We start from the raw sequence: 72,089 nt of genomic DNA, 5'->3' as shown, positions 1-72,089 counted from the left end.
GCTTTTATCACAGGGAAAAGTAGCGTATAGGGAATAAAACACTATTTTTAAAATTTTGGACCAAATATGGAAGGAAGGGTTACCCTAGGCCATAATTATAGCATCAGATCTACTAAGAGTGGTAAATGGTGCTATAACACATGCCCCTTAATATATGAGGTCAGAAGGGGTACATGATGGCCGAAATGTATTAAGTGCATAGAAGGATGTCGAGACCGAGGAGGATTTCACCAGAATTCAGCCTGCCAAGCCAGTGAAAGAGATCAGAAAGAAACTATTGTCTGAGGCGGGCATACCCATGATCAGAAATAGTAAAGCATGTCCACATGTCAAGTACAAAAGTGGATCCAATATGCGTACAAGTATAATGGAACTGAAAAATACATAATGAATCATCTGATCATAACCAAGAAAGTACATGTCTTAATATCACATATAAAGAGTTGATTAGTGGTGCTAAAGCATGAAGCTGATCATTGAAGTCAAGAAACTGATCCAAATAGTACCAAGTGAACATGATTGAGTAAATGCTACTACATCGAAATTATGGTGCTAACATATAGGATGTCGATGTAAGGAACTGCAACATATAAGGTGGATGGTGTCAACTAGCAGAAACAGGAGCAAATGACAAGTGAACAAAGACATGATGATGCAAGCCCGAGGTCTTCACCAACCGCCATGGTACATTTCTACACAATGGGAATAAATGATATGAAGTCGACCATGTGACAAATCGTTTGATTACCAGCCATTGATGTATATCATTAACAAACGCGAGGCTACTCACCGATAATGATGATGAGAGTCAAGGTATCCAATAAAATCTAACAAGTGTGAATAAATGAGTTGTAGTCGAACACTTGGAAGAATCTATCAATCAGGATACAATGATGTTTTCCCACTATCGATAGCGAAGGAATCTTGCACTGATGAATGCAAACCCTAAGGTACTGCCAAATGGACTCTAGATCTCTTTCCTAGAGCAATGAGTTGAAGTCGATGGGAAAATATCCACTAGAAGGAAGGAATTAAGGCATCCTTCATCAATCTAGCACGAGTCTAACTCGTAGGCCAATAATGTGGAAGGAATAGAATGAACAAAGATGTAGTAACCTAATCGAAGCATGTTTCTTGCGTACACAAGATGTGGCTAGCACGCGATAGAAACCCTTTGAACCAACCAATAATGAAAGCTGACATAGAGGTGAGGAATCCACCAATAGGGTCAAATGGAAACCAAGGAACTGTATGAATCCCAACGTATGATAATGAAATTTGATGCCAAACACAATGGAAACCACTCAGTCAAAGGCCCATGACACTGATCGATGTTGAGCACAAGGTGACTTATCAATAATGAAAATAGGGCTAGGGTGTGGCTCTAGATCTTCCCTCAGAGAAATTTGTCATAGTCGATAAGAGCAAGATCCGCTAATAAGAAGTCAATGCAGACCTTCTCAAACCGGCACGATTAAAGGACCAATATAGCTGATGTGATAATGAACATGACGCTGACAACTAGGGATGGCCCACTAGAAAATACGTCAAGGGACACCACAGAGAGGCCGATTCAGGTTTACTTTCCTTGAACAAAAGCATGACTCAACTGTGACTACATGGCAGTATATGATAACTTTGTATAAGTTCATCATGCAGGAGGCATAAGCAAATGCTCCATATGATAGGAAGAGGTAACCAATCAGAGGATTATGGACTCAATAACAAGGTTAAGGCTCTCCTCAATAAAACTAAAGCCCATCTTAGTGGAGGAAAGACTTACTTTTTAGTGCTTTGTTCAAGGGTGACACAATTGACTCTAGCTACCATCAAATATGGAAATAATGTCCCATTCCCGATCTTTCTGGAATATATAATTTTTTGTCTTTTTCTTTTATATGAATCTTGAAAAATAATAAAATAATGCTATAGTACAGTGGAAAGAAAATGTGTCGAAAAAACAGATGCTCTAGTTCCTAGGAGGAGAACATTCCTATGTGCAAGGTGGAAAAACTGGTCAAAGACACTCAAAGGAATGTTCTTTCCATGGGTAAAAGGGTGTGTCAAGTCGCAGAGGCTAAGTGATTGCAAGGTTGATTTTGTAGAAGACATGGTCAAAAAGTGGCTTAAACACGAGTCCAAGTGAAACCGGCTCAAGGCCAAAAGGTGCAAATAGTTAATATGCAATACAGCAGTACAAATCAACACAAAGGAGCCTCTAGGGTATAAGGCTAGAAAATAGCGCAGAAGAACGAGAATGAGTCTTCAACGCACAAGTCATGGCAGGAATAAAGAGGACTCCGAGCCTACTCAATATAGCAGCATGGGCAACAAACGTCAGCGAGGATCTAACTAAGATGCCCATGTAAAGGTTGGCTCTACCATCACGTCATGATTTTAAAGTCGGCGAGTGAAAATGGTTTGTGAACCAAGACATGATGGGGTCGACCCTATGGCAAACATATCGCAGTATGGAGGCTAGTATGCAAAATGCAGCAGAAAGTGGTATTCCCTAACCTATATGCCAGTAAGAAAACGATACCTGCCATGACGGGCCTGCAGTCATGGGACCAAAATGATTTCTTGAAGAAGTCTCCAAAATTTCCTGTAAAGATAACCCATTCTCGACACTCCAAGCCAAAAGGTCAAAAAGTCCATAAGATAAAATCAACTTTTGAAAAAATAATTTTTATTTTTCAACCTATATAAGGACTTTTGGACTCACATTTTTGTCATTTGTGTTTTGAGCAAGGACCTATGGAGATAAACTCAAACAAACTTTCTCTATCAAATCAAACCATTCAAATCACTCCAAAACTTCTAGGTAACCATTTTATCATGCTTTTAATTATTTGTGATACTTTTTATATGTTTTTTTCATAATTTGACTGTAGGAAAATATGTTAAAAATTTCAACTCTATGTACACATAGGTTGAATACAAGTAACCAGCATATACGAGTGCCCCACATGCAACTGTGTAAAATGGGAACCCGTGTGTGCACGATTAAAAAATTTAAAACATGAATCTAATGATTTGAAACATCTTTTTTGGGCAGGATGACAATCACCTGGCATGAAAGGGAGAATTATTTCATTGATAACCAAGTAATGGAGGATCAAAATGCCTTAGATGCTTTGAGAGGTTGTGGCTTACTAAAATGATTTAAAATGCCAAACATGAAAGCGAACCCTCGATTGCTTGAGTTGTTGATTCATTACTGGAGTGCAGAGGATGATGCATTCATGATTGATCAAATGCCCCTAAGGATTGAGATAGAAGGTATTTACTTCATTATAGGTCTTTCTCAAAGGGGAGAGATAATGCATTGTACTGGCAGGACGAGAGGTAGACTCAGTGTAGAAGACCATGTCCACATATACTGTCATGGTCATCCTAAAAATATTGGAAGTCAAATTCCAATCAAGTAAGTAAAGAGTTTGTCCTTGAAAATCCTACTATTTACCATCACCATGGTAAATAGTTCTGCTGCTTTACATCAGGCCTCACATGTATCCATGAGCCTAGTAGTGGCATGCCTCACTACTATGTTTGACTGGTGTACACCTCTACTAACCAACGTGAAGAACCAACTGACTCCCATTTAGAAGGGTCGGACAAATAATTTAGGATACGACACAATCTTATGCTTGTTCTTCTTTGAGAAAGTACCTAGGCTTTGACCCAAGGTGCTATCGACCATCAGCAGCTTGAGGGATCCGTGAATAGGCAGATGGGCTGACCTGATGAAATGCCTAGGGGGTGGTGATGTCCCTAGGACGACTTTTGATGATGAGTTTTTCGCATGGTGGGATCAATAGGTCATCGCAGTCGATGACTACCCCTATGCCAGAATGGATTTCTCGAGAGATCCAGATTTAGTATTATCACTAGATACAGCATGGGGTGCCATAGGTAACAATTTTTTTTTTTTGAATTTCTTAAGATTTTTTGGATTTTTAATATAAATGAACTTAAAAATATTTTATGAGACAAGACACTTACAAAATATATTGATCATGTTTTAGATGTGGGGCCAATGAGACCTGACGGATTTCCCTGACATAGACGTCGTGGAAGAGATGCCAAAGGGGGTGCAACTGAGATGGAGAGAGTTCTCCATGCAATTCGGAGGAACTTGGTGAGACTGACTCACCAAGTACCCATGATAGCCATAGAGGACTTACTTGAGGAGATGTAGCATCACGTGGTATGAGTACCACTGGACTCGGTGCGGATATTTCGGTGTGTGGCCAATGTCATTGTTTATTTTCTAGCTTCTCATCCTAAGCGAGCTAGATAGATGATCATATCTTCTTATGATTAGAGATGATGATGGGCATAAGCCCAAATTTTGTAGGGGATTTTGTCTGATTTTTGTATTTTATTTTTGACATAAACACTCTATCTATAGACATGCGATTTTATGATCATCATATATATAGATGATACTCGATTATTTTTTATGTTTCTTAATTTGATGAATGATTTATATGCCAATCCAATGCTTGATTAGAAATGGAATCTGCTAAGGAATTTTTTTATCATGGAATGTGAACAAATGTGATATAAGCAAATGATCGTTGCAAAAATCGCACTCTCAGAAATTGGCGATACAAATAGGGATCTCGTACCCGATAAATGTTATTTAGATGAGATACCACCAATTGTGAGTCTAAATAAACCACTAACGAATCAATATCAAGAGATATTGCTTCAGATAAAAAATTAATAACGACAGTATATTCGGCAATGTTATTCGAAGTAGGACCGATACATACTCCTCTTGAAACCATCAACTGGCTAGATGGATAATAAATCACCCAAGCCATGAAAGCAAGGTTCCGGGTATGCCTACTTGCACCATCAACGAATCCTAAATATATTGAATTGTCCATCAATACCTGCCAAAGAAGATAAAAAATATTGACATCACTAAAACCGATAGATAGATATGTACAAACATAAAATATATACAAACAAGTAAGTGCTCGGCCGAAGCCTAAGAAAAGTACTTCTTAACATAGAGCCCATTTCTAGGCTCTGCCAACTTGTTTCCTTCAAAGTCAATTAATTCATAAGCTCCCTTTTTCAAAACTCACTTGACTATAAAAGGATCATTCTGTTAGCACTTAGAATGAACCTCAAGGCTGAGAAGAGGCAATTCTGAGGTAACCATAGACCAAGCTTTTGATCTAACATCTAGCCCTACCATACTAGAGAGGGCTCTCTCTTTGCCAACAAAATGTGTCTGCAATAAGTGAATCTTAGACTAGCTATGAAGTACAGGGATTTGATTGAAAATTTTTGGGTCGAAAACAACAAGAGAAAGTACCATTGGGCTATGGATTCGAGGCTAGTTTCCACCAACAAACTTGGGGCAAAGTAAGTGCAATGTTCACCCAGATAAAAGATGAAAATGTGAGAAGAATAGGGGAGAAAGCCCGCTGCCCTGCAGACATCAATCAAGGGATGGATCTACAGTGGCAGTGTTAGAAGAAAAAGAAACACCGGGTTACTCAACAGAGAATCTAATAGAGGATGGATTCTGTAGAGATAACCACTACATTTACCAACAAAATCATTGCGAAAGGAGCATCACGCGTGGATGGATTCCTAACACTTCTCTTAGATAATGTTGTAACAAGGTAGAAAAACGAAATATGCAAGTGAATTTACAAGAAAAAAAACATATTGGACATTAAATCACCATGATGGATCCTAGATCTAAAGGGAATAAAGTCCTCTATTAAAAATAATATTCAGAAAAACTTTACACAGTCCCAAGCAGCCTCTCTTTACTACAAAAATTGAACCCTTACATCTTTAAACTAATCCTATTTATATAATATTACAAAATCATTTTAATATCTTCAACATGGGAAATAAAAAATAAAAAATTAAAAATGAAATCCTATATTAAAACAATATTATAGACTAAACAATATGACCAATTAATTTGCAACTAAAACTCCAAACTATCTCGAGAACCATGAGAAATAGTTTTGTAAAACCCAAATTAAGTGAAGGTTTTCCAAGTGGATTAATATCACTATATCTGCTCCTCTAAGTGTGGAACCATATTCCACAAAATCTGCCTTTCTACTGCCATTTCACCCTTTGACTGTTGATATTGAGCCCTAAGATCTGAGATTTTCCTCAGCTACTGCTGGATTTGTGCCCGACAACCCTGACACTTCAGTTTTCATCACTAATTCTACTCTTTCAAAAGTTGATCTCCATTTCCTCGAATCTGGGACTTGATTATTCGATGATTTTATTCCTAAAATATCTCAGTTGTTTCCAAATCTTCCACATTATCTAAGTTAAATGACAATGATTTTGTGAAATTTTTTAGAAGAAGCATTATGTCTGCAGACATTCCCCATCTATCCCTTTCTGCACATCTGTATTGACAATCCAAAACTTCACACCTTTCATTTCACTCTTGATCATCCTATTGATAGCATTAGAACCACCCCCACCCACTGCTATGACCTTAATTTTTTCCTCGTTATTATTGATAGGTGGAGGAAAATCCTCTAATGGGGAAAGCACGTGTTTTGCAATCTCAGGAATTTTCAAACCATTAGCCCCTTCCTGAGACAGGATGCGGAATAGTGTAGCCTTCAATGTTCCAGGAACCAAAGCCAGCATCCACTGCAACTTGTCTCAAAATCTCTTGCCACGTAACGGGATTCAAACATTCTTTTCAAACTATAACATCAAAGTTGCAATGTTTTACAAGTTGAGTTAATCTCAAAAAGTTGCCATCATTTAGAGAAGAATCACATTGAATGCATTTTCCAGCACTGACATAGCTCTGAAGTTCACTTTCAACATCTTCTAGAAGAAGTTTCAGAAGATCAATATGAATTTTCCCAAGTAGCTTTGAATCATGGTCATGGAAAGCCAGAAGAAACTCATCCAGTGAGAATTGGTGCAAACCGGTCACATCAGCAAAATTATATGAAAATCGAAAAACCATGAATAGATTTCTGACATTCTCCTTTGAATCCTTCCATGGATGGGCTAGAAAAAGTTGTTTCATTCTTAATGAAGCAGGTGGAAACCTCCATGGTAAACCTTCATGATATTCAGAATTGGGTCTGCCAGTTTCATCAGTTTCGATGCCGACTGCATTGGATGTAATTTGCAGATCTCTCAATCCTAAGAACTCATCCTCATTTAACTTTTTTGAATTTCTGGATTGCTTTTTTGCATTTCCTTTCTGGCAGCAGTAACCTTTGTGTTGTCTCGTTGCTTCTTACTTTTTCACACCTCCCTTTATCTTTAAAGTCTCCTTTATTCTTGAAATATGTTGCGCTTCATCTTTCAATACATAACATTATTTTTTCTATAGGTTTTTCTCTTGATTTCTCTTTTTCATAGTCAGATATTTAGGTTGAACTTCATCTTCCCCTTGAACAGAAAGAAGATTACTCTGCCACTCATGAGGCATACCACCATATGTATTTGTGATTCCTCTATATGTTTCAACATCGAGAAAAGGATCAACATCATCACTTGGACCAGAAATTTACACTTCCCTATCCATATTTCCAATTTCTGCATGCATTAGGGCACATCAAGGGGGCAAAAGAACCTTCCCACCTGATCTTCCTATTGTGAATTTATTATGTTCAGATTGAAGGCCCATTGAGAAAAAGGCAAATGTAGGAGCTTCTTTGGCAGAACCTCTGTTTGGTTGAATTAAATGTAACCTGGGCAAATGGGAGCTTCGAAAGTGTGATGAGTCTTACCATAGCGCCAAAGGGCTACACATAGTGCCACACTTCCATAAGAATAGGCCACAACCAAAAGCACAGCGCCACATCCTTATATTGGCTTAGCTTTGATGTTAGACTTTGTGTTTGTTGTGGATGCAGGGCACATGGAATTTGGAGCCGAGCTTTCAAATCGTGGAGTTTTCTAATAAGATGTACAGCTTCATATGCCACAATCTTCTCGAAATAATGACCACATTCTTCGTTCAATATTTTCCAAACTCATTTCTCCAGGCTCAATGTTTTCGATAGCTTCAATGGCAACAGCCTTGCCATGCTTAGCTTCCTCATCCTTTTCTGTTGTGCCTTGGCAGATTGACCCAATATTTTTGCAGTTTGAGGCATTTGAGAAATAGGCTTTCTTTCCCATCTCCCTCGGAAGGTGAAGAACCAGATCCATTTTGTAATGTACCTGATGTTGCACTAGGTATTTAAAATTTTTTATTGGCCCGAATCATTTCATTGATTTTTTTTCTAAGGTCATCAAGTTTCTCCAAGGATCTCTCAAGAGGTTTCATACCAACTAATTTAGCAATAGCTGCCAATGATGAAATGTTGCATCTCTTACTTCTGGTGTGCCATGATTATAGAATACTTGTAAGTGTAATGTTCTCTACCACCCTAGAAACCTCTTCTCTCAGTATATCTATGCATATCATAACATTTGTTTGAATATCTGGTAATGTGCTAAGCCACTGCTCCTCCTAAAGAACAATGATATTCCCAAATTCTACAATCATAAATTGGACATCCTCAACCAGTTTTTGATGAACTTTAACCAGACAATCTAAGCTGTGTTGAAGCTCCTCTGATGGCTCTTCATCACAAGCACTGATACCAACAAGTGTAGGGTAGACTATAGCTCATGGAGATCATTTTTCCAATGTAATCAACGATCCCTTCAACTGTTTACAACCTTCTTTTAAGGATGAGTGCTCAACCGAGAAAATAGTTGAGGGATTATCTCATGCCATGGTAGAGTGGGCACTGTCATAAGACCATGTTCAATATGTGTTCTATTTTATAGTCAAAGATACTATAAGAAGTTATGATCTGCATGGCCAAATAGTGATACCCTTCTCCTCCTCAAAGTCCACTAGATGCCTATCAATTCATTCATCAATGATGTCATAAGAGAGGGATCTATATTATGTTTTAAATCTCCAAGTAATTCCTCTCTAGAACCATGAGACCAGAAATTGTATACCTTTCACTAGCAATATCATTGTCAGCAATGTACAGTGCCCTCTGCACAGATTCATGGGTATCTCTTTCAATCAAAGAAGAGAAATGAGCTCGCCATATGTTGAGATGAGGATTAGCAGCACGGAAATAGACCTCAAATACTATGTTCTCTCCTTCTCTATCACAATCCAGCCACAAAACCAGCCACTGACATCTCCTAGCTTCCTCTGGATCATTCAATACATGAACTGCTGCACAGGGAGATCTTTGAGTCAATCATTCATTCGGTCATATCTTCTGATCTGGGAGCCAGTTTTGGGAGTGTGATATATCACTGGAAAGATTTTTCCGAACTGCTTCTGCTAAACGTGCTTATGACATGTTTTTCACTAAAGATCATGTGCAAAACATCTCTAAAAACCAGACATAGTAAGAGCCCATTTTGATCCCTGGTGACAGGCTGCCAAGACTGGAACTAACGTTGGCCTTATTGGGGATGGAAGCTCCTTGGAGGTGTCAAGAACACTGTAGACCAAGTATCTTATCCATTGGGCAATACGGTCACAAACAACTACAAACCTGAACAACCTATACCAACCCAAAAACATACACATACTGCAACCTATACATAAACAAATACCGAAAACTGAAATGCTGCCTCAAGCAGCTTATTTATGTCAAAATCTACCCTACTTTGAAGTAAAATTGATAGATCAAGTAATTTTGTAATGCCAGATCAACCAATCAACTAACTGTGACAAGGATACTTCTTGGAAGTGCTTGGACCAAGACACAACTAGAAACACTGATAGCCATACATGCACAAAATGAGTCTGGTTGTGTAAAAGACAATCTGATTTATCATACAAACTGAAAAAAAATTCCATGTACGTTGCAACAGCATTGAAGAAACCAAACCATGCCTGCTGTCCTAACTCCTCAACACATGCTTCCAGCTACAATTTGTCAATGCAAACATCCACTGGTAGCCTTAACTTCCGTTCCTTCTGCTGAAAAAGGTCCCCAAAGAATGGGAGTGGATAGTCTAGAAACTGGGACTGTACTTGGGTCTCCATTTCAGTTAGATCTTCTTCAATTTTGATGGAAAACTCTTGCAAAAAATTGAGCTTAACTTCATGGCTACATTGATAGGATTCCAAATAAGAAGAAAGAGATGAAGCAAAATCGTCATATTCCTCATCATCTATGCACATATCTTCCCATTATCTAAAGCCTTGAATAGAGGGCACTTCTATTTTGAATTCTTCCTCTTTATCCATGCATGTTTCAAGAAAGATACGCCAAAAATCTGCAAATGAATTAATAGATTTGATATAAAACCTTCAATCCATCTTCTACATTTTCCTTGAAATGAATCAAAGAACAATTTGATGAAGACATCTTCTTTTTTCACTCTAAGAATTTTCACAAATATTTTGAAATTTTCTATATGTTCAAGAGTCAAAGTCAGATCTTCCCCATTGAATTTAGGGCCATTACTCATAATATATGCATCCTTCAATAATTGATTAGGAAAACCAGGAAGATTAGAAAAATCGATACAAGAATACCTTGAACAAAGAGAAACAACATCTGAGTCCTTCATTTAGCCAATGCAGCCACCATCAATACTTTGAAACTCGAGATTTCCAACAATGTAGTCGCCAGACAGATGTTTCAGCCTTCATATGTGTTTGACTATTATCCACCATCAATAATCAGATCTGCAACTTGAACGATCTTTCCCAGAGAAGATTTGTCACCTCGTCCCCGGCAATGGCGCCAATATGTTATCACTCAAAATGAAACTCAAGGCTGAGAAGAGGCAATTCTGAGGTAACCATAGACCAAGATTTTGATCTGGCATCTAGCCCTACCAGACCAGAGAGGGCTCTCCCTTTTCCAACAAAATGTGGTTGCAATAAGTGAATCTTAGGCTAGCTATGAAGTATGGGGATTTGATTGAAATTTTTTGGGTCGAAAACCACAAGAGAAAGGACCATTGGGCTATTGATTTGAAGATGGTTTCTGCCGGCAAGCCTGGGGCAAAGTAAGTGCAATTTTCAACCAGATAAAAGATGAAAATATGAGAAGAATAGAGGAGAAAGCCCGCTGCCTTGCAAGCATCAATCAAGGGATGGATCTACAGTGGCAATGTTAGAAGAAAAACAGACACCTGATTACTCAATAGAGCATCTAACAGAGGATGGATTCTGTGGATATAACCACTAAATTTACCAACAAAATCATTGCGAAAGGACCATCACATGTGGATGGATTCCTAACACTTCTCGTAGATAATGCTATAAGAAGTTAGAAAAACAAAATATGCAAGTGAATTTACAAGAAGAAAACATACTGGACATTAAATCACCATGATGGATCCCAGATCTAAAGGGCAGGAACTGCTTTATCAGAAAGAATATTCAGAAAAACTTTACACAGTCCCAAGCAGCCTCTCTCTGCTGCAAAAATAGAACCCTTACATCTTTAAGCTAATCCTCTTTATATAATATTACAAAATCATTTTAATTTCCTCAACATAGGAAATCAAAAATAAAAATTTAATAATGAAATCATATATTAAAACAATATTACAAACTAAACAATATGACCAACTAATTTGCAACTAAAACTCCAAACTATCTCGAGAACCATGAGAAATAGTTTTGGAAAACCCAAATTAAGTGAAGGTTTTCCAAGTGGATTAACATCATTGTATCTGCTCCTTTATGTGTTGAACCATATTCCACAAAATCTGCCTTTCTACTACCATTTCACCCTTTGATTGCTGATATTGAGCCCTAAGATCTGAGATTATCCTCAACTACTGCTGGATTTGTGCCTGGAAACTCTAACACTTTAGTTTTCACCACTAATTTTCCTCTTTCAAAAGATGATCTCCATTTCCTCAAATCTGGGACTTGATTATTCGATGATTTCATTCCCAAAATATCTCAGTTGTTTCCAAATCTTCCACATTATCTAAGTTAAATGACAATGATTTCATGAAATTTTTTAGAAGAAGCATTATGTCTGCAGATAGTCCCCATCTATCCCTTTCCCAACAAGTTTATCAAATTGCACATATGTATTGACAATCCAAAACTTCACATCTTTCATTTCACTCTTGATCATCGTATTGGCAGCATTAGAACCACCCCCACCAACTCCTATGACCTTAATTTTTGCCCCATTATTATTGACAGGTGGAGGAAAATCCTCTAATGGGGAAAGAACGTGTTTTGCAATCTCAAGAATTTTCAAACCATTAGCCCCTTCCTACGATAGGATGCGGAATAGTGTATCGTTCAATGTCCCAGGAACCAAACCATGGTATCCTATTTGACTGCCCTCCTTATCAACAATTTTACTAAGCATTTTAATTTCCTTCTTTTGCTTTGGACAAAAGCTAGCATCCACTTCAACTTGTCTCAAAGTCTTTGGCCACGTAAGGGGTTCAAGAATTTTTTTCAAACTGTAGCATCAAAGCTTCGACATTTTACAGCTTGAGTTAATATTAGAAAGCTGCCATCATTTAGAGAAGGATCACATTGAACCCGTTAGCTAGCACTGGAAAAGCTTTGAAGTTCACTTTCAGCATCTTCTCGAAGAAGTTTTAGAACAACAATATGAATTTGCCCAAGTAGCTTTGAATCATGATCATGGAAAGCCTGAAGAAACTCATCCAGTGTGAATGGGCACAAACCGATCACATCAACTAAAGTATATAAAAATCGAAAAACCATGAATAGATTTCTAACATTCTCCTTTGAATCCTTCCATGGATGGGCCAAACAAAGTTGTTTCATTTTCAATGAAGCAAGTGGAAACCTCCCTGGTAAACCTTCATGATATTCAGAATTTGTTCTGCCAGTTTCATTAGTTTCGATGCCAACTGCATTGGATGTAATTTGCAAATATCTCAATTCTAAGCACTCATCCTCAATCAACTTTTCCGAATTTCTGGTTTGCTTCTTTGCATTTCCTTTTCTGCCAGTAGTAACCTTTGTGTTGTCTCTTTGCTTCTGACTTTTGCACACCTCCCTTTGGCTTTGAAGTCTCCTTTCTTCTTGAAATATGTTGTGCTTCAACTTTCAATACATAACCATGTTTTTTGTGTAGGTTTTTCTCTTGATTTATCTTTTTCATAGTCACATATTTAGGTTGAACTTCATCTTCCCCTTGAACATAAAGAAGATTACTCTACCACTCATCAGGTATACCAACATATGTATCTATGATTCCTCTATATGTTTCAACATTGAGAAAAGGATGAGCATCATCACTTGGACCAGTAATTTGCACTTCCCTATCCATATTTCCAATTTCTACATGCATTGGGGCACATCGAGGGGGCAAAACAACCTTCCCACCTTATCTTCCTACTGTGAATTTATTATGTCCAGATTGAAGGCCCATTGAGAAAAAGGCAAATGTAGGAGCTTCTTTGGCAGAACCTCTGTTTGGTTGAATTAAATGTAACCTGGGCAAATGGGAGCTTCGAAAGTGTGTTGAGTCTTACGCGCAATGCCACACTTCTAGAAGCACAGCACCACAGCCAAAAGTGTAGCGACACATCCCAGAAGCATAGTGCCACCTCCTTAGATTGGCTTGGCTTTGATGTTTGACTTTGTGTTTTTTGTGGATGCAGGGTGCATGGAATTTTGAGCCGAGCTTTCAAATCGTGGAGTTTGCTAATAGGATGTACAGCTTCATATGCCACACTCTTCTCGAAATAACGACCACATTCTTCCCTCAATATTTTCCAAACTCATTTCTCTAGGCTCAATGTTTTTGATAGCTTCAATAGCAGCAACCTTGTCATGCTTAGTTTCCTCAGCCTTTTCCGATGTGTCTTGGCATATTGACCCAGTATTTTTGCAGTTTGAGGTGTTTGAGAAATAGGCTTTCTTTCCCATCTCCCTCAGAAGGAGAAGAACCAGATCCATTTTTTAATGTACCTGATGTTGCACTAGGTATATGAGAATTTCCAGCAGTCACAATCATTTCATTGATTTTTTTTTTCTAAGGTCATCAAGTTTCTCCAAGGATCTCTCAAGAGGTTTCGTACCAACTAATTTAGCAATAGCTGCTAATGATGAAAATGATGCATCTCTTACTTCTAGTGTTCCATCATTGTAGAATACTTGTGAGTAAGTGTAACATTCTCTACCACCCTAGAAACCTCTTCTTTCAGTATAGCTATGCATATCATAACATTTGTTTGAATATCTGGTAATGTGCTAAGCCACTGCTCCTCCCAAAGAACAATGATACTCCCAAATTCTACGATCATAAATTGTACATCCTGAACCGGTTTTGGATGAACTTAAACTAGACAATCTAAGATGCGTTGAAGCTCCTTTGATGGCTCTTCATCATAAGCACTGATACCAATAAGTGTAGGGTAGCATATAGCCCATGGAGATCATTTTTCCAACGTAATCAATGATCCCTTCAACTGTTTACAACCTTCTTTTCAGGATGAGTGCTCAACCGAGAAAATAGTTGAGGGATTATCTCATGCCATGGCAGAGTGGGCACTGTCATAAGACCATGTTCAAGATGTGTTCTATTTCATAGTCAAAGATAGTATAAGAAGCTATGATCTACATGGCCAAATAGTGATACCCTTCTCCTCCTCAAAGTCCACTAGATGCCTATCAATTCATTCATCAATGATGTCATAAGAGAGGGATCTATATGACGTTTTAAATCTCCAAGTAATTCCTCTCTAGAACCATGAGACCAGAAGTTGTATACCTTTCACCAACAATATCACTGTCAACAATGTATAGTGCCCTCTGCACAGATTCATGGGTATCTCTTTTAATCAAAGCAGAGAAATGAGCTCGCCATATGTTGAGATGAGGATTAGCAGCACGGAAATAGACCTCAAATGCTATGTTCTCTCCTTCTCTATCACAATCCAGCCACAAAACCAGCCACTGACATCTCCTAGCTTCATCTGGATCATTCAATACATGAACTGCTGCAAAGGGAGATCATTGAGTCAATCATTCATTCGGTAATATCTTCTAATCTGGGAGCCAATTTTGGGAGTGTGATATATCATTGGAAAGCTTTTTCCGAGCTGCTTCTGATGAACATGCTTATGACATGTTTTGCACTAAATATCATGTGCAAAACATCTCTGAAACCAAACATAGTAGAGCCCATTTTGATCCCTGGTGACAGGCTGCCAAGACTACAACTAACATTGGCCTTATTGGGGATGGAAGCTCCTTGGAGGTGTCAAGAACACTGTAGACCAAGTGTCTCATCAATTGGGCAATACGGTCACAAACAACTGCAAACCTGAACAACCTATACCAATCCAAAAACATACACATACTGCAACATGTACATAAACAAATACCGAAAACTGAAATGCTGCCTCAGGCAGCTTATTTATGTACAGATCTACCCTACTTTGCAGAAAAATTGATAGATCAAGTAATGTTGTAATGCCATATCAACCAATCAACTCATTGTGACAAGGATACTACTTGGAAGTGCTTGAACTAGGACACAACTGGAAATGCTGACAGCCATACATGCACAAAATGAGTTTGGTTGTGTAAAAGACAATCTGATTTATCATTCAAACTAAAAAAAATTCCATGTACACTGCAACAGGATCGAAGAAACCAAACCACATCTACTGCCTAACTCCTCAACACATGTTTCCAGCTGTAATCTATCAATGCAAACATCCACGGGTAGCCTTACCTTCCATTCCTTCTGCTAAAAAAGGTCCCCAAAGAATGGGACTTGACAGTCTAGAAACTGGGATTGTACTTGGGTCTCCATTTCAGATAGATCTTCTTCAATTTGGATGGCAAACTCTTGCAAAAATTTGAGCTTAACATCATGGCTACATCGACAGGATTGCAGATAAGAAGAAAGAGATGAAGAAAAATCCACATCTACCTCATCATCTGTGCACATACCTTCCCATTCTCTAAAGCCTTGAATAGAATGCAACTCTATTTTAAATTCTTCCTCTTTCTCCATCCATGTTTCAAGAAAGATACGCCAAAAATCTACAAATGACTTAATAGATCAGATAGAAAAACCTTCAATCCATCTTCTACATTTGCCTTGACACGAATCAAAGAACAATCTGATGACGACATCTTCTTTTTTTAGTCTAAGAATTTTCAAAAATATTTTAAAATTTTCTATATGTTCAAGAGTCAAAGTCAGATCTTCCCCATTGAATTTAGGGCCATTACTCAAAATATATGCATCCTTAGGTAATTGATTAGGAAAACCAGGAATATTAGAAAAATTGATACATGAATACGTTGAACAAAGAGAAACAACATCTGATTCCTTCATTTAGCCAATGCAGCCACCATCAACACTTTGAAACTTGATATTTTGAACTGTGGAGTCCCCAGGTGGATTTTTCAGCCTTCATATGTGTTTGACTGCTATCCACCATCAACAATCAGATTTTCAACTTGAACGATCTTTCCCAAAGAAGATTTGTCACCTCATCCCCGGTAACAGCGCCAATATGTCAGCACTCAAAATGAACCTCAAGGTTGAGAAGAGGCAATTCTGAGGTAACCACAGACCAAGATTTTGATTTGGCATCTATCCCTACCAGACCAGAGAGGGCTCTCTGTTTGCCAACAAAATGTGGCTGCAATAAGTGAATCTTGGGCTAGCTATGAAGTATGGGGATTTTATTGAATTTTTTGGGTCAAAAACCACAAGAGAAAGGACCACTGGGCTATGGATTGGAGGCTAGTTTCTACCGGCAAACTTGGGGCAAAGTAAGTGCAATGTTCAACCAATAAGAGATGAAAATGTGAGAAGAATAGGGGAGAAAGCCTGCTGCCCTGCAGGCATCAATCAAGGGATGGATCTATAGTGGCAGAGTTAGAAGAAAAAGAGACACCGGGTTACTCAACAGAGCATCTAACAGAGGATGGATTCAATGGATATAACCACTACTTTTACCAACAAAATCATTACGAAAGGAGCATCACGTGTGGATGGATTCCTAACACTTCTCTTAGATAATGCTGTAACAGGTTAGAAAAACAAAATATGCAAGTGAATTTACAAGAAAAAAACATACTAGACATTAAATCACCATGATGGATCCTAGATCTAAAGGGCAGGAACTGCTCTATTAAAAATAATATTCAGAAAAACTTTACACAGTCCCGAGCAGCCTCTCTCTGCTGCAAAAATCGAACCCTTACATCTTTAAACTAATCCTATTTATATAATATTACAAAATCATTTTAATTTCCTCAACATAGGAAATCAAAAATAAAAATTTAATAATGAAATCATATATTAAAACAATATTATAAACTAAACAATATGATGAATTAATTTGCAACTAAAACTCTAAAATATCTTGAGAACCATGAGAAATAGTTTTGGAAAACCCAAATTAAGTGAAGGTTTTCCAAGTGGATTAATATCATTGTATCTGCTCCTTTATGTGTGGAACCATATTCCACAAAATCTGCGTTTTTACTACCATTTCACACTTTGACTGTTGATATTGAGCCCTATGATCTGAGATTTTCCTCAACTACTGCTGGATTTGTGCTTGGAAACTCTGACACTTCAGTTTTCACCACTAATTTTCCTCCTTCAAAAGATGATCTCCATTTCCTCGAATCTGGGACATGATTATTCGATGATTTTATTCCTAAAATATTTCATTTGTTTCCAAATCTTCCACATTATCTAAGTTAAATGACAATGATTTTGTGAAATTTTTTAGAAGAAGCATTATGTCTACAGACATTCCCCATCTATCCCTTTCTCGACAAGTTTATCACACTGCACATCTATATTGACAATACAGAACTTCACACCTTTCATTTCACTCTCGATTATCCTAATGACAGTAGTAGAACCACCCCCACCAACTCCTATGACCTTAATTTTTGCCTCATTATTATTACCAGGTGGAGGAAAATCCTCTAACGGGGAAAGCACGTGTTTTGCAATTACAGGAATTTTGAAACCATTAGTCCCTTCCTGCAATAGGACATAGAAGAGTGTAGACTTCAATGTCCTAGGAACCAAACCATGGTATCCTGTTTGACTGCCCTCCTTATCAACAATTTTACTAAGCATTTGCATTTCCTTCTTTCGCTTTGGACAAAAGCTAGCATCCACTGCAACTTGTCTCAAAGTCTCTAGCCACGTAAGTGGATTCAAGAACTTTTTTCAAACTGTAAAATCAAAGCTTCGATGTTTTACAACTTGAGTTAATCTCAGAAAGCTACCATCATTTAGAGAAGAATGACATTGAATCCATTTGCCAGCACTGGCAGAGCTCTGAAGTTCAATTTCAACATCTTCTAGGAGAAGTTTCAGAAGGGCAATATGAATTTTCCCAAGTAGCTTTGAATCATAATCATGGAAAGCCTGAAGAAACTCATCTAGTGTGAATGGGCACAAACCGATCACATCAGCTAAATTATATAAAAATCGAAAAACCATGAATAGATTTTTGACATTCTCCTTTGAATCCTTCCATGGATGGGCCAAACAAAGTTGTTTCATTTTCAATGAAGCAGTTGGAGACCTCCCTAGTAAACCTTCATGATATTCAGAATTTGTTCTGCGAGTTTCATCAGTTTCGATGCCAACTGCATTGGATGTAATTTGCAGATATCTCAATTCTAAGCACTCATTGTCAATTAACTTTTCCGAATTTCTGGTGTGCTTCTTTGCATTTCCTTTTCTGCCAGCAGTAACCTTTTGTTGTCTCTTTGCTTCTGACTTTTGCACACCTCCCTTTGGCTTTGAAGTCTCCTTTCTTCCTGAAATATGTTGTGCTTCAACTTTCAATACATAACCATGTTTTTTGTGTAGGTTTTTCTCTGGATTTCTCTTTTTCATAGTAATATATTTAGGTTGAACTTCATCTTCCCCTTGAACATAAAGAAGATTACTTTACCACTCATCAGGCATACCAACATATGCATCTATGATTCCTCTATATGTTTCAACATTGATAAAAGGATCAACGTCGTCACTTGGACCAGTAATTTTCACTTCCCTATCCATATTTCCAATTTTTGCATGCATTGGGGCACATCGAGGGGCAAAAAGAACCTTCCCACCTGATCTTCTTGTTGTGAATTTATTATGTCCAGATTGAAGGCCCATTGAGAAAAAGGCAGATATAGGAGCTTCTTTGGCGGAATCTCTATTTGATTTAATTAAATGTAACTTAGGGGAATGGAATCTTTGAAAGTGTGCTGAGTCTTATGCGCAGCGCCAAAGGGCTATTCGCAGTGCCACACTTCCAGAAGCACAACACCACAGCCAGAAGTGCAACACCACATCCCAGAAGTGCAACACCACCTCATTAGATTGGATTGGGTTTGATGTTTGACTTTGTGTTTGTTGTGGATGCAGGGCACATGGAATTTGGAGTTGGGCTTTCAAATCGTGGACTTTGCTAATAGGATGTACAGCTTCATACGCTACAATCTCCTCGAAATAAAGACCCCATTCCTCCTTCAATCTTTTCCAAACTCATTTCTCCAGGCTCAATGTTTTCGACAGCTTCAATATTAGCATCCTTGCCATGTTTAGTTTCCGCAGCCTTTTCCACTATGCCTTGGCGAATTGACCCAGTATTTTTGCAGTTTGAGGTGTTTGAGAAATAGGCTTTCTTTCCCATCTCCCTTAGAAGGTGAAGAAATAGATCCATTTTGTAATGTACCTGATGTTGCACTAGGTATCTGTGAATATCCAGTGGTCCCAATCATTTCATTGATTTTTTTTTCTAAGGTCATCAAGTTTCTCCAAGGATTTCTCAAGAGGTTTCATATCAACTAATTTAGCAATAGCTGCCAACGATGAAAATGTTGTATCTCTCACTTATGGTGTGCCATCATTGCATAATACTTGTGAGTAAGTGTAACATTCTCTGCCACCTTGGAAACCTCTTCTTTCAGTATAGCTATGCATCTCATAACATTTTTTTGAATATCTGGTAATGTGCTAAGCCACTACTCCTCCCAAAGAACAGTGATATTCCCAAATTATACGATCATAAATTGCACATCCTGAACCAGTTTTGGATGAACTTTAACTAGACAATCTAAGATGTGTTGAAGCTCCTCTGATGGCTCTTCATCATAAGCACTGATACCAACAAGTGTAGGGTAGACTATAGCCCATGGAGATCATTTTTCCAACGTAATCAACGATCCCTTCAACTGTTTACAACCTTCTTTTCAGGATGAGTGCTCAACTGAGAAAATAGTTGAGGGATTATCTCCTTCCATGGTAGAGTGGGCACTGTCATAAGACCATGTTCAAGATGTGTTCTATTTGATAGTCAAAGATACTATAAGAAGGTATGATCTGCATGGCCAAATAGTGATACTCTTCTCCTCCTCAAAGTCCACTAAATGCCTATCAATTCATTCATCAATGATGTCATAAGAGAGGGATCTATATTATGTTTTAAATCTCCAAGTAATTCCTCTCTAGAATCATGAGACCAGAAGTTGTATACCTTTCACCAGCAATATCACTGTCAACAATGTACAATTCCCTCTGCACAGATTCATTGGTATCTCTTTCAATCAAAGCAGAGAAACAAGCTCACCATATGTTGAGATGAGGATTAGCAGCACGGAAATAGACATCAAATGCTATGTTCTCTCCTTCTCTATCACAATCCAGCCACAAAACCAACCACTGACATCTCCTAGCTTCCTCTGGATCATTCAATACATGAACTGCTGCACGGGGAGATCTTTGAGTCAATCATTCATTCGGTCATATCTTCTGATCCGGGAGCCAGTTTTGGGAGTGTGATATACCATTGGAAAGATTTTTCCGAGCTGCTTCTGATGAACATGCTTATGACATGTTTTTCACTGAAGATTATGTGCAAAATATCTCTAAAAACTAGACATAGTAAGAGCCCATTTTGATCCCTGGTGATAGGCTGTGAAGACTGGAACTAACACGTACCACATAGAATTAAACTTGCCTACCCCCAAGGCATATTTGTCTTGATTATAGACAAGGACAAGGTCACCTTCAGAAAAATTTCTAACATGGATAGCTTTATCGTATTGATTTTTTACCCTCTTTTTATGGGCTTCGTTTATTGTGGTAGCATCTCGGCGCTCCTCATCAATATGCTCCAAATGAATGAGGCACTCCTCGAGACTAGAAGTCTCTGGAAGAAGTTCAACAGCTAGTTTAAGGGAAGGAATTTCACATTCAACATGAAAGATAGATTCCAACTCGTAAACCAGTTGAAATGGAGTAAAGCCAGTGGTAGTCTTAACTGACGTTCGGTATACCCAAAGTGTCGGATACAACATGATGTGCCAATTGGATCTATATTTATTAATCATCCTTTGTAGGATGATTTTAAGGGATGTGTTCACAGCTTCAACCTGCCAATTGGCTTGAGGATAATATGGAGATGAATGCTCCTACCGAAAACCCATCTTGAGAGCCAATTCAGACATCAGTTGATTTCGTAAATGACTACCATGATCAATGATGATCTCTTTAGGGATACCAAATTGGGAAATAAATTGATTGAAGAGAAACAAGGTTGTTGCTTCACTGTCATTCTTAAAAGTACGCATGGCCTCAGCCCACTTCGTAAAGTAGTCTATGGCCACAATGATATACTTGTGATTCCCTGCCGAAGGTGGATTACAAGTAGTAAAATCAATGCCCCACTTCGTGAAAGGACTGACAATGATAACAGGGAAAAGCAGAGCTAGATGTACAACATTTTACAAGTATAGACCTGACAAGGATGGCATCTTTTGACCACTTCAATACAATCTTTGAAAATTGAAGGCCAAAAGTAGAATGCTCGCAAACTTTTTAGGGTTGTTCCAAGCCTGGATAGATGACTGCCACAAGCTCCACTGTGGCAATCATTAAGAACTGACTCGACTTCTTCCAAGGTTAAACAATGCCTAAGGATTGAATCAATCTCGTGACGATATAATGTGTCACCTATAATAACATAATTCTTAGCGAGGTGATGCAACTTTCTATGCTCATCTTTAGAAAAAGAGGGCAGAAACTTTGAAGTGTGGAGATATATAATGATATCCCCATACCAAGGATCTTATGAAGAAATAAGAAATAAATTTTCATCAGGAAAATTTTCCTCGTGAATAATTTCTTCCTCACAATGTAGCTCTGATATCAACTCTGCAAACACTAAAGATTTCTTAGATTTAGCCGACATGAATTCGAGATAAAATTCTTGCAAAATGACAATCCATGTATTATATTCGTCCCCAATCACTCGCCTACTGAGAACAAACTGAAATGGATTGACGACTGCTAAGGCAAATGTTTTTCAAAGTAGAATGTAATGCTAAAGCTGCTGGATAGCATGGACAACTACCAAAGCTAATTTCTCGATGGGAGAATAGTGCAATTCAGGGCCTACTAAACCCTGACTTAGATAATAGATTACATGCTGACATAAGGCATCATCTTCCTAAAAAAAAACCATACCAATGGTTGATTTTGCTGCTACAAGATACAAGAGGAAATATCTGCTATAATCAGGTGGACTCAATAATGGAGCAGAGGTTAATGCTTTTTCAAAGCATCAAAAGATCGTTGTGCTAAATCATCCCATAAAAACGGGACCCCTTTTTCTAGTCAATTTAATGTCTTAAATTTCTCTACATAAATTATCAATCCGGGTATCGTAAACTGATGAAGTGTGGTGCACCATATGTGCTTAGTTAACCTTTTTCTTACTTCGTTGTTTTATAGATTTTATTTTGTTTTGGGGTTTTGTTTTTGTTAGTTTCCTAAAGTGTCTAATGCAAATGGAAATCCTATTCTAAGGTCTTAAGAATACTTTTAAAGGACAAGTATGGATAGAGATTTCAAGACAAGGCCTATGTCCCTAATGGTAACTTTCAAAACTTAGCACTTCAAAAGATCTCAAAACATGTTATTGATGGAATCAATACTTAAAAAAAAGTGTAAATATGCAGCTACTTCAATCAAAATGGAATGCAACAACCAATCAATGAGCTAGTGACTATGAAACCCAGTATCCTTGCTGCTGTATAAAAAGAAAACTGAACTTAAAGCAATTCAAAAACTGTAAGCAAAGTAAACTAAATCATATTACATCAACCCATATTCTGACCCCTCACCTTTCGACTTGCTCTGGCTATAGGAGGCAATCATAAACAAATTGAGTAATCTAATATCTAAATTGCATAAAATGAAACTAAGATCAAACTATGCATTCATACTTCAATCCCTCACCATTCGACTCGCTCTGGCTATAGGAGGTAACCGAAAATGACATGAGTAATCTAATCACTAACTTGCAGAAAAGTAAACTAAATCATATTACATCAAATAATATTCTGATTCCTCACTGTTTGAGTCGCTTGGCTATAGGAAGGTAATCATAAACGAATGGAGTAATATGATATCTAAATTGCATGAAATGAAACTAAATCATACTACATCAAATGATATTCGGATTCCTCACTATTTGAGTCGCTTGGCTATAGAAAGGTAATCATAAACAAATGGAGTAATATGATATCTAAATTTGTATGAAAGTAAATGAGCAAAACAAAACTGAAAGAAATAATAATGCTGGAATTAGAACTCAGAAAATAAATCAGCAGAAGGACAAGATGATTCCATCATGTCATTAGTCATTAAAAAGTTATGTGCATTACTAATCTACAATCAACCGGTTGAACACACTTGCATGAATTAAAATTGCATGAATGAAAAATCTAATCTATCAAACTTGAAAGCAATCAAATGACATAACGAAATCAAAGCAAAATTTACAAAATGAAATCTACTCTACCTTACATTCTAATATGCTCCATGACATCTACTTCACATCTCCTTCCATGTTGAGAACATCAAAGCTTTATTCAAATTCTTCAAAATCACAAAGTACAACAAAGTTCTCAAAAGCTTTCAAAAGCCATCAAGGAAGAACTACAAATTCCAAGCTAAAGAACTCACAAGCTAAAAGACTAACAAGCTCCAAACTCTAGGCTAAAAAATGAAGGAGAGAGATCTCCTATTTATACAAAAAGATGAGAAGCCATATCATTAATGAGAGTCCATGAATCTCTCCCTCTACCTCTAGAGTCCTAATCAAAATAGGAACTGATAAGACACATGTCTTCTTAGAGTTACAATACAATTAGGAGATGTGACACATATCCTCATGATCCCATGATTCTTTCCACTCAAATTCGAATTTGGCCTTAGAGTGCCACATAAGGGTCTTCTAGAAGCCTCCTGTCAACTACACATGTCAACAATCTCAACCCATTTGTTAGGTATAAGCATACGCACATTACTTTCTAATTTTTAACCACAAATTCACTTAAAAGGCTTAGAATTAATAAAGATTGGAAAAACATAAATGTGGCCCAATGATAATGAAAGTGGGATGAATGTGGTGACATAGAGGTGAAATGGAGGTGATATAATGGACATAATAGTGGAAGTGTAATGGAAATGAATGACACTTTAAGACTCAACACCCTTTCTTAAGCAAATGCATACATCCTTTTGTGATCTAGGCATAATTGGCTATAAATCTCCTCAAGAAATTGGCTTTTCCTTGGAGACTTTGAATTTGACATATGGAATATAGGGGAGGCAACTGAAGTATTACCTCAACCTTGAAGGGACCAACACAAATCCCCTCTATTGACATGATGAATACTAACAACCGACCAGATGTGTCTGCGAAAATGCACTTATTCAGATTCAACCATATTTTATAAAAATGACACCACTCAAAGATCAACCAAAGATTCTTAGGATGATCAATTATATTTCGAGAACGATCAACTAAATCATCCAGATATGCTTCGATAACATAATTGATGTCGTGAAAGGCATAAGACATGGCCCGATGAAAAGTGGCTCCAGCATTTTTGAGGCCAAAAGGCATATTTTTGTACAGAAACATACACCAAGGACAAATAAAGTTTGTCTTGTGTTGGTCATTTGAACAGATAGTAATTTGATTGTAACCAGAGAATCCATCCATGAATGAAAAAATTTCATTACCCGCATATTCATCAATAATTTGATCGATAAAAGGCGTGATGTAATTATCTTTCAAACAAGCCTTATTTAGGTCCCTAAAGTCAATACATACTCGAATCATTCCTTGCTTTTTGTCTACGAGGACTGGATAAGAGACCCACTTAGTTAAAGGAACGGGGTATATGAAGGCCGCCTTTAGCAGCTTTTCGACTTCCGCTTTGATATTTTCTTCTTTTCTAGGATTAACCGGTCGAAGTTTTTGACGAATAGGTTTGGAATTTTCATATGTATTGATCTCATGCTAGACTATAGATGGATCTATTCCAGGCATTTCCTCCTAAGACCAAGTGTACGCATCCAAAACTCTTTGAAGAGATCAGTATAAGTTTGAATTTCTTTAGGGGAACAGTCAGCTCCAATGAAGACATTTTCAATTATCAGAGGATTCCTAGAGATGTTCACTGGTACAATTTGTGAGATAACAGACATGCTACCTTCGGCATAAAACTATGTTGTGGCCAAAGGGTTTAAAAATGTATGAACATCACTAGTAGAAGGACTAGACAAACTTGACTCAATTTCTTGCAAATGAGGGAGGAAATATGGACGATGATGTAGATCATCCCATGGTCTATCAACACCCATCATTGCTTCTAGAATTGCTTCTACAGATGGTAAGACTTTATTTAAGAAATCTTGAGCAGAAGTTGAATTAAGGGTCCAGGCCAGAGCAACATCTCCATCTAACTCCCCTGGTGAGAAAGTAGTAGGATAGGAATCTACAGATTTAATAATAGCCTGATAAGCAATTTTTCTACAGACATAGGACATGCCATTCCACCTACCTACCCTCCATCTAATGTGGTGGTAGATGAGGGTAAAGGCCAAGGGTCCAAAAAATAATGAGGTCGAATGAACTCTCTTCGAGAAGGTCCTTTAGAGGATGAAATAACATTGATTCTAGCTGTAGGAGCAGGAAGATGAAAAATACCCATTAAAGAAGATCACATCCCAACTCCTAAATTCTCTACAGGTTGCCTGGGATTGTCCACTAATGGAACAGTAGACTCAGAAGATGCATGGGAGTCACCCAGAGAATAATCCAATTGAGAAACTTTTACAATCCTCCCCCCATGAGGAAAACATAGGATGTGAAATAATGATGAAACTATGGCATCCATCTCATAAATCTAATTCATGCCTAAGAGGAGGTTGTAATCTAGATTCGCATTGACTATTTCTACCTAAATATTTACCACCTTTCCCCAAAAACATATGGGAAAGGTTGGAAAAATCTCGTGCGGCCTATGAGAATGTCCATCAAATGTCGTCAATAGAGTCGGTGGAGGAACAGCTTGAGGTGATCCAATGGCCTTCTAACGTGACATGGACATCACACATGTGGAAGCTCCCTCATCGATAAAGGTTTGAAAGATGTTGGTCTTTCGATATGTAGACTTTATCTAAAAAGCCATATGATGGGGGAGTCCCTTTTTGACGTTTGACATATCAAAAGTAAGCACAAGAGAATTTTTTGGATCTACTACTTCAATTTCCTAGAGTAATACACTCCTCTGAGTGGGGCATGGCCGGAGTACCTCTAACGCTGACATAGCACAAGGAGTCTGAGCTAGATTTCTTCAATCGAGTATTTTTGGGCTTCCCTAGCATTAGGGTTAATGGTCAAGTGCTTTGCGGAGCCTTTTGACATCTGAGGAGTAGACTCAATAGAGGGCCTATCAATATGGAGTGGCTCTGAGGCATCAGAAGTAGACTTAGCCTTAGATGAATCTGATTCACCATAATGACGCGATTGCGTAGTGACGTCGATATGTGAGCTCATCAGGTAGACATTTGATGAATTATCCCCTTCCTAGTTGCCCCCAGGAGGGCTACCAATACTAGAGTTCATGCCAGCAAGTAATTGTTGCCCTTGGGGAAAAGGGTTAGTGAGGACAGGCTAGGAGCTAGAGAACCCCTGCTGCACTAACAAGCACTGAGCGTTGTGGATCTTAGGGAAGAGATGAGTCAAATGATCCCCATTTCATAACTTACATGGGAATTTTACTTTTTTCTTGGACACTTTCCTATCCCCTCCAGCATCATTGTTGGGTTTGTTTACATTGTCCTTCCCATCCTGGCTCTTTTTCTACCTCATCCTTTCTTCTTCCCATTAGATTTTTGGTTTCCTTTGGGGTTAGAAGTTTGGGCTGCGTTTATAGATGTTGGTTGGGAAGGTGTAGATAAAGACAGTGATGCCTGCATAGAAAAAGCAGTTTATAAAGACAATTGTTGCAATTTATTCAGCAAGTTAGCCTTGTTGGCATCAATTGATCTGACTAGCGCGTCGACATGGGTACCTGGCTTCTGTTTGGCTATATCCGCCTTGGATTTAGGAGCGTCAGGTATAAGTTTTTGAAGAACCCCAGACTCAGAATATATAAGTTCCAACTACTGGGCTCTGAAAATAGCTTGCTCTTTAGTGAAAACACTGGAGAGAGACATGTCCTTAGAGATCTCAAGCTGTAATGATTTAAGAAACCATTCGAGAAGGAACTCTTGTGGAATATCGGCTTTAATAAGCCTCTTCCTTCTCCTCCATTCCTGGATATGATCCAAAATGTGAGTTGCTTGATCTTGTTGGAAATTAGCCAGAAGCTCAGTTTCAGCATCATATCGGACATGCAATTGAAAATGGTTCAAAAAGATAGTATCCAAATCGCCAAAAGAAGTGAAGGTGCCCCCTGGTAGTTCTATGTACCACTTTGCCACATTTCCAGCTAGGGTACATTGAAATAATCTCAACCTAATTGAATCATCTATCAAGGATTTGGATGAACACAATAAGTGGAAAGTGGTTTCGTGGTCACCCGCATCTTCACCAGTCTTCTACTGAACTATGCAAGAGTGTCCTTACTCGGAAGTCCTACGTTTTAGTAGATCCTGCAAGGTGCAAACCCTCATCTTCTCTTGATGTCTTCGAAACCTAAAATTTATTTAAATGAAACATATACATCAGTAGAAACATAAAGCATGTTCATGATATTAACTTTAAATCATATAAATGAATGAACAATTACGCTTTAATGTAAGATTCATAAACGAATTACAATATAAATAGATGCATAAACACAGTTAATATCGGAAACAGAACAACATTCCTTTATTGATGTTAGCTACAAGTAAAGTGGATAAATACAACCTCAATCCTTCTCTAGCTCCAAGCGGAACCATCCTCTGGATCTGTCCTTTCCCAGCCTCAGCAATCTTCCTCCATCACCAATACAAGGATATCTCAGGAAAGATGAAGGATATCTCCAACAAGGAAACAAGGGTTTCCTAAAGCTTTGGGGAGTGGAAGAGGCATAGGGATTTTGTCAGAATCGATCAGGGATAATCTCACTATAGTATCAATATCTCATATCTTCTCCCCTAAGGCCTTCCCATGGAGGTTTATTTATACTTCTCCAAATTAGTTTTTTCAGTTGGGAAACAGTTGGGCCACGGGAAATAGGAGGTGTGTAATAGGTAAAAACCGTGAACTCTGCCCGAAATTAATGAAATTTAATTTTTTAAATTGTTTTAACATATGTACGTGGGTTGGGTATATGTTGACCCATGTGCACATGCTTTTATCACAGGGAAAAGTAGCATATGAGGAATACAACATTGTTTTTTAAATTTTGGACCAAGTCTGGAAGGAAGGGCTGTCCTAGGCCATAATCAGAGCATCAAATCTACCGAGAGTGGTAAATGGTGATATAAAAATCATTATGATGTTATGTTTGTTATGTTTTCATGTTGGATTGCTTCTCAATAGGTTGATCATTGTAAATACTGCAATGAGCTAAGTTATAAAGCTCCATCGGCAATATGTTTTTCTTACAATAGTCTTGTGGTTATAGTTGTTGTAGATAAATGTCTTTCGGATTAATCAAATCATTAGGATTAGGTTAATGTTTCGAACCAACCAATGTGGTTCATCCTCAGGACAAGGTGAAAAAATCATACAATCTTCATGAATAAATAGTAAAGATGCATCATTGCCCAAAGTTAGCGGTTGAAAACTAGCCATTAGAGAATAGTCAAACAAGTAAATAAAAATTTTATTTAAAATTAAATTTAATATTCTAAAATTAGTTATAAATTATTAAAAAAAAAAATAGTTATGAAGAAGAAGTTATAAGTATGGGTCTCGTTAAGAGAATTAATAAGGGGGGTTAATAAAGTAGTGTTATTAAATAATAATAAAGTTATAAGTTTTGAGAATAAGTTAATACTAGCTTCTATGTAATATTAAAAATAATAAGGCACTTGGGCATTTACCCCCACGGTCGGGACGGAAGGCTTGCCGCCTCCCCACCGGGTTCAAACCCCTCGTTGCATGTATCCTGCTGCTCCGACAGCTTAAATGTTAATCTATGTTGCTTTGCTGCTCCTGCAGCATAATTGTTGTACAAATCATGCTTCTGTAAATATGTAGATTGTGAATTCAATATCGCTTTTGTAAATATATGTAAATTGTGAATCTCGGGTTAATATAGCTTCTTCTAGAGGGACTCACCCACCCTCATTTAAAAAAAAATATATTAAAAATAATAAGGTTAAGAGATTTAAATCTAGCAAAATCTCAAATGTAATGAATAAGGTTAATCTAAAAGGGTTACGGATTAATTATTAATATAAATTTAGTAATACAATAGCATTAATGAATAATATATAGCTAAGAATAATCATCAATAATAAGGGTTAAAAATAGATGCAAGGAGTTTTATAAAAATATCAAAAACTAATAAGGTATAGATCTATATATTATAGACGTTATATATTATTGAAGTAAATAGGAGTTTAATAATTGATTTTAATTAAGTAAAAAGGGGGTAAAAAACGAATCAAAATGAGGAAATGAGATATAGAGAGGAGGGAAATTACAACATATAAAGTACTGAGGAGCTAGAGCAGATAAACCTATAAACAAAACGAAAAAGAGACAAACAAAGAGGGAAAGGGAGACAGGAAGATCATAAGGAGAGGGTCGGAATCCAACTTTTACTCAACTTCCAACCATCATCTCTGTTGAGATTCCTAGCATGTCTTTCAATCTCAATAGCCTCCCCAAGCTTTGCATGGTGGAAATGGTCAACCCTAACAATGACTCTAGAATCATTAATACAGACATGGTTATTGGATTTCTCTGCATGCTCAGCTAGAGATGATGAGTGGGAATGATTGTGTCTAATGTCTGCCACGTGCTCATGGATCCTTTGGTTAATTGATTGACTCGTTTCTCTAATAGATGGAGTACCGTAGGAACATGGAACCAAGTAAACGACTTTCATGTCCTTCGGGTCGACAGGGTCTTTAACTGAACCAAGAGGATTCCTAATGGTCCTTAGAGGTTTGAATGAAGAGGAAACATTATTCTGTCTAATGATATGGGCAATCCTATCCATGGTCCCTTAAATAAAGGGTTGATGAACCTTAGAGATAGGATCAACTTGAGCAGTTTTAACTTTGGACTCCTTACAGGCCCTTTGAAAGGCCTTGAGACTCTGAGTTTTTTTGTACCTATTATTTTTAAAGACTTCAAGGAGATGAGATTTCTCCTGCTCTAGGTGGTTTTCATCAATGATTCTCAGAGCGCGGGTGGCAAGGGTGCTGAGAACACCAAATTTCTGAGCAGGAAAATGATGAGAACTAGCATGAAGATATTGTTCGTGTGACTTTTTTAACAAAAAACTTGGTGAGAAACAAAACCATCATCCATTCTAGAGATGAGAATGCCAAGGAAAGGAGGGCATATGTCCACCTCTACTTACATCATGAACTTGATGGATTCAGATTGGGAGTTAAGGTGGTTTAGAAATAGATCCAACTTCTCACGATAATGGGGCCAAATGACGCAAGTGTTGTCAACAAACATCTTCCACTTCTTAGGGCGAAATTGAGTTGAGGCTAAGGCCTTGGTCTCAAAATCTTTCATTAAAAGGTTAACAACAATAGGGGAAATAGGGGAACCCATTGCAAACTCGCAGGTTTTCTCATAGAATTCACCTTGGAAACTGAAAAAAGCGAAGGTGAGGCAAGGGCCAACCAATTTGGCAATGTCTTGGTCAGTAATTTGACTAATGACGTCAATGGCCTCTTGAATGGGGATTTTGGTATAAATGGAAATAACATCGAAACTAACAAGCAGGTCCCCTAGGTGTCGCCTTACATATTTCCATTCCTTAACAAAGGAATCAGTTCAAACAATAAGAGGTTTGAGTTTAAGGGCCAAGAATTTAGCAATAAGATAAGTAGGCCCACCTATTGTGTTAACAGTAGGTCTTAAGGGGGGGCCATATTTATGGATCTTGGGAAGGCCATAAATTCTAGGGGTGAGGGGATTTCTCTCAGTGAGATTTCTAAAAAGAGGATTAAGAGACAAGTTCAACTTAATGGCTGCTACTACATCCTTAGAAATGGATTTAATGGGATCCTTTTTAAGCTTGACATAACAGCCACTATTAGAGAGATGGTCGACCATTTTGTTGATGTAGTCAGACTTATCCAAAATAATGATGGCCCCACCTTTCTCAACTTTTAGGATGACAATGTCGGGGTTCTCTCGCAGGGATTTAAGGGCGAGAAGCTCATCTCTACTAAGTTTTCTTTTGGGAGGCTTACCCTTCCTAACAACAATATCACAATCTTGTCTGATCGCCTCCTTGATATTATCTGGAAGGTCGCTAATACCATATTCGATATTACAAATATTGTCATCGATGGGAATCTTCTTAGGGGCAAGGGAAAAATTAATCCCTTTATTAAGGAGACTAAAGATAGAGGAATCAAAATTAGAACTGGAAAGGTTTACAATGTTCTTATATCAACCCCCCTTATTAATTCTCTTAACAAGCTCCATACTTCTAACTTCTTCCTTATAACTAAAATTAATTTTTTTTAATAATTTATAACTAATTTTAGAATATAAAATTTAAAATATTAAATATAATTTTAAATACAAAATTTATTTACTTGTTTCACTATTCTCCAACGGCTAGTTTTCAACCGCTAACTTTGGGCAATGATGCATCCTTACTATTTATTCATGAAGATTGTATGATTTTTTTCACCTTGTCCTGAGGATGAACCACATTGGTTGGTTCGAAACGTCGACCTAATCCTAATGATGTGATTAATCGGAAATACATTTATCTACTATATGGATCACAAAAGTCTCAAATCTAGCATTATTGTTGTTGTTGAACACCGAGGATGGTGTTCCCCCAAGGGGGAGGGTTCTTTAATAGCCCTAGTCAAAATTCCATGTAATAAAAGTTACTAAAGGAAAAATAATAACCACGGTTGATGGGACACTTATTCCAAGATGAATGTTGGGCAAGACATCCTAGTGTGGATGTTCATTTTGGTTAATATGGCTAAGGAAATTGATAAAGGCAATTGCTAAGGCTTTGGAAAGGCAAAATGGAATTTTTGGAACATTTATTTATGAAAATAATGGAAATTAGGAGAAAATGGAGGTGAAAGGTAATAGGGTGCATGTGAGGAGGAAATTGAAGGAAAAAAATGGAAAATGAAGAAAATAGAGGCCTAATTGATAAAAAGTCTTCTGAGGATCAATTGGTAACCTTTTGTAGTTTAGTTTTGGAGCTCTCTCATTATTCTCTCTCTCTCACTTAGAGAACTCTTGGAGGGTGTGGCATACTTGGAGTTTTGGAGCAAGAAGGAAAAGGAAAAGCAGGAAAGTGCAAGAGGACATCGAGATCAATAGCTACAATGAGTTTTGCTTGTAGGTAGTGAGTTGCATGTATGTTTTCCTCACTAGTTTTGGCATGCATGGCATATTCATGTGGTTTATTGGTTATGATTTTTCACTGGCATGGAGGATTTCTTGGATTGATAGTGGATTTGCCTAGCATTGCCATTTCCTAGATAACCATGGAGATTGTGGGTTTATTTCTTTGTTTTGTTTTGATTGGTTCTCATGTTTCCTTAGCTTGGGTTAAGTTCCTAGTTCTTGGAGCCTTGGCTAGAAAAACACTCTGGAGCCCTATAATAGCTTGGGTTGAGTTACTATTCTCATAGCCTTGGTTGGAAAAATGCTCTGAAGGACCTAGAAACATATATTTCATTAAACCGGGAAATATTTTATTACAAGGAAATCACTAGAATTTTGTTTTTTACTTCTTTTGAATTTCTAGATCCACTATTTAATTCCAAATTTAATGAAATTTGTGTTTAGAGGGGTAGGAGTTACTAGTCTTGGAGCCTTGGTTGGAGAAATGCTCTAGATCCTGGTATAGGTTGTGGGTTAAGTTACTAGTCCTCGAGCCTTGGTTGGAACAAATGCTCTAGATCCTTGGAAGGCTTTGATAAAGACCAATCTGATGATGGTTTTTTGATGTCCCACCATGTAGTGTAATCACCATTTGATGGGTTGGGGTGGTTTTCCTCTAGAAGCCCTAGATGGTTTTGGATTGATGTGTTTATGAGATCCCACATTCATTCTTGGAATATGGAATAGAGGTGAATGGTTGAAGAGATATTTGTCTTAGCCATTCTACAGTCGGGTGGAGCATTATAGTCACATCCCGGGTTTGGATTTTGCATCATCAATATGAAGTTATTTATCCTTGTATTTCTATGAGTATTATATGGGTTTATATGTGGATTATATGGTTGTGATTTCCTTGGTATTTCTCTTGTTATTATATTGGTTATGTATATGTTTTATGATAGTAGATGTGTATGGCTCTCATCATGTTTTTACCTGTAAATGAATGAATAATGTATCTATGACCTAATGGATGAAATGAAAACTAATTTGTTGAGACATCAATGCTTCTTAGTGATTCTCAACTAAGTATGAGACCCTATGCTTATATATGTTATTTACACCTGTAGATTACATATTCGTGATACGATTCATGACATTTATATCATCACTAGTAGGGGTCCAGTCAAGGGCTTGTTCAAGTATTTTCATCTACATCATTGTTTCATTGATATCTTTCTGTTCTGAAGGTGTCATTCAATTTCAGGCAGTAACCTGGGCTCTGGGTTTAAAAAGTGGCTCAAATCTCGGGGATGCTGGCACAAGAATGAAAAAAATAGTCCTGGACGTTTGCATGCCTTGTCATGAGAGAATCTATAGCCTCCTGGACATTGTGAGGCCCATATCATGGGAGAGTCCAGATGACAAGAGGTATAAAACCTCAGTGGAACCCAGGGGTTGGTTTCTAGAAGTGTTGGGATGGCTCTCAGGGGTCTTGTCGCTGACGTGGAAGACTTGTATGATGTGTTTTCATCGATTCCATTTTCTTAAGGTCACCTAAGAGGTTGAATCCAATAATAGTAGCCTCTCGTCACATATTTACCTTGGTTGGTCGGTTACTTGGGTAGATGTGGGAGGAGGGTGTTACAATTGTTAGAAAGCTTGGTTAAAACTAACCTCTTACATCATCGCCATTCATGAATATGATAAAAAATGAGGGTGTAATTATCTTTACTAAACTTGTACAATAGGTCATAATCGATGTTGTATCTCATAGGTAACTAAAAATGAGTCAATAATGTTTGGGCCATGGAAGGAAAGTCACTATAAGATGTCATATCTAGTTCAATATACCATTTAGTAGCATCTCGAGTGAGGGTAAGTTGGAATAGATGAATTTTACTTGAATTATCCACCAAAGAGTTCCATGAGCACCAAATATGGTAGGTGGTGATATGTGTCGATGGATTTTCTGCAAGATTCCCTTTAAACTTGGGGATATCAAATGGAAATTTGGTAGGCATATGTGGCCACCAAGGATCATGATGGATGGGGTCATTTATTACCTTACCTACATCTAGAATATCAAGAGAGGATAGGAAAGGATTGTGGAGCTGACTAAATGGGTCATAGGAAGCAAAGCCCCCCAACCAACCGTGAGATCTCCCCTTACCCTAGTTCAAAGTAAAAATTTGTGGACCATGATTGTAATTCATCCCAACACATAGAGGATGCAGACCAGTGTGACTAGTGTAAGGAGTTTTCCCCTAGGATAAATTCCTCTAGAGAGTAAAGGACCCCCAAGAACATGACTACTAGTAAGGTTGTACGTAATAGGAAAAGAAGCAACCCCTTACACAGAGCCACCAATATAAGGAGGATAATTCATAGGAATCTTGGTGCAAATGGAAAGGTTTCCCCTAGGTAAACTAGCCCCTCCAATAAAAGTACTAGAGGACAACATCACTCTGAAAAATGAACTGTGTTATGCTTAAGAAGTACTAGAAGTAAGGTTGCCCCTAGGATGGCTAGGAGCAACAGATGATTTTCCCCACATATTTCTCAAGGATACCATACCCGTATTAGGAACAAGGATAGGGTTGAGAAAAACTAGGAGTGAATATTCTCGATCCTGTAGGTTGGATAGGGTTTAATCCCATGGACATAATAGAAGAAGGAATGGTCACAAAGACACTAGGGAAATTTGTGGGAGTCATAAAAGAGACAGTTGATATGCCCCAGGAGGATATGAGAGGTGTCGAATGAGGTGCAGGTGTTGGCGTGCACTCAATGTTGGAAATGATGTCATAACAACATAAATTATAGATGTAAAGATTAGAGAAGAACTAACCTCCTCCATTGGTACAAGGGAATGTATGTGTAGGTAGGTGTAGAATTGTCAGGGTTCAACTATAGTAACTTTGGTCCTTATAGGTCAATCAAAGGTGGGTTGGCAGGAGAGGTAGAATCATCCACAAGTGTCTCTATAGATATCAAGTCATGACCGGGAGGACTAGGAATATAATCCACAACTTAAGGTTACCCTAGGTTTTGAGCACTGACAAACACTCTACGTGTATGAGTCAACAATTCACCTGTCTCAGGAGATAGACCTGACATTCGATGTGACTGATCATGACTGGGTTCAGCCAAGGTGAATAAATGAGTTTTAACCAAATCAAGTTAGTACACATACCCCTAAGGCCAAACTACTAACTTAGACCAGACGAAACACACTAGAAAATACCTAAAAGGTAGTCACATGCAAACCAATCCTAGGACTATGTTGTAGATGGCCTTCCAAAATACTTCTTATTTGCGGGGTCTGATCTCCAAAAGCAGAGCGATTTAGGGGAATTTAAGGTAGAGGAATGGTTTCTAACCACAACCACCACCTATGGGATATTTCTCCTAAGAATGGAAGCTAGAGTACCTTTGTCCCAATGGGGCTTCTGGTTAGTCAACCGCTAGCATGGGATTCCCTACCATGAGTTGTGTAGCCTCGAGGAGAATTGATTACATCATGACCTAAGCCTAAACCCCACTCAAACATGTTTCTGATGTGCTTTGGTTTTGCTATGGATTATAAGGATGTTTCACTCCCTACTACAGGCTGCTAAATTTGTTTTAGAGTCTTGAAGTAGTTTACTCACATAGCTAGATCCAAAACCCTAGCCTACACTAATCTTGGTGTACTACCAGCAAAAATAAAATACGAGTCTAGTAAATTTTATTAGAGCATTTATTTTAGGGGTTTCTTTTTACTCAAGCGAGTAGTGGAATGAAACAAGATAATGTGAAACACTTTTGTTCGTTAAAACCCTAGATGCATCGTTATGGAAATGAAAATTTTTGTTTTTTCTTCTTTTGATGAAATCTATCTAAAGAAGGAAAAGAATGCTTTTCTCTTTAAAAAAATAAAAACTACCTACAAAATAAAATTCTCAAAGGTCACTCAATGCAATCCGAAAATTCATAAAATTTTAGACGCAAAAGACAAACCAAGAATCCAAAAAGAGGTCAGTAAGTCCCCAAGCTAGAACGAAAATCACTCAAAATGCATCTAAACGTGCAATCAAATCCGAACGAGCACTCTCAAGTAGTCAACAAGAAATCCAAAAAGTGGAAATAATAAGACAATGCAAGCAAGCTAAGGTTGTAGCACAATGCTTCAATTTGAGGCAATGTCCTACACGGTCAAAACCAAACCCTATAAACATGATGAACTAGAAAAGATCAAATGGGAGTGACAAAATTGAGTCATGAACATTAAAGAGTCAAGACACTCTCAAATAAAATTTTCAAGTTCGAACATGCATAATCACAGGCAATTGAAAACAAAAACACGACCTCTTGTGGACAAAAACAAGAACACAAGACCAAATCCAATTACTAAAGAAAAAGTGACAAAGCAAAAAGAATCCAAAAAAATGATTGGAATATTGAAAAGAAGAATATATCTTGGCTACCACTGAAACAACTAAAGAGATCTGAACAATTAGGTCCAATATCAAGGACAATAGCCTCAACTAGAAACACTTCACACCTACAAGTAAAACCCTAGAGTGGATGGAAAAGAAGCATCCAATACAAACCAAGAAGGTTAAATTCAAATATAACATGTTTAACAGATAATAACACTAGTAGTAACAGATCCAAGAGAACAAAGGAAATTCAAACAAAAATGATGATCTGAAACCCTATCAATAATAAGAAACCTTATAAGACAAAAATGAACAAATTAATCCAAAATATAGGAACGGATCATATATATAATAGATCTTGACTTAAGACAGAGACTAAATATTAAGGAATATTTGAAGGAAAGAATCTCATAGAACCTCTTAGAAGTTTTTGGAATTACAAGCCGAGTCACAGGCACAAATTCCTAAATAGAACGACTCCAACTGTGGGGATAGAATGGACAACCCAACAATTGAGGAAGAAATAGAACTAGCTAATCTTCAATAAACCATAAATTTCTCATCCAAAATTTATTTTTAGTGATTTTTTTGGTCGAAATTTTGAGAGGAATTTAGATCTGCCTTTAGCTCAATCAAATTTTGTACAGAAAAGTCCAAAATTTGATTTTAAATGCATGGTATGTTATTCTCTCATATAAAAAAAGAAAAAACAAGAATGCAAATCTCATATCTACTCAAATCTAGAGAAAAATAAACTAATTGAGATCCAAATGAGTCCATACAACCACATAGAACTCAGTGGGAGCACAAAAAATCCATATCTAAGGTGAAAGAGAAGATATATAAAGACAAACAAGGCAAACTCCCCAGTGGAGTCACCAGTTCTGTTATGGAAAATTATACACAACCACTAGGAGCCACTGTTGTGTAGTTTTATGGGCCTAACAAGCGTACCAGATCAAAGAGTATATAACAATATCAATCAAGAAAATAAATCCTAACCCATATGATCTGATCCAATCATTCATGCATACAACTTCCTAGCTAGGGTTTGAGTTGAAACTTATGATACTCATAGATCAATGTTGGATGTTGGGTTCGATGCAGAGATTCCTTGCTCCAACTAGGTGATATCATCCTCCACAATAAATCTAGAACCTTAACACAAGCGCCACCAAATAAGGAGCACAAATGGCCTTCCACAGAGGACTATCAACATAAATAAATAAACATAAACATGAACAAGTAGTCATAAATTTAGATTTACAAGAAGGGAACATTCAAATTTATTGACCATAAAATGAAATAATACAACATGAATACCTTCATGCATAGGACCTCCTCTCTTAATTTTGACTATCCTGGACCTAGAGAATAGACCAGTATATATAGATGTATAGGCAAGCCTAGGGGTATTAATGTATATTCTTAGGGTGACAAAGTGCTAAGTAATATTCTCTAATAATAGACTTCTAGCCAAATTGAATAGATGAAATAAGGTATTCCTTGACATTTATCTCTTAGGGAAATAAAGTCTCTAGAACACAAGTTAGGGTCGCAAGGACTGAACTGAGAAATTTTGGCTCTGGACACTAGGAAGAAGGCTTCTCCTAGTTGTTGAAGGCTCTTAGCTGCTCTATCAGGCACTAGGTTTGAACGGTTATGGTCTAAACTAGGTCAAAAAACGAGTTGAGGCCCAGAAAAAGTAAACTAGTAAACGAAATCATTAGTACACACTCTAGGGAGTAAAATAGGTTGATAACACTTTATAATCTTGTGATATTCATGCATTTTACATTCTTGTAATTTCTTGATGAAAAATAAATAATAAATTAATAAAATGCCATGTTGACGGTGCTATATACTGCCAACACACAGGGGATATCCCTGATGTGAAGTCCTAATTAGACCTCACACCGTTCGTAGTAGGAGCCCCATCCAGAGTATCAGGCTGACCACCATTATCACAAAGGTTCATCTTGGTTTCAACAGATACCATAAGAGATTATATACGTAAACTTTGAGCAAGAAAATAAGTTAGCATTGTGAAAAACCGATTGCAATATGTAGAAGGATACCTTAATGAGCAGAGGACAAAAAATGAGTCTTTGGAAGGAAGTAATAGTACTAACCTAAGAGCGAAACATAAGAGAATAAGAAATATTCCTTAGAAAAATAGTTCACATAACAATTATTAAAACGAATACAACACACATTCAATAAGATGAGTACCCAAGCGACCAAATAGTTCAATTTCTCTAGTACATATGAACACAACATATATCATAAACATCCCAAGAATAGTCCTAAAACATTTGTGATACATTCATGAAAATGTGTTGGCTAATCGAATTTCAATTAGGTGAAATATCCAAGTACACAGTTACGATGGTGATGCACTAGCCCCAATAGTGGAACATTAAGTCACTTCTTGCTTCTCCAAAGAATAATTTTCTCTCCTATGCCAAGTAGAGATGCCAAGACTAGCTCTCTAAAGCCTCAGCCTCCAAGAGCCATTTGCTTGAGTTATGAGGTTACTTTTGTAACAATCGGAATGAACTTTCATATCCCCATGACTCTTGATTTACCCTCATGACTCTTGGACTTCTATTAAAACCTTTGGACTTCTACGAAACTCTTGAACTTCTAAATGGCTTTTGGACTTCTCTTAAAGACATTTTGTCCAAATATGACTAAGTGACCTTTCATATTCCACATATGACTCTTGGACTTCCACACATTAAATTTTTTCCTCTTGATTAGAATACATAATTACATTCCACATGATGATGTGGCATGACACATGGACACACATTGACTATTATGATGACCCTTGTACAAGTTACAACTTGACAATAATGACATGGACTTCATGATGAGGTGGCAATGCCAAGTTGTATTCCTTGTTGCTTCATCCTCATTCTTGATGGTAAATCTAATATATGCTTCATCTTCATGAAAGATCCACTTTGTTCATCGCCTTAACCCTCCAACAAGTATTGAATGAAATTTGGAATCCTCTGAGTCAGTTTACAATGCCTTATTTATGTCTTTGTCGATGATCTACTTCATGCCTCTATGATAGCTCTCTTTTGTTCTTCTTCTCCACAAGTGTTTATTTATGGTTTCTCCTTGCTATCTACTCTTGATCATAATTGTGTTATGGTAGGAAGGTACTCCTGCTAACGAAAATCATTCATCACAATGAAAAATCAGTCTTAAAATAATATATTATATTACTACCTAGCTCATGGAATGTGTTGTCACTTTTTCTAGCACTTGTAGCACAAGTGCTTTAGGAGATATGAAAGCTTCCTAGAGACAACCACTGGGTTGATTGTAGACCAGTGCCTAGGACATCTTAAAGAGTGCTTGACAGATTTATAGTAAAGACTTTTAGAACTTCGGTTTGTCACAGAAATATAAATGAGTTTGATTCATGATCATTCATAAAGATACCAAATAGAAAGCAGTTTGTACACATGAGTACTCAGGAAATAATACTCGACTTAAGGTGGCCAAATTAGACTCAAAATTTGTAGTGATTTATTTGTTGTGACATATGTAATGGGGGGAGATAGTAGAGGAGGAATCCATCATATAGAGATTAAAACATAAGAATTATATATATCAAGGCTCTGAGAGAAACGAGAGAGAAAGAATGCTATGAACTGCTAAGATATGTGGAGCACCTTTTAAAGACTCGATTTCCACCTTGAAACAAGAATTATACATCAATATTTTGAATTAAATGAATCAGCATCCAAAACGAAATACACTAGATGCTACTCTTATATGCAATTTGTGAAGAATTAATGACATTTATGAAAGACAAAGGGAGAAGAACATACTGTAAGTTTGAATCACTAGAAACTTTGTATTAATCACTTGAGGAAAACCAATATACAACAGGCTTAAAACAAACATTTAGGAAAATAGGAAAGGTTCCATAGGAGATAAGCCTTTTCTAAAAGTTATTAACCTTTGTTAAGTGTTTATTCTTTCCATTTTATTTGTATAATATTTCTTAATTAATGTTTTTGTTTATTATTCTTGACTTTGTGATTTTGTTTTTGTTACTCTTTCATTGATTTTTATATCCTTGTTATATATGGTATGAAAAACTCTTTTATGAAGAAGACATAGCATTCACAACTTGTAGCCCACATTCTTCCCACATGAGTAGAAGATTGGAGTATACAATTTGATCTTCAAACACGTTGAGTGAGATCTTAACACAGGAATGGATGAAATTTATTTGCATCGTAGTGAAGATGTAGGAAAACTTATTAAAATTGGAATAATCTGAAATCCCTAGAAAATTGGTGGGTGGGGAGCCACTTGTCATGAATCTAATTTTTTAAATTTATTAAAAGTAATGGACCATTTTGCTAAATAAATTTGCTTATATATAAATGAATGTTATAAATAATAATGACAAACTTATCATGGAGGAACTTATTAAAATTGGAATAATCTGAAATCCCTAGAAAATTGGTGGGTGGGGAGCCACTTGGCACAAATCTAATTTTTTAATTTATTAAAAGTAATGGACCAATTTGCTAAATATTGTATCTTATATATAAATGAATGTTATAAATAATGAGGAACTTAGGATGGAGGAACTTATTAAAATTGGAATAATCTCAAATCCCTAGAAAAATGGTGGGTGGGGAGCCACTTGGCACGAATCTAATTTTTTGAATTTATTATAAGTAATGGACCATTTTGCTAAATAAATTTGCTTATATATAAATTAATGTTATAAATAATAATGAGGAACTTATTAGAATTGGAATAATCTCAAATCCCTAGGAAATTGGTGGGCAGGTAGGCAATGCAACGTAACAAAATCTATAATACACTATATTGTTGATAATCATTAAGACTAAGCATGTGTTGAGCATATTCCCTTGAAAATCAATCTAGACCCTCAATTAAAAAACAGTTGAACAAACCTCCTTCCATCTAAAGTTCATATATATACACCTGCGAATTAATTATTCAAAAACTCATTAATTACTAAATAAACTAATAAAAATTAAAAAAATTAAATAACAAATAATAATAAAGAGATTACCATCATTTACTTTTATATAAAAATCAATGAAAGAGTAACAGAAACAAAATCACAAAGTCAAGATTAATAAACAAAAACATTAATGTTTTCATTTGTATAATATTTCTTAATTAATGTTTTTATTTATTATTCTTGACTTTGTGATTTTGTTTTGTTACTCTTTCATTTATTTTTATATCCTTGTTATATATGGTATCAAAAACTCTTTTATTAATCGAAGAAGACATAGTATTCGCAACTTGTAGCCCACATTCTTCCCGCATCAGTAGAAGATTCTGTATACAATTCGATCTTAGAACACGTTGATTGAGATCTTAACACCGGAATAGATGGAATTTATTTGCATCATAGTGAAGATGTAGGAAAACTTATTAAAAATGGAATAATCTCAAATCCCTAGAAAATTGGTGGGTGGGGAGCCACTTGGCACGAATCCAATTTTTTAAATTTATTAAAAGTAATGGACCATTTTGCTAAATAAATTTTCTTATATATAAATGAATGTTTTAAATAATAATGACGAACTTATTAAAATTGGAATAACCTCAAATCCCTAGAAAACTGGTGGGTGGCAAGCGAGTTGGCACAGATCTAATTTTTTTAATTGATTAAAAGTAATGGACCATTTTGCTAAATATTTTTTCTTATATATAAATGACTGTTATAAATAATAATGAAGAACTTATCATGGAGAAACTTATGAAAATTGGAATAATCTCAAATCCCTACAAAAGTGGTGGGTGGGGAGCCACTTGGCACGAATCTAATTTTTAAAATTTATTGAAAGTAATCGTCATTTTGCTAAATAAATTTGCTTATATATAAATGAATGTTATAAATATTAATGAGGAACTTATTAGAATTGGAATAATCTCAAATCCCTAGAAAATTGGTGGGTAGGTAGCCAATGCAACCCAGCAAAATCTATAATACACTATATCGTTGATAATCATTAAGACTAAGCATGTGTTGAGCATGTTCCCTTGAAAATCAATCTGAACCCTTAATTAAAAAAAATTCAACAAACCCCCTTCCATCTAAAGTTCATATATATAAGCCTGCAAATTGATTATTTAAAAACTCATTAATTACTAAATAAATTAATAAAAAATAAAAAATTTAAATAACAAGGAATAATAAAGAAATAACTATCATTTATTTTTATATAAAAATCAATAAAGGAATAACAAAAACAAAATCCCAAAGTCAAGAATAATAATCAAAAACATTAATTAAGAAATATTATACAAATGAAAATATAAAGTCAAGAATAATAAACAAAAACATTAACTAAGAAATATTATACAAATGAAAATATAAAGTCAAGAATAATATTTTCATTTGTATAATATTTCTTAATTAATGTTTTTGTTTATTAATGTTGACTTTTTGATTTTGTTCTTGTTAATCTTTTATTGATTTTTATATCCCTGTTATATATGGTATGAAAAACTCTTTTGTTCATCGAAGAAGACATAGCATTCACAACTTGTAGCCCACATTCTTCCCGCATGAGTAGAAGATTGGAGTATACAATTTGATCTTCGAACACGTTGAGTGAGATCTTAACACCGGAATGGATGGAATTTATTTGCATCGTAGTGAAGATGTAGGAAAACTTATTAAAATTGGAATAATCTCAAATCCCTAGAAAATTGGTGGGTGGGGGGGCACTTGGCACGAATCTAATTTTTTAAATTTATTAAAAGTAATGGACCATTTTGCTAAATAAATTTGCTTATATATAAATGAATGATATAAATAATAATGAGGAACATATCATGGACGAACTTATTAAAATTGGAATAATCTCAAATCCCTAGAAGATTGGTGGGTGGGGAGCCACTTGGCACAAATCTAATCTTTTTAATTTATTAAAAGTAATGGACCATTTTGCTAAATATTGTTTCTTATATATAAATGAATGTTATAAATAATAATGAGGAACTTATGATGGAGGAACTTATTAAAATTGGAATAATCTCAAATACCTAGAAAACTGGTGGGTGGGGAGCCACTTGGCACGAATCTAATTTTTTAAATTTATTAAAAGTAATGGACCATTTTGCTAAATAAATTTGCTTATATATAAATGAATGTTATAAATGATAATGAGGAACTTATTAGAATTGGAATAATCTCAAATCCTTAGGAAATTGGTGGGTAGGTAGCCATTGCAACCTAACAAAATCTATAATACACTACATCGTTGATAATCATTAAGACTAATCATGTGTTGAGCATACACCCTTGAAAATCAATCTAGACCCTCAATTAAAAAACGATTCAACAAACCCCCTTCCATCTAAAGTTGATATATATAGGCCTGCAAATTATTTATTCAAAAACTCATTAATTACTAACTAAATTAATAAACAAATAAAAAAATTAAATAACAAAGAATAATAAAGAAATAACCATCATTTATTCTTATATCAAAATCAATGAAGGAGTTACAAAAACAAAATCATAAATTCAACAATAATAATATTTTCATTTGTATAATATTTCTTAATTAATGTTTTTGTTTATTATTCTTGACTTTGTGATTTTGTTTTTTTACTTTTTCATTGATTTTTATATGCTTGTTATATATGGTATGAAAAACTCTTTTATTAATCGAAGAAGGCATAGCATTCACAACTTGTAGCCCACATTCTTCCCGGATGAGTAGAAGATTGGAGTATACAATTTGATCTTCAAACACGTTGAGTGAGATCTTAACATTGGAATGGATGGAATTTATTTGCATCCTAATGAAGATGTAGGAAAACTTATTAAAATTGGAATAATCTCAAATCCCTAGAAAATTGGTGGGTGGGGAGCCACTTGGCACGAATCTAATTTTTTAAATTTATTAAAAGTAATGGATCATTTTGCTAAATAAATTTGCTTATATATAAATTAATGTTATAAATAATAATGAGGAACTTATTAAAATTGGAATAATCTCAAATCCCTAGAAAATTGGTGGGTGGGGAACCACTTGGCACAAATCTAATTTTTTTAATTTATTAAAAGTAATGGACCATTTTGCTAAATATTTTTTCTGATATATAAATGAATGTTATAAATAATAACGAGGAACTTATGATGGAGGAACTTATTAAAATTGGAATAATCTCAAATCCCTAGAAAACTAGTGGGTGGGCACGTAGCGAGTGCAACATAACAAAATCTATAATACACTATATCGTTGATAATCATTAAGACTAAGCATGTGTTGAGCATATTCCCTTGAGAGTCAATCTAGACCCTCAATTAAAAAACAATTCAACAAACCCCCTTCCATCTAAAGTTCATATATATAAGCCTACGAAATAATTATTCAAAAACTCATTAATTACTAAATAAATTAATAAAAAATAAATAAATAACAAAAAATAATAAAGAAATAACCATCATTTATTTTTATATATAAATCAATGAAAAAGTAACAAAAACAAAATCACAAAGTCAAGAATAATAAAGAAAAACATTAATTAAGAAATATTATATATATATATCTATATATATATATATATATATATATATATATATATATATAAAACTAACTATTAGAAATGAAAACAAAAAATTAAATATTGATAAATATTTTTTGTTTTTTAATATATCTATATAGATATATAAAACAAATTATTAGAAATGATAAATATTAATAAAGAAAAGTAAAACATTAAGAAAAGTAAATCTAAAGAAAGAAAAGTAAACATTAATAAAAAAATAATAAGAAATTAATCAATTAAGGAATAAAAGAATATTAAGAACTAGTTCAATCACATTAATAAATGTGGTTGATAAAAGCTGATATGCCCATATTAAGCACATATATCAACTAAATTTATAGCGGACACATAATTGATTTCATGGAGATTCATGGCATAAGCTAGTCAAACCTTATACTCCTCATTTGTGTTGCAACCCCTAAGTCGCACCTCGTGACTTTGTGATCCAATATCAAATGCCCAAACTTCTCATAGAGGTTGTCCATGTTAATTTTTCCACTATCAGAAACCTATTACACCATACAAATATATGTATGAATGTATGTATGTTCACATCTTGGTAAAGTAGACAGGGAAGTAAGACATGGAAGTAAGTTGTTGCCATGATTATAGGAAAATACATTGTTATATATGGTATATAAAAAAATGTTATTAATTGAAGAATGAATGTAAGAATGAATGTAATTTATTTGCACCGTAGTGAAGATGACGTAGGAAAATATTCTGTTATATATAAATGAATGTTATAAATAATAATGAGGAACTTATCATGGAGGAACTTACTAGAACTGGAATAATCTCAAATCCCTAGGAAATTGGTGACGTACGAATATAATTTTTTAAATTTATTAAAAGCCAATGCAACCTAACAAACCATATAATACACTAGAGCCATTGATAAGCATTAAGACTAAGCATATGCTGAACATTTTCCCTTGATAATCAATGTACATCCTCAATTAATAAAAAAAAAAAAATTCAACAAACCTCCTTCCATCTAAAGTTCATATACATAATCCTATTGGCTAATTATATATATATATATATATATAACCAAATTTTATAAGAGAAACATTTACTAGACTCATACAAGACTAATATGTTATCCAAACAAAAATCGTTATCCAAATAGAAATTGGTGCATTAATTAAACAAAACATATTTGTAATTAGATCAAAGGATGATTGCTTGTTTCTAATTTTCCGTTTCCTTTGCTAGTATTCTTTTTGGTGTCAAATGAGATGGAAGTGTTGTTTTGCTCATCTCCAACCTAGGACACATTTGTAATTAGATAAGGGATGATTGATTACTTCTAATTTTTTGTTTCCTTTGATAGTATGCTTCTTAGTGCCAAATGAGATTGGAGTGTTGTTTTGCTCATTTCCAACCTGAGTAGTGAGAGCCAATAGTAGCTAGACCAAATGTAACCCTATTGAGGATGAGTTAAAGAAGACTCTTCTCATTGTCCTTTTGTTGTTGCTTCTTGGTGTTTTATTCAACTCCAAAACCATGGATTCTAGAGCATCCTACTACCTTTTTCCTGCAATAATATTTCCATTATAACATCAATTTTGGAGAGCCAATAGTAGCTAGACCAAATGTAACCCTATTGAGGATGAGACTAAAGGCGACTCTTCTCATTTTCCTTTTGTTGTTGCTTCTTGGTGTTTTATTCAACTCCAAAACCATGGATTCTAGAACATCCTACTACCTTTTTCCTGCAATAATATTTCCATTATAACATCAATTTTGAAATTAAGTCTATGATCTTGTTTGCTTAAAGTGTCCAAATGAGATTGAAATAATGATGCCAACTCACAAAGAGAATTCTCACGTTGTTGAAAGGAGAGACAACTCTTGTGAAGGTCATTGTAATCCATCATCTTTGGTTTGAGTGTGAAAGATTCTAACCAACTAAGACAAAGAGGAGAAATTGCATACTGAAAAATCCAAATAAAAGATCTATGTGTCAGTCTCACTCTCATAAAGGCCATCTCCAAGACAAAGCTCAAAGTCTATTTTCAAGGACGAATAATCCTAATGATAAGAGATGTTAACACCAATCCCAGAAAAAAAGAAAAATAATGTTAACACCAATCCTACAAAAAGAAGAAAATCTCCAAGACAAAGCTCAAAGTCTATTTTCAAGGACGAATAATCCTAATGATAAGAAATGTTAACACCAATCCCAGAAAAAAGAAAAATAATGTTAACACCAATCCTAGAAAAAGAAGAAAATACAAATTGTGATGGGGGAGGGGGAATTGAGTAAAGATGCCAAATTTCACTTAAACTCTATCATAGACTTATGAACAAAAGCCAAAGGTGGCAATGTCTAGGACCATGCACAAATTAAGCATATCTCACTATGATACATGATAACCAACTCATAAGATTCATGAGGAGTGGACGGGAAATTGTGTGTGCTAATAGTCTTATCCACCTTATCTTGGTTATGTGGGAAATATACAACATGCATTCCGCCATATACCGGATTAATTAGAGAACATGCGAGATGAGATTAGATTAGATTTAAGGAATTAGTTGTTCATACCATTGGTCATTGATGACCAAATTCCCCCCTTTTTATGTCGACGTTAATGCCTTGTTGACTTTAAAATGGGCCATTGGGTTGTGTTTCGAGAGTATGTAGAATGATTATGGTGTTTCAAACTTGCCACAACTATGTCATATCATTTATAGAATAGAGCTGAGTTGTATATTTAAAGACAAAGTATTAGATATCATATACTTTATGATTAAACTAGAGTCACCCAACATGGTTAACTTGCTATTTTTTAAATTGATAACTAATTGAAATCCTTACAAGAGCCCACAAGCTTCCACTTTGTTGTTAAACATATTCCAAGGCTCCACTCAAGAGTGTTGGCTATTACCACTACGACTTTACATAACCCATCCACACCTACCTCCCCGATTCTCATCTTTTCTTGATATATTATAATATATTAATATGTTTTTTAGTTTACTCGTAATTTTATAATATTTTTCTTTGCTATTTATATTATTTTCCTTAATTAAATTGTTTATTAAAAATTTTAACATTATTTTTTATTTGAACTTTTAAATTTTAATAATTATATTTCATTCACTTATATTATTAATTTTTAAATTTATGAATATTTAATGTTTTATTACTAAATTATTTTTAATTATTTGTTAGAATTTTAAATTTTTAATAAATAAATTTAAATATTTTTTTTAACGTTTCCTTATTACTGTTGCTACAAGAAGGCTTTAGTAATGGATATCATTATTAATTTACCATTGACCAATGCAATTGGTAAAGTTTAACTCTGAAAATAAATATTTACTTTTTAATATTGTGAAAAAACTAATTTTCAAACATTTGATTGGATCCTAATTTGAAAGTATTATTGCAATTCCTCACATATTTTATGCCATAATTTATGGATATAGTTGCAACATTCATACATTAATTTTAGATATTTGTGTAGTAATTTTTTATTTTCAAGTTTTGAATGAAGTAAATAATATATTTACCATTAGATACTTTCCACCAAAATTTAAAGTCTTTGCATAAAAAATGGATAGGAATAGGAGGTAGATATATATATTTACTAGGATTTACTTCTAATTATTATTAATTCCTCACCACTTATGTTGAAGTAAAACTGTAAATATGCAGACTTACAAGTGGTTACTACCCACTAAAATTTATGCATGTGCCTGAATAAGTAATAAATTTATCGGTGTCACATTTCAATTTATTAGTTCCTCCCAACCAAAACTATGAAATTCCATTTTTCTATTAACTATAAATAATTTAACTAATAAAAATTATAATTTTGAAATCAATTTTTCCATAAAATCAATTTTAAATTAAGCAACGAGAACTAACTACCCTACAAAACTGGTTTTTTTTTTTTTTTTGTAAGCTGAGGCATGATTCTATTACTATAAACAGAAAAAAACTATGTACATAAACTTAAACATGGCGCCACCCGCCCAGAAGGGAAACCGGGTGGCCTTCGAAAGTATATAACACCCATCCAAAAAAAGTAGATTTCCAGTTTATCAAATCTGATTGAAAAGCCACCTGGTCTACCTAGAAACATACTATGCATAGCTGTAAAGAGAAGCGATATCAAAAATGCAAAAAGAGTCATATAGTAACCTCCATAATCTACGGCTTCATGGCATCATCAGTCCTGGTATCAGGTTCTGCCTTAACTATTCCATTATCTTTGAGCAACTGGATCAGCTGATCCATCTTCCTGTCCTGCATCATGAGTGTCATTTGAAGATTCTTCATTTCTTTTTTGATGTTTGCTTGGGCAAGCTCCACCATTTCACCTGCGACTTGCTCCATTGCCCTGGCAAGTAGACGTTTCATTCCCCAATACACATGCAGGGATTGCTTGTAGAGAGACATCCTCCCTCGGGTATGGCCCGGGTCAGGGAGAAAATTCTCCCAATCTGCCATTTCAGGGTCCGACTGATCCTGCAACGCCTCTTCTTCCAGGTGGTCGATAATTCTCCGAATATGGTGATGAGTTTCATTGACATATGCATCCTCAGCTTCCTGCAATTTCCGCCGCATGTCCTTCTTGCCGCGCTTCCTGCCTGACACCCCAGCACTGTAGCCTTCCTCATACTGTTCTTTGCCAGCACGGTTCTTGCCACGACCCCGCGCACTCCCGCGACCCCTTCTGCCTCTACCTCGACCACGGCTGCCAGCATACTCCTCATCTTCGTCGTCCTCCGAAACATCCTCCCCGACATCATCATCTGCAGCACCCACTGAAGCAGAGTGCTTCAACCATTTGCCTACCTTGCCTCCCAAGGTCGGCCGTGGTGCCTGCTCTGCAACATAATCCTTCCTATCTCCTTCCTGCTCTTCTGATTCTTCAGAAATGTCCAGGTAAATGGACCTCAGAGTTTCCTCCATCTCCTGTTTCCCTTTCTCCTCCAGTACTACCCCCTGACTGCGCGTTTTCCGACCCTCATTGCGGATTGCAGCCATCCTCGTCGGCTTCGTAGACAGCAATTTCCAAATGGTAATCTCAGACGGACCCAATTCCACCCAACCCAGAGCTCTCACACTTTGGTAGTCACAAAGCCCTGTTCCTCTACAGGCCTGCTGGTGCCTCACCCTTCCATGCAACAATATACCTTCGCTCGACCACCTTCCGTCGCAGAGCCCTATTCCTCTACAGACATGCAGGTGCCTCACCCTTCCATGCAACAATATACCTCCGCTCGACCACCGTCCTGCGTTATTGTTAGTTAGCTCCCAGCCCTGGTCGTTATTACACGTCGCTGAACCAAGGCCTTGATGTGATAGACCTCTTGGCAGCGTGATGCCACCACACTCCCACCTCTGTACCCGCCCTGCAGTCAGCCTTGGGATGGTAATTTCATCCCATGTCTGCATTAATACGTTCTGCCAAATGGGAATTATGATAGTAGCATACCTGATCCCACCGCATCGATCACTCCTCCGAATGATTACGGAAATGTAGCTAAGCCGTCCTGCCACTCCCGATCGCCTCATCAGTATCCTCTCGTAGGATGGTAGCCACCTCAGCCCACCGTATTTAAACCATCCTGCCACGCCCGACCGCCTCATCAGTATCCTGTCGTATGATGGTGGCCAACTCAGCCCACCTTGGATCCGTCTGTAACCCACCCCAGCATCCGTCCATCACCCGATTGGATGCGCCACTTGCCCAATTGGCTAAATAATCAGCCGCTCTATTGCCTCGCCGCAAGACATGACTAAGTATTATGTAATCAATCTGTCTCATCTGGCCTTCAATATCTTGTATAATGGCCGCAATCCTCCAACTCTTGGCAACGTGATCCCATGTTTTACCCTGCTGTAATTTCCGAAGCATTTCTATGACCATTTGGGAGTCGCCCTCTATGACGAGGTTTCGGTACCCATTCCTTATAGCTATGCTGATACCATGATAGACACCCCAGAGCTCCGCCTCATTATTGGACATTTCCCCTCCCCATTCTGCATATACCCAACGCAGACCCCCTCGACAATCGCGAAAAATCCCGCCCCATCCTGCCTTCCCAGGATTGCCCTTTGATGCACCGTCGAAGGACAATTTAATTTGATTATTGCCTGGGAAGCGCAAATAATTGGGGCTCTGCATACTATATCTATGACACCTATCCGAGTTGGGGTATAACATCGAAAAATCAATGTTCAGTTTGGTTATAATTCTCTGCTCTTCCACCGTCAATTTCCAATCCTCCTCTCCCCAAGATTCAGAGAGGACCGTTTCTTTAATCGACCGACAAACTACCTCCCATATGCCGGCCTCACAGCAGCTTCGATCCTTGAAAATTCGACGATTTCGTTCTTTCCACACCTCCCAAATTACAAAACCCAGCGACAGACTCCATAGCCTCCTAACAAGTTTACTATGAAACTGCCCCGCTCCCCATTGGATAATGGTACCCCTAAGACTGTCAGGATCCCTATGCAAGTAACCGAAGAGAGCCCGAATTTCTTCCCACAGACTCTGAATATACGGACATCGATTCAACAAATGTTCCTGTGTCTCAAATTCCTCATTGCACAAAGAACACCGGGATGGTCCAATCATGCCACGTTTCTGTAGGTTATCCCACGTCAATATCCTACCTCTACACACCAGCCATGCGAAAATTGTAACTTTAGGCCACCATTTAGCATCCCAGATCTTTTTCCAAGGCATGGGGTCAGCGATTCTATCCTCCGTTGTTAACCAATAATAGGCTTCTTTGACCGTGAACATACCTTGCGTTGCTTTTCCCCAACGTAGGATATCACTACCTGGGCGTATCTTAATTTTCCTCGACTCTAATTCCCTGATATACAATTGTTGCATCTCCGGAGCTATTCTCGCATGCCATTCATGAGGTCGCTTCCAGACTCTCCACACTTCATGCAACTCTGCCTGGCGCCAATAATCCTTAACATACTCCATTCCTTCCTGCTGTGCCCCTGCTTGAAGGCCATGAAAAATTGGTTGTCTCTCCAGCTTTTCCCGTTGTTGCCATCCATCCGTCCAAAACCTCGCTAAATTACCTTCGCGAATTTCCCAGAAGGCGAAGTCCCGAACCAGATCCTTGTTATTCCTTGCGAGTTCCCATATGTGCGACCCTGTTGGAGTGTTGGTCACCCGAAGACGTCCTGCCACTGAGCGTGGCATATTATATTTGTGAGTCCATATTTGCTTCCAAATATCCATACCCCCCTGCACCCATCGCCACCATAACTTCGCACCTAAAACCTTATTAACTAGCTCTAGATCCCTGATACCCAGGCCACCCTCCTCTTTCCTCTTGATTACATGTTGCCATGAAACCAAGGTCCATTTTCGTTGCTGATTTGGACCTCCCCAGAGGAATTTACCGAAGATTTCCCGTAATTTACAAAAAACTCCCTTAGGAGCAGGCATAATTGACAACGGGTATATAGGAATGGAGAGTAAAACAGATTTTAAAAGTACAACCCGACTTGCTAAATTCAGCATTCGAAACGACCAATTTTGCAATCTTTTTCGAATCCTATCAACTAGAGGTTGCCAATTCTTTATACGCTTTGAATTAATGTCTAAGTAAATGCCCAAATACCTGGTGGGTAATTCACCCTGTCGGAAACCTAGCACACGAGTTAAATGTGCCTTAACAGCTTCAGGTGAGTTAAAAACAAAAGTACAAGATTTATCGTTATTCACCGCCATACCTGAAGCACTCATAAAACCTTCGAGGACATGTTTGAAACCCCTTACCTCTCTGAGTGATGCTTCCCCAAACAACATCAAGTCATCAACAAACTGCTGATGTGTGATGGTTAGGTTCGCTCCCCATAATTGAATGCCTTTGATCCTTCTTGCCCTGACCTCCTGCTTAAGTTTTCTGCTTAATCCTTCCATAGCCAAGATAAACAGAAACGGTGAGATCGGGTCCCCCTGTCTAATACCCCTTGTGGCATTAAACGTAGCTGAAGGTATCCCATTTATCAAGATTGAGAAATTTGGGGTGGAGACGAGGTTAATGATCCAAGCTATCCATCTATTATCAAAACCAAAAGCTTCAAGAATCGCTCTTAGATAATCCCAATTCAGACGATCATATGCTTTAGATAAATCCAGTTTCATAAGCATCCCTCTTTTCTTCCGCTGTTTTAAAGAATGTATCACCTCCTGGGATACCACAATGCCATCCAAAATTTGCCTACCTTCCACAAACCCAGTTTGCTCAGGCGCAATCAAGGTGGGCAAGAGAGGTTTCAACCGTTTCGCTATCACTGTAGATATAATCTTATAAATAACATTACACAGGGCAATGGGCCTGAAACCCTTTGGTTCATCAGCTGTTGTGCTCTTTGGGATCAGAGTGAAGAAAGTTGAGTTAATACCTGGCCATACTTGTTGTCTGATTCTTGATTCCTCCACCGCTGCCAGGATATCATGACCTATAAATTTCCAAGATGCTTGGAAGAATTCAATTGTATAACCATCCGGACCAGGAGCCTTATTTTTAGGCATCGCCATCACGACTTCTTCAACTTCTTCCATGGTGACTGCTCGCATTAATGCCTTGTTTTGTTCAGCAGTAACTAGTCGGGGTATGTCTCCACATAGATTTCGAATAGCCTCCCTTCTATCAGGTTGGGTTTCAGTGAGCACCTCTCTAAAATAATCCACTAAGGTTTTCTCAATGTCCTTCTGCTCCACCACTCTATCACCCGCTTCATTCTTAATAGAGAAAATCCGATTCCGCTGGCGATGTTGAACCATGGCCTGGTGAAAAAATTTTGTATTCCGCTCACCATCTCTTAACCATCTTACTCTAGATTTCTGGCGCCATAAAATCTCCTCCTGTTTACGTCGTTCCTCTAATTGACTGATTAGACTTCCCTCCTCTCTACTGGTAGCCTCATCTCTGCCATACAAAATTATTTTTTGCTGTAGGGTCTCCAGTGTACCTTCCAGCTGTTGCTTAGCTTCCAAAATATTGCCAAATTCTTTTCGATTCCAGTCTTTGATTCGCTGTTTAAGTTCCTTAAGCTTAAGCTGAACTGTATGCATCCTACCTTTTCCGCGACAAGTGCACTGGCTCCACCAGACCTCCATCTTCTGTACAAATTGAGGATCCCGTAACCAAAAGGATTCGAAGCGAAAAGGCTTTCTCCCTTTGTTCTTCTTAATATCTATCTCCAATCGAATTGGCCAATGATCTGAGCCAATGGTAGGAAGAATTGTAGCCTCAACAAATACATCTCGATTTAGTATGTGCTCTGATAACAAGAAACGATCCAAGCGAGAGGCTATTTGACTCTGTCCTCCACGCCGATTGTTCCAAGTATGTACGCCATTGGTGGTATGTATGTCGACTAATCTTAGATCATTGATCATATCATTAAACTCCTCCATTAGTGCATCCTCTCTTCTTACCCCACCTCGCTTCTCTCCTAGATGCCGAATGAGATTGAAATCCCCCCCAATTATCCATGGAATGTGTGGAAGGAGATGCCGCATAGTATGGAGATGCCGCAAAAAAGCCTGCTTGTCACGATGATTATGAGGCCCATATACCCCTGTGAACAAAATTCGTTCTCCCATCCCAACTAAACGAAATAGACCTGAAAGAATTCTAGGAAAAGAATACCAATGCTCAAAAATTACCTCCTCTGGATTCCACAAAACCGCCAATCCCCCTGCTGTCGCTGTTGCATCTAGCGCCATAACCTCATATCCAAGTTTCATTTTCTTAACAATGTCTTCCAGCTGCTGACTTTCCATTTTCGTTTCCTGGATTACCATGATACTTGGCTTATCTTTCTTTACACGTTCCTTCAAATATCGCTGCTTCCCTTGACTATTAAGTCCCCGTATATTCCAGCTTAAAACAATCATTTAAAACTTGCGAGGGTTTGGTAGGAATACCTTAGATAGAGGTATCACCTTTCCAGAGTTCACCAGATTCTCGCCTACTACTTGAATGGATTCATTCAACGTTCGTCGCCCTTTTTTCCTACCGGGCTTACCCTGACTATCCCCTTCCTGAGCATCATGTGCCATTCGTGATTCTGAACAGCCTGCCGTCTTCTCCTTATACCGTTGAAAGGTTTCTCTAAACAATTGTTTCTCATTCTCTGGAATAAACCTTTCATCCACCCTACAAAACTGGTTAATATAATCATCTGATTCGATTTTTTTAAGTGACTTTTACTTTAGCTTGACAATGTGAGAAGTTTAAAATATTTATGTTTTATGTTTTAATTTATTAATAAAAAAAATTCCCACACATATTATATTAAATAAAATAAACAATCGATGCGGAACATATTATATCATAAAGTTGAAGAATTGAAAAGAAATACCGTCCATTATGGAAGGTTCGAAGGCCCGTTAAAAATCTCTGAAAAGCCAATGGTCAGAATATATGAAACTAAATATAGTTTAAAAAATAAAAAGTGAATGGAAAATGCTGACGAGAGATTAATTTCTACACTCCTCAGATACTGATCTATACATACCTATGCTTGTGACTCTGTAGTGCTTCTGTCAAACTTCTTTTTAATGAATGATGACTCAAAAAGGTTCCAAGTCTGATCTGCAATGGGAGATAGGGGAGCCAATTATAACTATAGCCAGTGTGACCAGCTGTAAACTGCAATCTCGAATATCTCTAATTATATTATTGTTAATATTGATTAGATTTTATTTTTTTATTATTATTTAATTAATTTTATTTTTATTTATCAATAATTTATTAAATAAATTATTAGTTAACTTCAGTTTTAAAATAATTATTTGTCTTTATTATAGTTTAATTGTTTAATGTTTTAATTTTAATTTTATAATTTTTTTTAAATATAATTAGACATTTATGAAAGACAAAGGGAGAAGAACACACTGTAATCTAAATCATTTGGAATCACCAGAAACTTTGTATTAATCACTTGAGGAAAACCAACATACAACAGGTTTCAAACAAACATTTAGGAAAATAGGAAAGGTCTCATAGGAGATAAGTCTTTCCTAAAAATTATGAACTTTTGTTAAGTGTTTATTCCTTCCTTTTATAAGGAGATGGAGAGCTTGGAAATGATCATTCAGTTGTATTGGAACTCAGAGATCAAAGATTTCAAGATAAACAAACCAAACAAAACTGCGAATACTAATCTCCGATTTATCACTCTGCTTTAGCCCTGGGGCTTCAGTGGAAACTATATGATAGAGGCCTGGGGACTCAAGGCCCAAGACTTTAGGAGCTTAAATCCCTTTAGTGGGGATGGGGGGTCGATTCTTTGAATCATTACATTACTAACGGTCCCCATGTGTAACACATAGGACCACACACTTATGTGCCTAGGACGCCTTTAGAATATCGAAGTTCAGAGATCATGGATTTAGCAACATTGTCTTCGGTTTCACACTCCCAAAAATTGTGATTGCAACACATGACATGGCTCAATCCATGTGTAGAGGGAATGAGGGATAGCCAACGTAAAAGTTTTAATGATCCAGGTGTATATTGGTGGCCACCTGCCAAGTCCACCTGGACCCCCACCATTGTCTTTCTCAGCATTTTCAGTTTCCTTAATTGTAGCACAACTTACTATTTTTAGCAGTTTTTCGGGTCCTGAACTTCCAGAGCCGTTTTGAGGTCCTAAACGACGTTTTTTGAGGAATCCAACAATGATAGTGCTCGGATAGATCTTTCTAGTGAGCTATTGTACGCATCAAACGAAGTTCATATGCCAAAGTTACGACCCCGGGAAGTTGATGTACCAATTTACCCCAAACGGGGCCCACAGTTTGGCGTTTCATCTCCTAGGGTTAGGTTTTGGAATGTTAAGGGTTTTCCATTGTTTCTCAACAATAAATAGGCCTTCGAGCCTCATTGTAACACAGTTCAGAGGCATGTAGCCACCACATCTCTTCTCAGAGATAAGCTACCATCGCCCTAGCTGGTTTATTTCCATTTCTGGTTGTAAGCATATTTCAGTATTTTCCATTAATGAAATGAAGTATTATTTCCGCTGCATCTTTATGTATATGGTTATCTCTGTAATTTTTTGCGTTCCTGTTTAAATCCGGATCAGTGGTATCAGAGCGGTTTGATTTTTCTCTGTTTTTCTTTGCATGTCCCCAACAAGGTCGGGATATAAGGAGTTAGGGCTTGAACTGGTTGAACCTTTGCAAGACTAGCCTCGCAAATCCCGACGGCCTCCCATGGCGGACGAGAAGAAAGACGAGGGGGCAGGAGATCCCATCAAAATCTTGCTCGAAGAAGCCCTCGAGCGACAACGGAACGCGATGATGGACAACTTTGCCCAGATCCTTCAGCGGCTACCCAGAAGCAACGCATCAGCTTCCATTAGCTACTCTGGAAACGCCACACCCTTTAAGGTACAAGTTAATTTTGAAATCCCCATATTCGAGGGTCAGATAGACGCAGATGCCGTAGATAAATGGTTAAATCTACTAGAGGGTTATTTTTCTGTTCATGAATTTTCGAGTCGGGAAAAGATTGTTTTTGCTCTTCTCAAAGCAGCCCCCCACGTCAAGGACTGGTGGGAAACCTACTGCGAGCAGAAGGATGAAAGTACTGGCTCACTATTTTCAGCCGCACCCACCTGGGATTCGTTCCGGGATGCCATCAAGGAGCAGTACTACCCTGTCGGAAGCTATGAGGATGAATACATAAAGTGGACCATGCTGCGGCAGGGAAGGGACCAAGACGTGCCGGAGTTCACCAATCTTTTCCATACCCTTCGCACAAAGTTGGGTATCAAGGATTCGGAGCAACATTTGATACTCAAATACCATGGCTGCCTGCACAAGTACATCCAGGAAGAAATACAATTCCTAAACATCCCCTCGCTCCGCGCAGCATACCGATATGCCGTCAAGGTCGAGCAGAAGTTTAAACAAAAGAAGCGAGACTTTGGATCTGCGAATCCAAAGCAGGGGAAAGGTGCTCCTAAACCACAGAACAAAGGACAAAGCCAAGGCGGGACAGCCCAAGACAACCAGCCGAAGCTGCAAGCAAAGAACAGCGCCGCAAAGCCGAGAAAGGACACTGGAAAATGGTGCGAGTTCCATAAGAGCTCCACTCACAACACAAGTGAGTGTCGGGCCAAGCAGTCACTGGTGGCTGAGCTAAAGGTTTCAGAATCAGATGCATGTTCCGACTCTGAGTCAGAACCCGATAAGGGGTATGAAAAAGGGAAGCAGATCATTGATGCGGATCCCAGCGCCACTGTTGCTACCGCAAAGATCCAGAAAAATGAACCGAGATCCAGAGGAGGAGGAGCATCTCTTCCACTCCCAGATGTGGGTAAAGGGCTCCCCGATACAATTCATTGTTGATAGCACGAGTCAAAAGAACCTCATTTCGGCAGAGGTCGTGAAGCGGTTGGGCTTACCGACCACAGCACATCCACAACCATACACCATTGGGTGGCTTCACCAAGGACGAGATCTTCGCGTGAGCCAGAAGTGTCGCCTTCCATACAACATCAAGCCCTTCACGGATGAGGTATTGTGTGACATTGCTCCCCTTGAAGTTTGTGATGTATTACTAGGACAACCATACTTGTGGAAGCGACATGCTGTATATGAATCAAGGCCCGTGCTGTTATTATTGCACTGGGAAATAAGTTGTTCAGGATACCAGAGGTAGCACCACATGCCGCCATCTCTTTGATTACTGCAAAACAATGCAGTAAGATCATTTCCAAAACCAGGAAATTTGTTTTCCTGATGATACGCCCTCAAGGAAAGAAGAAGACAGTGGCCGCGGCCTCCAAACGGGGTCCCTCTGCACGACAGCTACAGATGGACAAGATTGTGGAGGAGTACGAGGACATCTTCACCTCCCTGGCAGGGGTTCCTCTGCACTGTCAAGTTAAGCACTCCATCGATCTGACCCTAGGTGCGCCGCTACCCAATGGACCAATTTATCGGCGCTCCGTTCTGGAGAACGATGAAATCAAGAGGCAGATTCAGGAGCTCCTGCAGAAAGGTCACATCCGTCCGAGTTCATCGCCCTGTGGGAGCCCGATCGTGTTGGTACAGAAGAAGGATGGGACATGGAGACTCTGTATTGACTATCGGGCGCTGAACAAGATCACTGTTCATAATAGGTACCCGATCCCGCGGATTGATGACCTCCTAGACCAACTAAAGGGGGCGAAATATTTCAGCAAGATCGATCTGAATTCAGGATATCACCAGGTACCAATTGAACCCTCAGATGTGTGGAAGACTGCCTTCAAATCCAAGGAGGGCCTCTTCGAATGGTTGGTCATGCCTTTCGGATTGACGAATGCTCCTGCAACCTTTATGAGGCTAATGGATGACATCTTGCGGCCATTCACCAACTCCTTTGTAGTAGTATACTTGGATGACATTCTGATGTTCAGCCAGAGTTGGGAAGAGCACCTCCACCACATCCGATAGGTTCTCCAAACACTGCGGCAACACAAGCTATGTGCCAATTTGGAGAAATGCACTTTTGGCATGACCCAGGTTCAGTATCTGGGGTACATCATTGATGAACAGGGGGTGCGTGTCAATCCAGCCAAGGTCCAAGTCATTCGGGATTGGCCCTCTCCAACCACTCTAACAGAGCTCCGCAGCTTTCTAGGTCTTGCCAACTTCTACCGCAGGTTTGTGTTTGGGTTTTCTCATATTTCTTAGCCCTTGAGTCAAGTCACCAAGGGCGGGGCGAAAGCAAAATTCTTTAGGTCTGAATCTCAACAGAAGGCATTCAGGGAGTTGAAGGATCGCCTCTGCACGGCACCAGTGCTCGCATTACCAGATTTACAACAACCATTTGAGGTTGAGACATATGCCTCTGACTATGCTATTGGCGCAGTCCTTACTCAACATAGACATCCAGTGGCATATCACAGTGAAACACTTTCAGACACAGTCCGGAAGTACCCCACTTATGATAAAGAGATGTATTTCATTGTACAGGCCTGCCGACAATGGAAGCATTACATTTTGGGGAAGGAAACGGTCATCCACACAGACCACCGACCCCTGCAGTTCATACAGACCCAAGGGAAATTGCAGAATGATCGCCATCAGAAGTGGTCTACATACCTGCAACAGTTTCACTTGAATATCAAGTATAAAAAGGGCAGCACCAATAATGTTGCAGATTGCCTCAGTCGACCACCGATCATGGCGCTGACCACCGTGCTCAACTCTTGTGGGCACGAGACTTCTGATTGGCCACTTCTCTACAAAAGCGACCCAGAATTCGGCCACACATACCAGACACTCTTGGAGGGTCGGCATGTTGCAGATTTTCACCTCCAGGATGCCCTATTATGCCACCTCGGTCACCTTTGTGTTCCTTCAAGCGAGCGTGCCAAGATGATTTGGGAAGCACACTACAGTCGGGCTGCTGGGCATTTCGGGGTTGAGAAAACAGTGGCAGTACTACAAAATTATTTCTATTGGCCGAATCTTCGACAGGATGTTGGGAAGTACATCCGATCATGTACTGCCTGTGCCATTGCCAAACCGACCATCAAGAAGCACGGCCTCTATACCCCGTTGCCTACCCCTAGTCGACCTTGGGAATCCATCTCCATGGATTACATGTCAGGACTTCCTTCCACTAAGCATGGAAATGACTGTGTTTTTGTGGTCGTCGACAGGTTCTCGAAGATGGCCATTATGGTGGCCTGCAAGAAGAATATCACAGCAGAAGCCACTGCTAAACTCTTCTTTGAACGAGTGTGGGTGCACTTTGGGATCCCACAGTCTATCATCTCAGATCGGGACAGTCGGTTTCTCAGCACATTTTGGTCCAGTCTCTGGTCAATGCTGGACACAAAACTCACAAAGTCCACAGCCTTCCATCCTCAAACTGATGGCCAGACAGAGGTTGTCAATAGGATGATTGTGCACATTCTGCGCATGTATAACTCAAAGCATCCACGCACATGGGACGAGAGCCTCCCCTATGTTCAGCACAGCTACAACCGAGCTCTTCACAGCTCCACTGGCCATAGCCCTTTTCAGGTGGGTTTGGGATTCCAGCCACTATGCCCCATTGATGTGGCCATGCCACTTGCAGCTACTCACATGAATTCAGCTCATGTCCAGTCCGAAACAGATAAGGCCACCAGCTTCATTGAGCGCATCCAACATATTCGCCAGCAGGTCCATGACATTCTTGAGAAATCAAATGCCAAGTACAAGCAACGACATGATCAACATCGGGTGCCACACAAGTTTCAGGTGGGCGACAAAGTCTGGTTGCATTTTCAAAAGGAACGCCTTACTGGAGCCTATCGGAAATTGAGACCACTCCGATATGGTCCTTACACCATTACTAAGGCTATGGGAGACAATGCATTTGAGCTCAGCATTCCCCCATTCCTTGGCCTGCACCCAGTGTTCAATGTGGACCGCCTTCGGCCATACTTTCCACCATTGCTAGACACATCCGACATTGCAGAACAGCTCAAACCCACAAAATTAAATCCAAATTGCATGGAACAAGCTGCAACTGATCGGATCATGGACACACAGATCAAGAACACTCGCCAACAAAATATCCAACTGTATCGAGTTGTCAAAGCAGGCCAACTCCTTCAGCAGGGCAAGTGGCTCACCAGGGAACAAGTTCAGCAGAAGTTTCCTCATCTCATGGAGGAGCTCAACGCAATGGGGACCATTGCTTCCTAAGGGGGGAGGAATGATCCAGGTGGATATTGGTGGCCACCTGCCAAGTCCACCTGGACCCCCACCATTGTCTTTCTCAGCATTTTCAGTTTCCTTAATTGTAGCACAACTTACTATTTTTAGCAGTTTTTCGGGTCCTGAACTTTCGGAGCCGTTTTGAAGCCCTAAACGACGTTTTTTGGGGAATCCAAGGGCAACATGGGTCCATGAAATGGACCGATGTTGCCTGTTCCAACAATGATAGTGCTCGGATAGATATTTCTAATGAGCTATTGTACGCGTCAAACGGAGATCATATGCCAAAGTTACGACCCCGGGAAGTTGATGTACCAATTTACCCCAAACGGGGCCCACAGTTTGGCGTTTCATCTCCTAGGGTTAGGTTTTGGAATGTTAAGGGTTTTCCATTATTTCTCAACAATAAATAGGCCTTCGAGCCTCATTGTAACACAGTTCAGAGGCATGTAGCCACCACATCTCTTCTCAGAGATAAGCTACCATCGCCCTAGCTGGTTTATTTCCATTTCTGGTTGTAAGCATATTTCAGTATTTTCCATTAATGAAATGAAGTATTATTTCCGTTGCATCTTTATGTATATGGTTATCTCTGTAATTTGTTGCGTTCCTGTTTAAATCCGGATCATTTAACACATAAAAAATTTAACAATCTTTCTCTACTTTATAAAATCTTTTATCAATGACTCCACCAAACCGTTGGTTTGATACATAAGGCACATATATCAATGCAACCCTCCTTATGCCACATGTTTGCATTGCCTTGGGCCCATGGTACCAGGATATTGCAATTGGAGGTTTCATAGCATTGCCTTTGGTTGCACCCTCAAGAATTGATATGATAATGAGATCTTAGAAAATTATTAAGGTATTACAGACTCATGTGCATGGATATGCCTATGTTACTTTGTGCAATGGATCGATAAGATTGCGAAATACATAGACAACGAAGCAATTAAAGAAACATAATAGACAACACACATAAAGACAACACGTTTAATAATGAGTTCACCAAAAACTCCTGGGCTAAATCTCCTGGTCCAACCTTCAATGGTGGCCTGTCTACTATGTCTTCAGAAGCAGAGTTTTACAAAAGTATGAGCTCAATTTGAGTCTCAACACATAATAGATACAACAGCAAGAGTTTTTCTTGAACCCCTCGAGCCTCTCTAAGTACACAGACTCTTTTTATCACTCTATGTCTTTGTCTTTCGCTTTGCCCCCGCATTGCTTGCCTTGTTTTCTATCAATCTATGGCTATAAAGCCAATTAGTGTTGTTTGTTCGTTTCACCTTCTCGGCTTTATGGCTTCCCAACCTTGTCTACTCAGATCCCCCTCTGAGCATTAGCAATCATTACTAAACACTTTCAGGGATGGTGGCCACCTGTTCTGTAACGGAATGGGTCATCGGGCCTTTGAAATCCTCGAAATAACCATTCTCAGTTTACACAAAGAAATACATTCAAAACTATGAAATTCGGCCAAATAACTCCTATTGGATCCACCTTTATGTCGACATCGCATCTCCACCATTGATCTGGGAGATCCAGATCCAACGACTGTGGTTTATTTCGGGTGGTTCTCTTATACAGGGCTTAACCGCTCGATAAGGGTGATTTTCTCTCTCCTTAGCCTGGACACATGGCAGCCAGTGTATGGGCTCGAGCAGAACCCGGCCCAAACCACTTACAGCCTTTGGTCCTCCCGAAATCCTGTCTGTATCGTGATTTCCCTTTGTATTTAAAAATACATTAAAATATGAAATCCCGCTTATATCAGACTTGAAATCATATGTAATAGCATTAATAATCCCTTTCGGGTCCGGCATCATCACCGAAATTGCGTTTCCCTTGGTTTTCATTTATTTACGAAAACAAAACTTTACATAGAAAAACCCCTTTCTTATGGATCTCAAAATATATCCAATATTTCTTGTAGCCTTGTCAGGTCCAGCTTATCGCATCACATATATGTACATGGCCCCGCTCTTCTATGTAGCTCCGATGTGAGTTTGCGATGTGACTTGTCGCAATCACATATCGCACGAGCCCCGAGTCATTGGTAAGCACTCCCATTTGTTTCTCCGATGCGATATTGTGAGTCAACCTAGGCTGTCGATCTGCGCGCTTGATCGACGGTCCCTATTGACCGTGCTAATCATTGTCCCAATGTTTTAAATGGAATTCTCCAATAGCCTCCGCCGATTTGTGATATGCCGATCGAATCTAGACCGTTGTCAGCCAGATTTGACGGCTCTCATGCCAAGTAGTGTTAAACCACCGATAATCTGTTTTTCCACTATTTCTTCATGTTTTTGGCTACCGATAGTGTTTTCGACTTTTCAAAAGTTCATCCTTTTGCGATTGTTTTTATTTTGAAGGCTTAGAGGGTTTTCTAGGATCCATTTGGATCACGCCTTCCCACTGAAAAGGCTTTTGGACCACCAAATGTTGGTTTTTAAGTATTAATCAATAGAGAATACAGTTTCCTCACTTGTCCAATCTCTATCCATCTTGCATTGCTTGGTTTTGAGCCTTTGAGTCCAATTTTGAGGTACTCAACATCCCCTCTGCGCGTAGTTCTTACTTTCATGTCCAGAACTGTATCTTCCTGCAACTCATTGAGATATTCAGGCAACAGATCATCAATAGATGGTAATTGACTTTTCTCTTCGGGATCTTGAATCAATGAAGGTTCAAATAGTCTCAAGTTCTCTGCATTAACTACTGAATAGATGTGCATGTACGCTGGAAAATCAAGGCGAAAATCATTCTCACCAATTCTCTCAAGTATCTTGAAAGGCCCATACCTTATTGGCTTCAACTTCTTTCCTTCACCTTGCATTCTATCTTTGCTGATGTACAGCCAGACTTGATTACCAACTTGGAAGTTATGTTCAATGCGATGCTTATCATGCCTTGCCTTGTACTTGGCTTGGCTCTTTTCCTGTTGTTCCTGCATTGCCTGGTGAATTTCTTGGATTTGTTCAATGAAATTAGTTTCTTTGTCCACATCATTGTGTCCATCAACTGTTATGTCTTTACTAAAGAAAAAATCCAAGGGAGACCTTGGTATAAAACCAAAACAAGTCTCAAAAGGAGATCTTTGTGTAGAAGAATTCTTAGCACAGTTGTAAGCATGTTGCACATAACACAAATGTTCATCCCAAAGCTTGGGATTCTTGATGAAATAGCCCCTGAGAAACTGGATCATTGTCTTGTTGACTACTTCTGTTTGGCCATCTGTTTGTGGATGAAAGGCTATGCTCTTCTTTAGTCTGGTGTCCATCAACTCCCACAGACTTGACCAAAAATTCCCAGAAAATCGAGAATCTCGATCAGATACTATGGAAGTGGGTAGCCCAAAATGCACTCAGACATGCCAAAAGAACAACTTTTTTGTTTTTTCAGCTGTAATCTGCTTGTTACAAGGTATTAAAATACACATTTTACTGAACCTGTCCACAATAACATATAAATAGTCATGACCTTTTCTAGATTTTGGCAGTCCCCCAACAAAGTCCATGGAAACACTTTCCCAAGGATGAGAAGGAACTGGAAGTGGAGTGTACAAGCCTATTTTTCTATTGTTGGGCTTGCTTTTAGCACACATTTTATACCCTTTAATATATCTAGAAATTGTTTCATGCATTCTTGGCCAATAGCAGAATCTTTGCAGCTGTGGAACTGTTTTACTTACACCGAAATGACCTGATATTAGAGAAGTGTGTGCTTCTCAGATTATATTAACTCTTTCAGTTTGAGGAATGCATAACTTTCCCAAATGATACAAGAGTTGGTCCTTAACATGATAATCCAATTCTTCTACTTGTTTTCCATGACTTAAAGTTGCATATACATCTTTAAAATCTACATCTTGAGCATATTGTTCAATGTAGCTTTCATGTAATACTGAATTATGCTTAAGTATAGTAGATGCATTTATGATTGGTCTGGACAACATATTTGCAACTTTATTGTGTATGCACTTCTTATATCTGATGACTAGATGAAACTGTTGTAGAAAACCCATCCACCTATAGTGTCTTGATTGCTACAACTTAGTTTGTGAGTGTAAATATTGAAGTGGTTGATGATCAGTATGTATAACTGTTTCTTTGCCCATTAAGTAATGTTTCCACTTTTTCACACTCTACACTAATGCATACAATTCTTTATCATATGTGGGATAATTAACTACTATAGTATTAAATGCCTCAGAATGATAACATATGGGTTTACCATGTTGCATCAACACTGCTCCGTGGCATAGTCACTGGCATTTGTTTCAATCTCAAATGGTCTTTGAAGATCTGGCAATGCTAGTACTGGTGTTGTATTAATCTTTTCTTTCAAGGTGTCGAAGGCTTTCTGTTGTTTGCCTCCCCACTGAGACACCTTGTTCAATCCTGTTAAAACATGTAAGGGAGCTACAATCAAGGAAAAGTTAGCAATAAACTTTCTCCAATATTGTGCTACTCCTAGGAAGCTCCTAACTTCTTTAGCATATTTAGGTTTAGGCTAGTTCACAATGACTTCAACGTTAGAGGGATCTATCTTCAATTCACCACCCCCTACAATATGACCCAAATAATTCAAAGATATTTTGCCAAATTCACATTTTGATCATTTAACATAGAGATTTTCTTTTTCCAAAACATCTAGAGTCTGCTTTACATGCTTCAAATTTTCTTCCCATGTTTTACTGAAAACAAGAATGTCATCTAAATATACAATTACAAAATCATCAATAAAAGGTCGGAGTACATCATTCATAACTCTCATGAAAGTGGCAGGAGCACTAGTTAAGACAAAAGACATAACTAGCCATTCATACAACCCTTGATTTGCTTTAAAAGCAGTCTTCCATGCATCTTGTTCTACAACTCTGACATGATGGTAGCCACTACGCAAGTCCAACTTGGAAAAGTAAACAACTTCTTTCAACTGATCTAATAGATCATCTATGCGAGGAAGAGGATAACGATCCTTGATCATTATTTTATTCAGTGCTCTGTAATCAATGTACATCCTCCACGACCCATATTTTTTTCTCACCAACACAATTGGAGACCCGCATGGTGATGTGCTTGGCCTTATGAACCCTTTCTCGAGCAGCTCATGTACCTGCTTCTTTATCTCTGCATTCTGTAAAGCGAATAACCTGTACATTCTGATGTTAGGCAATGGAGCATCTTGCTGTGAATGAATATCATGTACAATTTCCCTTTTGGGTGGAAGACCTTTAGTTTCTTGAAATAGGATATCATATTCTAAAACAAGTTTTACTAAATCAGCTTTCTATTTAGCATCACAGCCTTCAAATGCATTGGTTTTATCAGGGGTCTTTTCCTTTACAACCATTAGTAAAAATTTCTTGCATGAATTTACAATTCTTTTCATCTTCCCTAGTTTATGAGAATGTAGTTATTTTTGAGTTGATGAGCTCTTACAACATATTCTATTCCATCTTTTGTTAGTTGATACATATTTTCAGCTCTATAGAAAATAGCTTTTCTATCATACAAGTAAGGACTTCCTCAAACATTACCACATATATCCAAGGGAAATATATCTAACTCAACCTCATCTACAAATGCTGACCCAAAAGCAAACCTAAGTTTACATTGTCTAGTCACTTGTAGCTTTGCTTAATCACATACCCAACCTAATGGATATGGCTTCTTGTGAGGTGTGGTTAGTAGTCCGAACTTCTTTACAATTGCTTTAGAAATCAAGTTTACTTGTGAACCACTATCAAATAAAGTATCAATCTTTTGATGCTTGGAAATAACTCTAACATGAAAAAGCTCATGTCTTTTCCTCTCATTTTCTTCATTATCATTAGATTGTGTAGAATTACTAGTAGATGCTTCAGAATTTTTACCTTTTATACCTGTATATGTGACTTTGTTTCATCACCTAAGTCTGACCCCAAATCTTTCTGAATAGTAGCAACAGTCTTCTTCTTCTTGCCATTGAACTTCTTCGGTTTCAGCTCCGGATGAAAAGACCAGCAATGTTCATCATCATGTCCATCCTTCTAGCAGTGAGTGCATGAAGGTTTGTCTTTCTGTATAGATTTTTCCTTCCTCTCTTTCCATTTCTGCTTCCTCTTTTCCTTGTTCTTGCTTGCAGTGGTTTTTGATGATCCCCCAATCTCTAGGTTCACATTCTTGCCTCTAGCCTCTAGATGTGTAGCCTAAACTGATACCTCATCTATGCTAGCAGTGTTAAACATGAGAATGGTGTGCCTCAAATAGCTATGCAGACCACCTATATACTTCAAAAAAAATTCAGGTGAGTCTAAAGAAATGCCTAGAATTAAAGCTCTTTTTCCAAATTCCTAGGTATAGCTTTGTACACTTTGCCCCTTTAATTGGCGAAGAGTTTTCCAACTCATCATGGCTTGCTGCATATAAGATAGTGGATAGAATTGTTTTTTAATTTCAAAAACAAATTCACTCCACGTAGAAAGAATTTTACCATGCTTCTTCAAATCAGCTTTTGTTCTGCCTTCCCACCACACTAGGGTAGTTCCTCCAAGGCGAAGACTGGCAAGCTGAATCTTTCTCCTCTCCGAATGGATGTTCTACACCCTGCAATATACATCAATCTGTCTAATCCAGCTATCTAGCTTTTTTGCATTTAATTCTCCATCATATATTGGAAAATTAAATTTTACATCTAATTTAATCAAAGAGCTAGAAGGAGGTGTTGATAGAGGAGGCTCTTTCCCTTTCCCTTTTCCTTCTGAATGACCATCTAGAAGAGGTTCCTCTGTTCCATTGTCTTCTTTGGAGGTTGAAGTATCTTCACCTCAAGCTTTCTTAAATTCTCGATACATCTCTTCTACCATGGCTCTCATGGTCATGAAACTGTCCATGAACTGAGAGTCTGATTCTAAGGGAATTTCCTTTGCCATTTTCGTCCTAGGATAGACTCTTCCAACTTCTAGGTTAGTCTCAACCAGTTCTCCTTCTCCTAATTTGAGCTTTGACCTAGTTAGCATTCAACAATCCAGCACAAGCTTGTCTAACCTTAGCAAACCTAAAGCTCTGATACCACTTGATCTGATAATGAGATCTTAGACAATTATTAAGGTATTACAGACTCATGTGCATGGATATTCCTATGTTACTTTGTACAATGGATCGATAAGATTGCGAAATATATAGACAATGAAGATGTTAAAGAAACATAATTGGCAACACACATAAACACAACAAGTTTAATATGGGGTTCACCCAAAACTCCTGGTCTACGTCTCCTGGTCTAGCCTTCAGTGGTGGCCTCTCTATTACGTCTTCAGAAGCAGTTTTACAAAAGTATGAGCTCAATTTGAGTCTCAACACACAACAGATACAACGATAAGAGTTTTGCTTGAACCCCTCAAGCCTCTCTAAGTACACAGACTCTCTCTATGACTCTTTGTCTCTGTCTTTTCTCTGTCTCCACACCACTTGCCCTATTTTCTGTCAATCTGTGGCGTTAAAGCCAATTGGTGCTGTCTGTTCATTTCACCTTCTCAACTTTCTGGCTTCCCGACCTCTGTCCGCTCAGATACCCCATTGAGCATTAGCAATCATTACTAATCGCTTTCAGGGATGGTGGCCACCTATTCTGTAACAGAATGGGTCATCGGGCCTTTGAAATCCTCGAAATAACCATTCTCAGTTTACACATAGAAATACATTCAAAACTATGAAATTCCTTCAAATAACTCTTATCGGATCTACCTTTATGTCGACATCGATCTCCACCGTTGATCTGGGAGATCCAGATCTAATGACTGTGGTTTATTTCGGGCGGCTCTCTCGTACGAGGGTTAACCGCCCGATAAGGGTGGCTCTCTCTCTCCTTAGCCTAGACACGTGGCAGCCAGTGTATGGGCTCAAGCGGAGCCTGCCCCAAACCACTTACCGCCTTTGGTCCTCTTGAAATCCTACCTGTATCCTGATTTCCCTTTGTATCTAAAAATACATTAAAATATGAAATCCCGCTTATATCAGACTTGAAATCATAACAGCATTAATAAGCCCTTTTGGGTCTGGCATCATCGCCCCAATTGTGTTTCCCTCGGTTTTCATTTATTTACGAAAACACAACTTTAGATATAAAAAACCCTTTCTTACGGATCTCAAAATATATCCAATATCGCCTGAAGCCTTTTCGGGTCCGACTTATCGCATCTCATATATGTACATGGCCCCACTCATCTGTGTAGCTCCAATGCGACTTTGCTATGTGACTTGTCGCAATCACATATCACATGAGCCCTGGGTCATTAGTAAGCTCTTCTATGTGTTTCTCCGACGCGATATTGCGAGTCAACCCGGGCCGTCGATCTGCTCACTTGATCGACGGTCCTTGTTGACCGTGCTAATCATTGTCGCATTGTTTTAAGTAGCAGTCTCTGATAGCCTCCCGATGGCCTCCGCCAATTTGCGATATGCCGATCGGATCTGGACCGTTGATCAGCCATATCTGACGGCTCTCATGCAAAGTAGTGTTAAACCACCGATACTCTATTTTTCCACTATTTCTTCATGTTTTTGGCTGCCGATAGTGTTTTTTGACTTTTTGAAAAGTTCATCCTTTTGCGATTGTTTTGATTTTGAAGACTTAGAGGGTTTTCTAGGATCCATTTGGATAAAGAATTTACGATCGCTGAACGTTGATCACCTTTTTCTGCTTAACTCTTAGTTCCTTAGCTCTTCCAGTGACCATAAGCCAACCCCCATATTGGAGCCCCCCTTATCGGAGGTTTTTAATTGACGATTCCACTTTGATGCACAACAAACTGCAACCTCCAATCCCTGATCTCCAATGTGTGATGTCATCATTGACATGTGTCACCTTATGAGTGGTGACACATGTCACCCTTTTTTTTGGCTTCATATGACCGCTAAAAATGTCGAATATTCCTTCCACATGTCCAGCGTATTGCTACATCATGATGATTTCAACTGCCACGTGGCCCTTCTCGAAACCATTGATGTGTTGCAAAGTGTCTTGTATCGGAACCAATCATGCATAGCCATATTTCTTTTATCAGATCCAAAGATGCTCAGCCACGTCGCTCCCTAGAGGAGAGAGAAAAGGGCTTTTCCTGCCTTGGTTTTGTAATGAATTTATTTGTTAACCTATTTCGGTGCTTTCTTGGAGGTTTAACACTATCATCACTTTTCCCAGCATTTTTAAAACTATCGGCACTTGCCATATCACAACTTTCTCTGATTCACAACATTTGCATGTTGCAACATTCTCCGATATGTGATAATCGATTTACTATGTGCCATATGCCCTCATCATTGATATGACCATGAAGCTCCGATCGTCGATCTTTGATATCACTGATATGCTCCAATGTACCATATGCCTTGGACATCTGATATTCAATTGTCGATATCGGCGATCGGAGATCACTGCTTTTCTTTAACCTTCATTACCACTACTTTAAAAAAATCCTAAATAAGGGATATGAGGTTTATACTTAGGCATTTTCCTTTGTTTTCCAGCTTTTGAAAGGGGAACT

This window comes from Pinus tabuliformis, chromosome J (genome assembly GCF_031772625.1).
Source record: "Pinus tabuliformis cultivar Carrire ecotype Pingquan chromosome J, CPIR1, whole genome shotgun sequence".
Taxonomy (NCBI): Eukaryota; Viridiplantae; Streptophyta; class Pinopsida; order Pinales; family Pinaceae; genus Pinus; species Pinus tabuliformis.
This window is presented reverse-complemented; position numbering follows the sequence as displayed.